Below are 69,497 nucleotides of genomic sequence, written 5' to 3' on the forward strand. Positions count from 1 at the left end.
GGGCCAGTGAGCTCCACCTCCACCCCGCTGTGCCCACGAGAACCAGAGAAGTAGGGAAAGCCTTACTGATATTCAAAGCCCCTAAGTCCACAGGAAGAAATTAAGACCTGGATCCCTAGTCTTTACTGGGGCCAGGATGGCACGGAAGGATGCTCCCGCTTAGGCTCACTCTTCTGAAATAACCCCAACAGCTTATGCCCCTCGCTACCTGGGGGACTCGTCTCAGGGCCCGTTCTCTCTCTTCTCTGTTTCTCTCTCTCTCTCTCTCTTTTTTTAAGGGCCACACCTGTGGCATATGGAAGTTCCCAGGCAAGGGATCGAATCAGAGCTGCAGCTGCCGGCCTACACCACAGCCACAGCAATGCCGGATCCTTAACCCACTGAGCGGGGCCAGGAATCGAACCCACGACCTCATGGATACTAGTTGGGTTTGTTACAGCTGAGCCACAATGGGAACTCCCTGTTCTCTATTATTACAGATAGCAGGGTTGCCTGGACACGCAGGTGCTCCAGACGGGAATCTGCCAAGAGATGGGGAAGGGCTGATGGCATCCCCCACAAAGCCCCCATGTCTGTGGCATTTCCTGAATCAGAAGAAGGCAGTGGGGGCCATCCGACCCAGTGACTTCAGTTCAGAGACCAAAGGGGCTGGAGACCCAGAGGTGCCACCCACATGGCACCCACACAGGATCAGGCAGGCAAGAGACAGCTCACTTAGCTTTTTTCTGGTTGTTTTATTTGAAAACCCTAGGATGTGTCCCCTGTCCCACCACACCCATCCCCCTACCCCCACCCCAGGACTTAACGATGCCACACGCACACACGAGGCTGCACACAGAACACAGGGGCTGCGCTCACGACGACATGAAAAAATATACATTATATATAATACACCCGGGGCCCCCACCCCGGCTCCCATCCCCACAACCCAGCCACAACCAGGTCCTGCAGGAAGGGGCTGTGGGACCTCAGGCCAGGAGAGGAGGGGAAAGGGGACGAAAGAGGAGGGAAGGGGACCAGGAGAAGAAGCAGGGGTCCCCAGAGTGAAATGGGAAGGGGTGGTCGTAAGAGAAGCAGGGAAGGCCCAGCTTTGGAGGGGGGGTCTGGATCAGGGGCTCTGTGGACAGGAGAGTGGGGGAGGATAAAGGACAGGGTCTCCTTCAGTCCCTAACCCCCCCCCATTATAGCGCAGGTTACTGGGGGGCAAGACAGGGAAGGGGGCGGCTGCCTGGGGGTAGAAAAGGCAGCCAAAGTCTCCCACACCAGGGGAGTCAGCGCCCAGAGGCACAGAGGGGGGCTGTGGGTGAGTGAGGGGTAGGGGGATGGGGGGGATCCCAGGGGATTCTGAGGTTACGGGATGCATGACTCGTTCCAAGAGTTCCCTCCCTCCCAGGCTCTCTTCTCTCAGAATGTCCTTCTCTCCCTTCTGGGGGTGTCTGTCTCACCCGGGGAAAATTCTCTCTTTCTGTTGGGCTGGGGAGGGGGGGAGGCGATGGAGGCCTTAGTAGCGGTGAGGAGGGGTCTCGATGATGCGTCTCTCGTCACTGCTGGGCGAGTCGGCTGCCTCAGAGTCGCTGCTGTCCTCGTCCTCCTGCTGGCCACCTGCAGCGCCAGCCACGCAGGCCTGCCGGCTCTGGTAGGACTGGGGGAGGTGGGTGGGGGCCTCAGCAGAAGTCCCGGAGGCTGGAGGGGGGCCCCCCAGCCGAGCCCCGACTCTACTGCCCCCTTCCCCCGCCGCACTCACCTCCATGGGGTTGACAATAATGGTGAGAGCTGAGTCGTCCCAGAAGAGGTCGGGGTCCTTGGGGTCACTGGAGGCCCCTGGGGTCCCTCCAGCCCCCGAGACACGGCGGTGCAGCGAGTGGATGCGCACGAGGCCCAGGACGACCATGAGCACCAGGAAACCCACACACACCACAATGATGAGGGTCGCGGCACTGGGGACCACTGCGGGGAGAGCCAGGGGCACCTGAGGGGACCTGGCTTGGGAGGGGGTCCTGGGCAGAGGGGTCCCCTAGCAGAAGACAGGGTCCATGATGGCCCAGAAGAGGCAACTCCCCCATAGGAGCTGGAGGAAAAGCCAAGCCCCCACCCAGGGGAGGGAAAGGGCGGCAGAGCAGCTGCTGCTGGGGCCCAAGAGACAGAGGGACAGAGGGTGAGGCCTGCAAAGGAGGCACGGACAGGGGGCGGAGAAGGCCTCCCAGCCTCCCTGCAGTGAGCAGCCCTGTTCTCAGCAGCCAGAGAGAAAGGCCTGGACCCTGCCCAGGTCCTCCTGCCTGTGCCTTCCCTAGGGACCGCTCAGTCCAGGAAGGAGGGGCCCAAGCCCAGCGATGGAAGGACAGAGGCAGCTGCAAGAGCTTGTTGGTGCAAGAGGAGAGAGGGGCCTCCTGCCTGGTAAGAGGAGAAGCAGGCTCCAAGAGTGGCCTGGCTGCCAGGAGGAGGTGCTGGCACCCAAGGCTGGGACAGGCCCAAGGGGCAGAGAGCAGCCCCTTCACTTACCCACCTGGACAGAACTGGCGCCTGCTTGGCGGCACGTCCCTCCTCCTGATGGGCTTGAGGCCCCTGGGCAGCTGGGGCCTGTGCCCCCCTCGGGGTGTTCCCACCTCCCCCTCAGCCTGGTCAAGCCTCTGAGGCTGCGGCCTCACTCTGAAGCCCAGGCTGAGAGGGGCGTGGACTCGGAAGGGCATTGAGACCCTCACGCGGACCTTCGAGCTGATGGAGGCAAAGCAGACGTGCAAACACAGGAACATGCCCAGGAGGAGGGTGTGGGCACACAGCTGGACCAACCTCACCACACCATGCATCCGCGCCAGGCCTCTGCTGGCCCATACCCCTGCCCAGAGCAGCCACCCAGCGGCCTGCTCATAAGGCAGGGTCAAAAGGATGCGCCTGAAGGTCTCCAGCAAGACGCTGCAGAGCCACATGTGCAGCGCCACCCAGCGCCCTGCCAGCTGGGCAGACCAGGCCACCCCCTGCAGGAAGATGTAACCACCACAGACCTGGGCCATGAGGGCCACAGAGCCAACAGCCGAAAGCAGAGCCTTGCCGGCCTCCTTTGCACACACATACGGCATTTGGAGAAGCAGCAGGACAGCCCACAGCCCCAGGGACAGCAGGTGGATGTAGAGACCCCAGACCCACACCCCCAGGCCCAGGGCCCTCACAGGCAGCTGGGTCACTGCACTCCACATGGGTACGCAGCCCTGCCCACCGTGTGGGCACAGCGGCTCAGTGACCACTGAGACTCCAGGAGGTCCACACCCTGGGCGTCTCACACACATACACACACACACACACACACACACACACACACACGGATTTATCTCCCACCTTTAAGACTCATTTGTCAAGAGACAGAGCAGAGCACAGAGAAGCACATGAATGGGAGCCCTCACACACTACTGCAGACCCATCCTTCCGGCAGCCAGCACCCACACACCGTCACACGCTCCAGGGCCACCCAGGTGTGGGAGCACGCCCTGTCCCAGCAGGCACTAGCCTCGTACCTCCCTGAGGCCACCCTATCGGCACTCTGCCAAGTCAGGCCCCAGCCTGACCCAACCCTTAGCCCACTTGGGGCCTCTGGCCAACTAGAGCAGATGCTGCTGAGTAAACTCTGTTGAAAGGGGGGGGAAGACTCCCTGGGCACCAGCTCCGGGGAGAGATGGGCCTGGCTGGATGAGCATTTCTCAATGCCCTTGGGATGGGGGAGGGGAGGCAGACCCTTCCCAGTCTCCATGTCTGTGGGCAAGATCTGGGGCAGCGACCCCACCAGTAGAAGTCCCTGCAGCTAAGCCCAGGCTCTGGAAGGGACAGGAACCCCCAACCCACCCCTGCTTAGAGTAAAGGCCACAGCAGGTGAACTTGCTCTAGGGGCACAATGATGACAAGCCAAACTTCTGCTTTGGACCTTAATCAAATGCATTTGTCCCTTTGAGTCCCTGGCCCAATAAAGGAAATGACAAGTCAACGGCCAGGAATTAGAAATGACCACCGGAAAGACAAAATGCAGACACTCCATCTTCAGGCAAACAAATGTGGTTAATTAGTTTAAAATGAGCCAGGAGGCCAGGGAGATGGGAGGATTTTAAAATTAGCTACAAACAAAAATCAAGAGCTTAGGAAGCACCATCACTCTTTCTTACTGCTTTAGATCCAAGCAGTTGATTCAGGCCTTGAATGACCTCCAAGGCCAACAGGAAGTGGTGTTTTAGTATCAGCCAATGGCCCATGTGAAACTCCTGGTTTCGTGTGATTGTGAGCCACTACGGAAGCCCTGTCCACAGTCCCTCATGGACGCCCTTGTGAAGAGCCTCAGGAGAAACCTCTTTCTGCTCTGGGTCCTGGGCTCTCTTGAAACACTAGTTGATCCCATCACATGCCTTTCCTAATTGCTAGGCTTTCCTTCTGTTTCAGCAACAAGGAAGCTCAGATTCCAAATCCTGGTCACTCTAGCAGCTCCACAGTATCTCACGGCACGTATTTTATGAACTAACTTGTTCCCTGACTTCATCTTCTTCTTTCATCACTGTCCTTGCCTCTTCACTTCCTAATTCACTTTTTATTTTTATCCTACTGCACCATCAGTCTTTCCGCAAAATCCCAGATACCAGTAGGTAACAAAGTCGGAAATGATTCCGAACTTGGTTGCATGTGGCAATCACCTGAGGATCTTTAGAAACCAGTGGTGCCTGGCTCCCCATCGCAGACATTCTGATTTAACGAGTATGGGCTGCAGCCTAGGCACCGAGCAACCTTCTTGCTCCCCGGGCAATTCTGATGTGCATCAGAGTTGGGAAGGACTGGATTCATGTCTCTATCAGCTCAACTCACTCCTCTCAGACAACCTCCTTCTCCCCAAATAAAACCACCCCCCACAAACCAGCCACCCATCCCCAATTCTCAAGCTCTCATTCTCTCTCATGTCCATCCCAATTCCCTTCTAACCTTCAAGGTCTAAGCTCAAGCTCTGAAGGCACCACAAGACCTTCCCTGGCTGACTGTCCCGGTTCTCACTGATCTCTCTTTCCTGCCATGCTTAGGAGCTTTGGAGAGTTGGAGGCTGCCACTCTCGCCTGGGATCTCAAAGCCAGCCGAGAAAAGAAGGACAAGCGTCTTGGCAGGCCCAGCATCCGTGCCAACCTGGACCCACCTTGACCCTAATCTGAGTGGCAGGACCCAGTGCCCAACCCAGACAAGGCTGAATGGGATAATCCCCATGAAAAGAACTGGAGAAAGAGGTGGAGGATCATGGCCCCAAAGGGTCTATTGAACAAAAACAGGTCTCATTCACGCACACGTCTTTAAAGATTGTGTGAAGTGTCCTTGAACTTTTTCAGCGTGGTTACGCCTTATCCACCCTCCTCGCCCCTACTCCCATCTGCTTTGCTGTAGGAATCACAGGAAAAAGCACTTTAAAAGGCCCCCCGCAGGCCTTTTCAGAGAGAGCAAAGAAAAGCAGAGCCAGTCCCAGGGTAAAGGAAACACGAGAGACTGCACAGTGGTGGCCGCTGCCCAAGGAGAGGAAATCAGACTGAATCCTGGGGCCCTGGAGAGCTAGCATCAGTCAAGGACATCAGGAAGCCCCCAGAGCGCCTCCAAATTAGGTGCAACTACAAAGTAATGAGATCTCTTTTCAAAGCATCAAACACAAGTGAAGGGAGTTCCCCTTGTGGCTCCGTGGTAACACACCCAACTAGAACCCGACCCGGTTTCAATCCTTGGCCTCGCTCAGTGGGATAAGACTCCAGCGCTGCCGTGAGCTGTGGCATAGACTGGCAACCATGGCTCCAATCTGACCCCTAGCCTGGGAACTCCCATATGCCTTGGGTGTGGCCCTAAAAAAAGACCAAAATAACTAAATGAATAAGCAGAGAGGGCACGGAGGGTAATGGTTAGTGAAGGGTTCTGGATTCTTACTGCTGGGATTCGAATCCTGGCTCCACCACTTTCTAGCTCTGTGATCGTGCATAAGATACCTAACCTCTCTGGGCCTCCATTTCCTTGGCTTTGGAGGGCATAACTCTAGCACCTATTTCATCTGTTGTCTGTAATGACTCACTGGGTTAACAGGTGTAAAGCCATGCTTGTGGTACCTGGCATACCCGTATTTACTCTTCTTATTATTACATGGTTGACGTGAGTGCTGTCCATTCAGGGTGCAGCGACCATGAACTTCTAAGAAAGCATTTTTGGAACTCCTTAGGAAATTGCCTCAGAGTCTGCGATATGCCTTTTTTTTTTTTTTTTTTTTTGGTCTTTTTGCCATTTCTTGGGCCGCTCCTGCGGCATATGGAGGTTCCCAGGCTAGGGGTCCAATCAGAGCTGTAGCCACCGGCCTACGCCAGAGGAACAGCAACGCTGGATCCAAGCCACATCTGCAACCTACACCACAGCTCACGGCAATGCCGGATCCTTAACCCACTGAGCAAGGCCAGGGATCGAACCTGCAACCTCATGGTTCCTAGTCGGATTCGTTAACCACTGCGCCACAAAGGAACGAACTCCCGATATGCCTTTTGACCTTTCCAAAAAGTGATAAATCTCTGCCCTCTGAGAGTGGTTTTTAGGTTTACAAATGCAAAATGCTATCGAGAGCCAACTGTGACAAAAGTGGATGCTGAAGTTGGGTAACACTGACCTGGGCCAAAAGCAAGCTGTGTCCCCAAAAGTAACAAAAATAAAGGCAACTCATAAATTGACTTGAAAAGCAATTCTACAAAGAAGCGATTCCCAAAATCATTTCCAGCAAATCAGAACCATTTTGCAGTTTTTTTAACAATGTGGGAGAAGAATCCTTTCATAATATTAGGCATAAATATCAGGCTGAAAAGTAGTTTCCTCCCACCTTTGTTAAAAGAGAAAAAAAAAAAAAAAAGACATAGACCAAAACTGGCACATAATATACCGTATTAACAATGGTCAATTGTGGTGGAATTAGAGCTGACTTTTCTTTCTTATACTTGGTTCCTAATTTTTCTATAATTAAGCAACCCTTAAATTGTGAGTTACAAATTGCATTACTGGAATTCCCATTGTGGCTCATAGGAAACAAATCTGACTAGTATCCATGAGGACGCAGGTTCAGTCCCTGGCCTCACTCAGTAGGTTAAGGATCTGGTGTTGCTGTGGCTGTGGCATAGGCCAGCGGCTATAGCTCTGATTTGACCCCTAGTCTGGGAACCTCCATATGCCACGGGTGCAGCAGTAAAAAGACAAAAAAAAAAAAAAAAATTGCATCACTAGTAAAACAACCATAGCCAGGAAATGAGATAAAAAAAAAAAAATTGCATCACTAGTAAAACAACCATAGCCAGGGAATGAGATTTCTTTGAAAGGCAGCACTCCATCTGGATGTGACACTTTGCATATTTCCATATTTTGTTTTAGAAATAGTGTATGACTTTATAGCTAACACATAATTACACACGCAACTGCACCAATGTTCTCCTTGAGGACAGGGGCTATGTCTGTCTATCTTTTCATTCTCTGGTGTTCCTACTAGTGCTTTAGGACAGTGCTCGTACACACTAGGTGCTTAATACATACTTGACAGCTCCACTCTTGAGGATCCCTAGGTCCAGGGCTAACTTGCCATTGTTGAGAAATAACAAAGGAAGCGGAACAACAAAGGCGAAACCCACACAGACCGTGATCCCAGATCCAAACACCCCTGTGATGACACGCGGCTCACATTCCACATGAGGGAAACCGAGTGATCCGGGGGATGAAGGGACTGGATCAGAGCGCTCAACCAGGTCAGGTTCCACAGGGAACAGAGCCCACCGCTCCTCCCCTCTCCTCCTTCCCAGTAGTGGAGGGAAGGATGCTTGTGCCAATCCACTCCCTCCACCCACTGGCCGCTGGCCCCGAGCAGCCTTACGTACTGGAGTTGCGGTGGGAGCTCGCCAGGCTGTGTCCGGCCATCTCGGGCGGGGGCTGGTGACCTCGGTGCAGGAACTGCTGGGAGCTGAGCATGTGGCTGGGGTGGGCCACCCGGTTCATGCTGTGCAGGACGCTGACCTGGAGAGAGGGTGGGCCTCGTGGGTGCTTCTCCCCAGTCCCATCTCTCCTCCAGGGCCCAGCTCTTCCACCCTGTCCCCCAGCTTCCCCTTCTATGGCACCCACTGCCAGGCATCCCATCCCTGCTGCAGTTTCCATCCCCACCCACTAAGGGGATCGGTCCCCCGCAACCCTGCTCCTTGCAGGGGGCAGTGAGGTAGGTGTGTGGGGGGGTGCGTGGGAGGGAGGAGACTCTGGGTACCTCCACCACGAACTCATTGCTGGAGTAACGCCCGTTCATTTCTGAGCAGGAAAGCCGGAATTTCCGGGCATAGAGGGCAGCTCCGTGTCGCAGCCGGTAACGAGCCTGCCTCAGGATCTCCTCATACACCGTGATGCTCTCCACCCCTGGGGACAGAAGGCAGCTCAGGGGAGGAGCCAGCGAAGAGGCCCCAGGTCTCTCTTCCAGGCTCCCACCAGCTGACACCCCCCAATAGGACTGTGACCTGAGTTCTCAGAGGAAGAGATGCTCCCCATCCCCCCACCCCACACACCCCACCCTGAGGGGGTAAAGGACCCTCTGTCCGCTCCGGAGTTCTGCAGCTTGTGGGGAGGGATGGAGAGAAGGAAAGAAGGACACCCTGCAGGACAGAAGGGAGGTGAAAGCAGGAGGGAAATGGAGAGGGGAAAACACAGAAGTCCTCTCTGCGGCTCTGGAAGGGGCTGGAAACAGGAGGGGACCGGTCACCCCATCTTCTCCTATTCTCCATGGTGAAGATGAAGAAGAGGCTTCCTTGAGAAGCTGTCAAGTCACTACCCCCCATTCATTAAGGGGTGAGCTCTTGACTTAAAGCCATGCTGTGTGCACAAGATGCATGAGAGGCAAGATAGAGAAGACGGCAAGGACCAAACAGCTAGAGGATTAGAGAGCGAGTCAGAGATAGAGCCAAAGAAGAGTGGAGACTGGAGTGCAGGTGAGCTGGGCTGGAGAGAGAAGCTGGGACAAGAACCGTCAAGCAAGGCCACCATCTCTAGGGGCAACCTGGAAGCCAGGGGCTCTTCCAGGCTGGGAAGGTGCAAGGTGACACTTGCCCACATCTCTGGTCCCGGAAGTAGGTCCCCCACGGTTTCCCAGATCCTTGACCACAGGAAGGCCCCACCCCAGGAAAGAGCACAGGTTCTCGGGCCCCACTGACCAGCAATAGTGAGGTAGGCGGACGTGTTGGTGAGCTCCAGTCCTCGCTGCTGCAAGGACGCCATGTCCAAGAGTAGGCTCTCCCGCTCGGGGTCCAGGTCATCCCCCACCAGAGAAATCTCACAGCCGTCCAGGTTGTGCACGATCTCATCCGACATGCGCGTGTCTGTCACTGGATGGAAGAGAGTCAGGAACCGGGTCAGAGCTGTGGGGTCCACCTCATGGCCACTCCTCCTCTCCTCCTAGGACCATCCCCTGAGAGCATCATTTTCCTTCTTTCTTCCATCCTTCCTTCTTTCCTTTTTTTTTTTTTTGACACTCCTACAGCATGTGGAAGTTCCCAAGCCAGAGATCAAACTGGTGTCACCACAGCAAACGGAGCCACAGCAGTGACAATCCCAGAGCCTTAACCCGCCAAGCCACAAGGGACTCCAGCATCACTTTCAAGAACCTCCTTATGCCCATGGGCCTCCCACTGGCTCTTCTTCCCCAACAGTCAGTGGTTCCAGTCGAGAGAATGCAGGATGACGTCACTCTCTCATGTCCAGCCCTGGATTTTCTCCTTCACTCTGGTTCCAGACACAGACCCCTTCTCTGGAGGACGTCACCCCCTGGAGCCCTCCTTACCTGTGCCCTGCCAGCTCTCATCCTTTTTGGCCTCCACTTGATGAGAAATGGAGCAAGTGATTTGAAGATCAGGGAACAAAGGGACCCCCTCAGGTCCTTCGAAGTCCACAGCTGGGCGGGCAAAATGAGCAGTGCCACTAAGCAGAATCTGGGGGGCATCAGGCTGGAGTACCACCACGTAGCCCTCCACTTCGGGGATGGAGACACAGGATTCTTCACTGAAGCACCTACATGAGAAGAGGGGAGAGAGGCAGCTTGGGACCCCAACATCCCCTCCCTTATAGCCTATATTCTATTTCACTGCTCTGGGCCTCCACCTCTACGGAGAGCACCCCACATAAGGAAGGAAAGGAGGATGGTGTCTCTACACGACCACCACCCCCACAGCGAAGAGGGAGGCGGGGAGATACCCTTTCCCAGGAGGATGCCACTGCAGGCAAGGGTCAGGGACAGAAAGTCAGGCAATGCTGACCTATGGGGCGATAACATCATCAGTGCCCTACCCTCAGATTATGGAACATCTATCAAACTGTATTTTACGAACTGAATTTACAGAAATGTATAAACCTACACAGTTCTTCACCCAAGAGACTTAAAAAAAAAGGGGGGCATTCAGTACAACATCTGCTAGATACACATCAAAAAATATTCAACATCAACAGTAGGGTGGCAGGGAGTTCCCTGGTGGCACAGAGGGTTAAGGATCTGGCATTGTCACTGCAGCAGCTTGGGTTGCTGCTGCGGCGAAGGTTCAATAGAGAACTCAGCCAGCTCAGAGCAACCAGAGCACAGCCACTGGGGATCATGCTCCCAGAATCACCTCCAGAATCAATAAATCTCACAGCCCTTGCTGGTTAATGACGCATTCTGCCCACTTTATTTCACTTAACCTTCTGTCACTGCTGTGGGAACTGGGATAAGAAACCAAAGCTCCTGGATCAAGCATCTTAGCCATATAAGCAATAGGTGTCCCACAGAAGCACTTGTAGAAGGAAATACATGTGAAGACTTAGGAAGATTCTACCTGCCCGCCAAGGAATGCCTGAGGCCACCAGAAGCTAGGAGAAAGGCAGGGAATGGATATTCCTTCAGAGTTCCACTGGAAACCACCTTTGCTGACACTAGTTCTCCAGAACGGAAACAAAAAACTTTGGACTTCTGGTCTCAAAAAAAAAAAAAAAAGGAAATAGGTGTCCCAGTCTGGGCTTAATCCATTCCTCTCATTCCAAGTTCATGATTTTTCCATTCAACCACAGGCCTAAGGTGGGGCCTGGATTTGCACAAGTCAAATTTATTTATAAAGAAGTGCACCCCTTGAATAAGCAGCCTTCACAGGGGAGGTGGTCATTCCGGAGCAGGGCGTGTGGACCACACGCCTGTGCTAACTGAAAACAGGACTGGACCCCTGTTACCGAGTGGGCCCAGATCGATGACTGGAGGCAAAAGGGAGAAGGTCTAACTTCAGCGGATGCTGTGAGCTTAGAGCCCCTGAAGGTACAACACCCACAATTTGCTGAGTTCCTGTGCCACAAGGAACGGGACCTGAAACAGTCTGCATGATCATTCAGAGAGGCCCAGATCAAACACTCTTGGAAAATAAAAAAAAAAATAAAATAAAATAAGGAGTTCCCATCATGGCTCAGCAGAAACAAAACTGACTTGCATCCATGAGGACATGGGTTTGATCCCTGGCCTCACTCAGTGGATTAAGGATCCCGTGTTGCTGTGGCTGTGGTGTAGGCCAGTGGCTACAGCTCCGATTAGACTCCTACCCTGGGAACCTCCATATGCCTCTGGCGTGGCCCCAAAAAGACAAATTAAAAATAAAATAAATAAATAAAATAAAAAATAAAGGGAGTTCCCCTTGTGGTTCAATGGTAATGAACCCAACTGGTATCCATGAGGACGTGAATTTGATCCTTGGCCTCACTCAGTGGATTAAGGATCTGGCATTGCCGCAGGTGCAGCCCTAAAAAAAATTAAACAAAAATAAATAAATAAAATTAAGTAATTAAAAAAAAAAAAAGCCTCTTGGGAAACCTCCCGAGCAGACTCTGGGAGCACCACCTCTAACAGACTTTCCCACTGCAATGGGGGATCCAAAGGGGACGCAAAGGGGACTCTCGGGGGCTGGCCCAGACCTGAAGGCACTAACCATCTGGTGGAGAGATTAGAACGGGCACCCAAACCTTAAAACAAGGGCCACCATGGTCAGTGTCACATCCGTGGGACAAACACAAGGCCATGGGAGTTCAGAGAGGGAGAGGATGGGAGTGGGGCATTTGGCAAGGGAGGGTAGGAATGATCAAGAAAAGTAGCAAGCGAGCTGGCCTTTAAAGGAGGGTAGATGGTTTGGGTGAGGCGCACACTAAGGGGAACAGAGGACCAGGAAGCAGGAAAGGCAGGAACGGTGGTTGAGGGCTCTGAGGGCAATTTTGCGGCCATGGGCAAAAGGGAAGCATTGATGTCTTCTTCAGCAGGGAAAGGTGCGGATGAACATTCTGATTTAGGATCGCTAAACTAGCCACAGGGTGGAGGCCGAACTGAAGTTAGAATAACAGAGATAGCCAACGAGTTAGAAGGTTATAGCAATAGGCCAGGGGAGAGGTCATGAGAGCCTGCTGGAGTCATACTGGCAGACACGGAAAAAGAGGAGACAGATCCCAGACACAGTGCCGAGCGGGATCTGGGAGACCTGGCATCTGATGGGGCGTGGAGGAAAGAGACAGAGAGGAATCGGAGGTGACTTGGAGGCTGCAAGCCAGGGTGACTGCAAGGACAGAGACACCATCACAGAAGCAGAGAATTCAGGGGAGGGGCTAGCTCAGGCATCGAAGATCATCATTTCAGCTTTAGCTCATATGTGAGGTGCTGGCAGAACTTCTAAATAGAGGTTATAGCAAGCAGGTAGAAATTCAAGAGCTATAGAAAGAGAACAAAGTTAGAGAAAAAGATGCGGTAGCCATCTGTTCCGTGGTCAATGCCATGAGTAGATGGGCTTTCCAAGAATCCAAGAAAGAAATCTTAAAATAAAAAAAATAAAAAAATAAACCTTAGGGGAAAACCGCATTGACTATGAGCTGCATAAAACCAGCTTTAGATGGACGCTGGGGGAGCCACATGGAGCAGGGCAAGATATGCATCGCAGGAAGGGAACGCTGCTGGCTGTCACTTCCTCTTACACACACACACACACACACACACACACACACACACACCCCTCTGTATTTTCTCCTATGACCTCAAGGAAGTATTAGGGTAGCACTAACCACACAATAGTCCTGAAATGGAGAAATGAGACCTCTCTCCTTCTTAACCTCAAAAAGGAAAAAGGCCCCTTCCCTCGACTAAAGGACCGAAGTCAGGTTACCAGCCCTTGGATAAGCCTCTCCCCTGGAGGAAAGAGGTTGGAGGAATTCAGATGAGCCAGTCAATGAAGAGGGTGTCAACACCTCCCTTGCAAGACTCCACTCTGAACCGGAAGACAGAGCCCTCGCCCTGATGTGGCTCCTGCGCCTCTGAAAGGGAGGAGGCCATTTCTTGGTCCCTGAGGGATGAACCCCTTCAGAGCTGGAGAAGGGCCCTTTAACTGCTGGAGTTCTCACTAGAAGACGGTGAGGCATAGCCTCAGCACCGATCTGTGTGCACGTGACCTCATCTGCCCATGGCCTTCAGCTCCGCATCAAGACCTCGCTGTGGACCAGTAGCCGAAATCCCCAACACCCTGCCCCTGCTTTCCACAGCTCTAATGGTGAGGCCTGATATCATTCCCAGTCACTGTCCAGGGCTCAGAGCCCACTCCTCTCCAAACCCACTTCTGCCAGGATAGGGGCAAGTCAAAGATGTTTCTTTTCAGGCAGCTCTGGGTGAAACAGGCAGAGCAGGGGAGAAAGGAAATCTGACTCAGGAATCCTGACCCCTGCATTGTGCAATCCACCCACTAGATGGCAGTAGCTCCTAAAAACTGCCCCCCTAGAGCTAATAAGGGGTGAACGTGTCTTCAAGTAACAATAGCCAACTGTTTGCAGAACAGGCTCTCCACTGGGCCTTTGACCTAGATTATATCATTTATTCTCACAATTGTTTGAGTTACATTCTATTGTTATGCTTTAAGGCATGTGCTCAATGATAAAAAGCTAGTAACTCTTATGTTTTCATTACCTCTCAATTAATCTCTATTTTTAAACACCTAATAAACCTTGGAGTAAGGTAAATTTTTCTTTTGGAGTCAAAAATCATTGACTTAGAATTCAAAAGTCAGCACACTTTTTCCATGAAGGACCATACAGTAAATATTTTTGACTTTTTGGGCCAGTTTCTATCCCAACAACTCAGCTCTGTCATCACAGGGTAAAAGCAGCTCATTTCCATAAACAGTATGCAAATGAATGGGCAAGGCTGTGTTCTAATAAAACTTTACAAAAAACAGGCAGCAGGCCAGATTGGCCACAGAGCCATAGGTTGCCAACCCTCAGGCTTAGATCGTCCTATTTGATTTGATAATCAAACAATTAGAGCTTTTTGCCCAAGATCATCCAGGCAATTAGTATTGGATTGGAATTAGTGTCAGGTCTCCTGTCTCCCAATCCAGTATCCACTTTGGTCCCACTTTACATATCAGCGTAGAGGCACAGAGACTAAAATCCCCAAACCTCACACCGGTCAGAAAGTCCATCATCAATAAATGCTGGAGAAAAAACAAAAATGCTGGAGAGGGTGTAGACAAAAGGAAACCCTTCTACACTTTTGGTGGGAAAGTAAACTGATGCAACTACTATGGAGAACAGTATGGAGGTTCCTTTAAAAACTAAATATAGACCTACCACATGATCCAGTAATCCCACCTCTGGGCATCTCTCCAGAGAAAAGCAAAATACAAAAAGATACATCTACCCCAATGATCATTGTAGCACTATGGACTATTACTCAGCATAAAAAAATAATGAAATCATACCATCTGCAGCAACATGAATGGACCTAGAGATTATCACACTAAATGAAGTAAATCAGACAGGGAAAGACAAAAATGATATCACTTATATGTGGAACCTAATAAAAATGATACAAAAGAACTTATTTATAAAACAGAAGCAAACTCACAGATTTCTAAATCAAACTTATGGTTATCAAAGGGGAAACCATGAGGGGAAGGGATAAAGTGGGAGGATGGGATTGGCATATACACACTACTATGTACAGAATAGAAAAATGGCAAGGACCTGCTGTGTAGCAAAGGGAAATCTACTCAATATTCTGCAATAACCTATACAGGAAAAAAGAATGGATATATATATCCATGTGAATATATATATTCACACATATGAATATACATATGAGTCACTTTGCTGTACACCTGAAACTAATACAACATTGTGATTCAACTATACTCCAATAAAAACAAAAACAAAAACAAAAAACACCCCCAAATCCTCGAAGTGTGCTTTAGTGGGAAGAGTAATGAATTGGCTGTTGCAAGTCTGAGTCCAGTCCAGGCTCTTCTACCAGCACTACTATGTCAATTGGGCAGGTTCAGTCTTCCATCCCTAAACAACAGAGGTGTGCCTAGCCTTCATCTAAAGCCAAGGAGCTCTGACACTGGCTCCGTTCTGTGATTTGCCCGCCCACCCAACACTCACTTGACCGCAGTGGTGAGGCGCAGGGGCCTGACGCCAGGCGTGGCAAAGCGCAGAGTGTTCATGTAAGCCACATGCTGCAGGGCATGGTTGAAGGTCTCCACATCATCCCCCTCCAGGGTGAGCAGGGACTGCGAGGGGTTCACGTGGACCTGGGCCCCAGACACAGACAGGGCTGAGAGCAGGACCAGGAGGCGGGAGAGGAAGGGAGCAGAGGTGGGGGCTGGGGAGGGCGGGAGCGGGGGCCATGCCCGGAGGGAGGGGGCCAGAGGAAGGGGCAATACCTTCATGCCTTTGCCCAGGCTCTCGAAATCCCTATAGTCCAGCCCCTCCCGACATGCATAGAGGCACTCGATGACCTCACGGCTCTCCAGGCGGCCTGAGCGCACGCTGAAACCAGCCAGGTAGCCGTGGAAGTAGTGGTGGATCGGCAAGGGGTCTCCTAGGGCAGGAACACAGGGGCGGGCGGGAGGTGAGAGGAGGCCAGGAGGAGAGAGGGGAGGCAGGGATGCATCAGGCCCGGGCGGGAGCTGAGAGTAAGAGCAGGCTTGAGAAAGAAGACGGAATGGAGCAAGGTGGAAGCAGAAGAAGGAGAGACTGATGAGGAGACGAGGCTAAGGGAGACGGGAGAAGGCGGAGCGAGAGGACAGAATAAAGCCAGCGGGGAGAGGAAGGGCGGGAAAATAGATGCAACAGAAATGAGGAGAGCTTCCGGCAGAGGGAAAAGGAGAGAAAGAGAGCAGGACCGAAGGGAGGAAAGAGGGGACCCATCGTAAGAGGGGTGGGAGAAGGAGGAGAGTGAGAGGGGTCTTCGCGGTGCGTGCGGGGATCCCCGGGAAGAATGCGTGTGAGCTTCACGGATGCCCAGGTCTCTCTGCCGCGTGGCTGCCTCCTGTCCCCTCCGCTCTGCCGCACGGAAAGCCAGCACGAGAACCCCCTCGCCTTCACTCCGTGTGCGAGAAAGAACGCCGGCCCCGAGCCCAGCTCCACCTGGCCGCCCCTCTCCGGGGACAGCCTGCCTGGCCCGGGCGCCCGGAGGCGCTGCCCCCTGGTGGTGGGGGCGGCGGATGCCAAGGAGGCCAGATGGGGACCCGGCAGTGGCGAGGCCGGAGTAGAAAGCTGAGATGGGAGCTTTCCGGCCTCCAGGTCCTACATGGCAAGTACCTGGTGTGGCGTCCGTACTGTTGTCGCCTCCCTTTTCCTTCTCTTTGTTCTTCTCCTCTGGGGGAGAAAAAGGGCCAGTGAGCTCAGGGATGTGGGACCAGACCGACAGAGAGGAAGGAGAGGCCTTCCCGGCTCTGGCTCTGCCCCTGCTCCGGTAGAACTGGAACCTCTCCGCTGAGTCCCAACCCTTCTTTTGTCATGTCTGAGATTACTTCAGAGGTCTGCTGTAGATAAACCCCAAATCTGTTGCTGAGAAAACACAATGGCTCTGGTAAGAGACACACACCCCACCCCACATACACAAACACACCACACACACAAACACGCTCTCGAAAGGAAAAAATGAAACAGCTTAAACATTGGCAGATGGATGACTCCCTGCAGGGTTACTGTCCTCCAGCGTGGGAATGGGCTGCAGAGAGCATCACTGGGATGGAACAAAGTGAGAAGTGGCTGGAGTTACAGAAAGAGAGATGCTGATGATGTGTGAGCAGGAAGTTCTCCAAGTCAGAGGTGATGGCCGGTCCAACAGGCAGGAGACCTGAGGGGCTGTGGTCTCCTCCACAGGGATCTTTCCCAGTCACCCTGCCTGATGGCAAGGGACACGCTCATGAAGTCAGGGCTGCCCTTGCTCCTCCACCAACCACCGAGGCCCCCAAACCTTAGTGCCTTTGTAGAGAAGTTCATGCAGACTTACCGGCCCAACAGGCCCCAATCATGAGTGCAGGCTCCCTTCGGGGAGGGTGGATGAGTCCATTGTCGTGGATGAGGGCAGGGTCAAAGGAGATGCCATCAGCATAGAGTGTGACTGTGGGGAACTCAAGGTTCAAGGCATAGTGGTGCCACTCGTCATCGCAGACCTGGGGGTGGGGAAGGGCAGGAACCCCTCAGTCACTTCATGCTCAAGGAACAAGGCACTGCCCCACCTCCTGGGCGGCAGGGGACAGGCCCCGTATTCCCTGCTCCATCAACAGGGCTTACAGGAGTTCCAGCTATGGCACAGTGGGTTAAGAATCCCACTGCAGAGGCTCCAGTTGCTTCAGGGTCTTGAGTTCCATCCCCAGCCCAGTGCATTGTGTTAAAGGATCTAGCATTGCCCAAGCTTCGACATAGGTGGCAGGTGCAGCTTGGATTCAGTCCCTGGCCCAGGAACTTCCATATGCTGTGGGTGCAGCCATTCAAAAAAAATGCAGCCATTTAAAGGGGGGGGGGGGAGATGACTTACTAGTGAATTGCTGCCCACCAAGCTCAAGGAATAACATCCTTGCCCAAAATCTGTTTCAGTCTCCAAACTCATTCCTAAAATGCCCCTCTTCAGTTACATCTTTAAAACAATCAACATTCCTAAGAAGCGTGCCACACTGTCCATCCCGAATCCACATAGAACTGGAAGCTTCTCAGTGGCCCAGCGGAAACGAAACTGATTAGCATCCATGAGGACGCAGGTTTGATCCCTGGCCTCTCTCAGTGGATTAAGGATCCGGCGTTGCCATGAGCTGTGGTGTAGGTCACAGACGTGGTTTGGATCTGGCGTTGCTGTGGGTGTGGCAGAGCCGTTGTGCAGTGGCTACAGCTCTGATTCAACCCCTAGCCTAGGAACCTCCATATGCTGGGGGTGTGGCCCTAAAAAATTTTTTTTAAAAAGGATTGGAAGCTTCAGGTTTCTGTGCAGTTTTCTCCATCTCTGTTGCCACACAGCATTGAATTCTTCAATCTCTCTCAAATGTACTATTGCGACAATCTTGTCTGCACACTTACATGCTTAGGTCTCTCTGGTACGTTCTTCCCATGGCTGCCAAAGGGCTCTTCTTAAGATATAAATCTAATCCCTGTTGTAAACCCTTCAAAAGCCTTTCCATCTCTCATGGAACAAAATACAAATGCCTCCAGCTAACAAGGTCCATCATACACCTGATCACAGGGCCCACTTCTCCAACTTCAAATCCAGTCTTTGCCCTGGTTCACTGTGCTCTCACTCCCTGGTCCTCTTTCCATACTTGGAACATGCTGAGCCCTTTCCTGCCTCAGGGCCTTTGCATCTGCTCTTCCCTCTGCCTGGAATGCTCTCCTCACAGCTGCACCTCATCCTTCAGGATGAGCTTACATTTCATTTCCGTCAGCCTACCTTGAACATCCAGTCTAAGGTGAGTTCCTCTCTCCTTGCCTTCTTCTAGTCTCTACCTCAATCCCTTGCTTCTTCTTTCAGAGCAGTTATCACAATTTATCATGGTTTTTGGCCATGCCCATGGCATGCAAAAGTTCCAGGGCCAAGGATCAAACCCAAGCCACAGCAGTGACAGCACTGGATGCTCAACTGGCTGAGCCACCCAGGAACTCTGACAATTAATCATTTAGCATTTTTACATGTCCACTTTCTTTTTTTTTTTTTTTTTTTTTTTTTTTTTTTGGCCTCACCCTCAGCATATGGAAGTTCCCAGGGCCAGGGATCGAATCCAAGCTGCAGCTGCAACCTATGCCACAGTTGCCCCAATGCCAGATCCTTAATCTGCTGCACCACAGCGGGAACTCCTACGTCTACTTACTCTTTAAAAATCTATCTCCCCAACTAAAATGTATCTTCAATGAAAGCAGAGATTTTGTTCCATCCTAGGCTCCATTGTATCCCCAGAACCTAGCAGAGTGGCAGGGTATTGGTTTTGACTAAATCTTTGTTGAATAAATAAGGGTAAATAAAAGAAAAATAGAGCAATGCTACAATATTAAGGACATGGGGAAAGATCAAGAAGAAGCAAATGGTAGAATATCTCTTTAAAAGAGTGCCACAAAAAGCAGCTTTTTTAGACAGCCCTCAATTATCCAGTTAGTGGGTTTTCATTCCCCTTTCTCTCTCTTCCACTTCCTGCCTTTTTTCAGCCATTTGCTTACTCAGCAACTCTACCGGGGCTTGCAAGAAATACAGAAGGAAATAGAAACTCAAATTAGTCCCCATAGTCCTTGTGGTCAGCTTGGAGAATGAATAAAGAAGAGGCAGCAGCTGTTGGCTCAAGAGATTTTTCTTTTCTTTGTTTTCTTTTTTGCCCATCTTTGTTTATCTCTCATAATCATAAATAAGAGTGAGAATTAACCTTATAGACTGATTTTTCCATCTATAAATGTCTATTACATCATTTATGCCTACAACAACCGTGAGATAATAGAATTCTTATTATCCCCACTTCACAGGTAAAGAAACTGAGGTGTAAACATATTAACCAAGATTCATGGCTAGTAAGTTCCCCTGACAGGACTCAAACCCACTCTGTGGTACCTCAGATTACTTATTTCCCCAGTTACAACATGCTAACTCCTTGAGAGTCAGGGATAAGCACTGTTAAGTTTCTTGGTAAGAAAGCGATGAAACAAAACAAGGGGGACAGATGATTGCTTGGGTTGGGTGTTGGTAGTAATTTGTTCCCCGCTTTCTTTTAGTCCATGAGTGCTTTCTGCAAGAGACAAGCCTTGGAACTAGACAAGCCAGAGAACTCGAGAGCCAGGGGTTAGAAAGTTTAGGAACTGAAAGTGGAGACTGAACGAGGAGGCAACCAGAAAATGCCCAGCCCAGCCCTGGAATCCCTTCCCCTGAAAGGAAGTCACATCTACCCAGCTCTCCCAGGAGCCTGGCACCAGCCTCACCTGCTCCAGCTTCCAGAGAAACTTGACTGGCCGAGCACTTTCAAGCAGAGGCCAGTAAAGGAAGGCAATTCTGCAGCCATGGACAGTCAGTGAGTAGTGAGAGAAGCCGTCCTCTAAGGGGAGAGGATGGGGACGGGGATCAGTTGCAGGGACTGAGGCAAGAACAGATTCAAAACACCAGAAGGGAAGCGGCATTGCATTCTCTTTATCCCCCCAGGCATTCGCTCTATCCTGAATTCTCTAGCATCGCTCACTCTCTCTCCCCCCAACTCCCTCTCCCTCCCTCCCTCTCTCTCTCCCCTTCTCTCTCTCTCACACAGACACATACACAGGAGTCCTGTGTTGGGCTTCTCTCTGATTGGTGAAGGGGGAACACCAGCCAGCCTGCTCCCATCCAAATCTTTCCTCATCCTTTGGTTAATACAAACGTTATGGGTAACAATTCTTTCATGTCAAGAGAAACAAGCTCAGAGAAGAGGCAGAAATGAAAGAATAGGTCAAGGTCAGAGGGAGGTGCCGCTGCAGCAGAGGGAAGAGGGGTCCTGGAAGATGGGACTCACTAGCCCTTATAGGAGGAGGATGGTGGTGATGGAAGAGGAAGAAGAGGGTGCCACTGTAACTCAGGCTCTTCATCGCAATGGGGGGCTTTCAGGGGGTAGGTCTACCACGAGGTGGGATGCAGGGTGATAGGGCAGCTGCAAAGGAGAAGGGTGGAGAGCATCTGAGGGCAGTGGGATCTCAACCTGGCATGTTGGAAAGGAATCACGAGACTATGAAGCCTGATGCTGACATCGTGCAAATGAAGAGAGAAAAGTGACCCGTCCACACTCACAGAGTGGACAGTGACAGAGGCAGGACGAGAAGCCAGTCTCAGACTTTGAACAACGTATGGTTGCCAAAGGGGATGGGGTGGGGGTGGGGAGGGAGGGACTGAGGGTTTGGGACTGGCATATGCCCACCGAGGTACATGGAACAATTGGTCAATGGGGACCTGCTGTCTAGCACAGTGAACTGCATCCAATATTCTGTGATCATCTATGGGGGAAAAGAATCTGAGAGAGAATGGATGTGTGTATACGTATGACTGGGTCACTTTGCTGTGCAGCGGAAATTATCACAGCCTTGTAAATTAACTAAACTTCAATAAAACTTAAAAAAAAAAGAAGCAGCAGCAGCCCGTCTCCACGCGCTCAGACCGCTGCCCCGCAGAAGGCTCACCATTCTGGACCGTGTTACACACAATGGTTTCCTCTTCCTTCTTGCCCTTGTTGGGAGTCACGCCATGCTTCATCCAGAAGGACAGGGTAAAATGGTCACTGAGGCTGTCCTGGGGCCCCGAGCCCAGCCCAGCTGTGCTACCCAGGGGCACCTGCACAGCTTGGGTGCCGTTGAACCAGTAGATGAGGCTGCTGTCCTGGCTGTAGTGCACGGAGAGTCCGGCCGTCCAGTTGGCGTTGGGACCAGGCATGGGCAGCAGGTCCACCTCCCCGGGGGCAGCGCCTGCAGGAGCCCCAGAAGGCACAAGTGTCAGGGCCGAGAGGCAGCAGATGGGGGACAGGATGCAGGCAGGGGAAGAGGGACTGCCAGGAAAAGATTTCCTACGGCCAGTTTCACCGCCTCTTCTGGCCTTTCAGAGATAAGAAAGGAAGGGCCCTCTCTTTCAGAAATAGCTCTCCAGTGGCCCCCAAATCCTCCAGCTCTTCACCTCTCCCTGCCATTGTTCCATAATGCATCTGGTGACTTTCTTGGGTCTCAGTTATGCATCTCTGCCAACCACGTATTTACGTGCTCTTTGGACCACAAGGGATAGTCACAGGCCACACCCACTGCGGCTGGGCACATCTATGGATGGGTAAAGGAAGGCACAAGACAGATTCTTAAGGAAGAGGCGAGGAGAGTCAGGCAGAGGCTGGGTGGGAAGGGACAGGTCCAGGGGGTCCCCAGGGGAGCACACCCACCACAGAGTTTCCGCAGTGCCCGCTCTGAGTAGTTGTCTCGGTCACAGCCCTTGGCCACATGGCTGGTCTGCAGCTCTATGGTGGCCTGAATGTTCCAGAGAGGTTCATCGCAGGTCTCCAGGCGGATACCAGGGAACAAAGCCAAGCTCCCGGCGCCTGGTGCATATTCAATCCTTTTGTTCCAGCCTGCAGGGGTGACAGGGAGATGGGTGAGGCAGTCCCTCCTATCCTGTCTGCTCAGGCCACGTCCACTGACAGTCTGGGGCTCCGACGAAAACGGCCAGCCAGGATAGACAGCTACAAGCCTGCCCCAAATATCCCTCCTCGGACTCCGAGCCCAGCCCCTGTGGTTGTCAGAAGGGACGGAAAGGGAGACCAAGGTGAAAGATGGTTCACAAGACAAGTCCCCGAGCAGAGCCCCTCACCTTGCCAGCTGGGTTTACAGGTGGGCTTCACCTGGATCTCCACCTCAGCGTCATCAGCCGCCCGCTTCTTCCCACAGTCATAAGCCGTGACGGTGAACTTGTAGAGCTTCTCGCCACTGTACTGCAGCTTCTCCGTGTTCTCAATGTTCCCTGGGGTGGGGTGGGAGTAGGGGACAGAGGGGGTCAGGAGCCCCGGCGGAAATCTAGGGGCTAGGAGAGGACCCGTGAGCTAACTGGGCAGCAGGTGGATGAGATCGAGGGAAGCGAGGAGGAAGGGCTGTGGGAAGGAGGGTGTGGGATGAGGACGCAAGGGGCAGGAGAAGCAAGCAGAGGGCATGGCCTGGGCCCAGGCCATCCTGGGGGATGTGGGCGCACAGGGCAGAGCCACTGGGGCGGCAGGGGCGGGACTCACCGTCGTTGTCGATGAGGAAGGGGGTGTTGGGCGTGAGGATCTCGTAGTAGCAGATCTGGCTGTACTGGGGGGAGCAGTCGCCGTCGATCGCCTCCACCCGCAGGATGCGGTCGTACAGCTTCCCCTCGGTCACCGCCGCGTGGTACCGCCGCTCCACAAACACGGGGGCAAACTCGTTCACGTCGTTGACCCGCACGTGCACGGTGGCCCTGCAGGTGCCGGGGCAGGAGGAGGATGAGGAAGAGTCAGATGGTGGAAGCAGAGCCAGTGGGAGCAGAGCCACCCAGTGGGCATGGCCATCCCAACCCCCCAGGCACCTCCAGGGGAGCCCCTTGGGGAAGTGTGACCAAGGTATGGGCTGAGGAACAACCCCTGGGAACACCAGTGGCCGGTTGGGGTGACTTTTGGGGTGGCCAGATGTGGGGAGACAGAGGGTTCTGTGTCCTGTAGTTTCTTCCTTCACCACAGTCAGAGCCAACGTGACAATCAAGGAAGACACAGAGAGTAAAAGGCAAATTCAAACCAACCATATTCAGAGAAGTGGCATTTGTGCAAGTGTCACAAGGCATCTGATGTGTTCAACGAGCAAGCCAGCTGTAGCCCCTCCCCGCTCGGGCCCCCACGCACGGGGCCCGGAGCGGGGAGGTGGGGAGAGCCAAGGTCTTCATGCTGAGCCCTGTCCCCACCCAGATCTGGGCACCCAGAGCCCCAGAGATGGGTGCCCTGTCTCCAAACGAGAAACCGAGTCACCCCAAGAATCAGTGTGTCTCTAGTGCCTCCTAGTGGCCCAAGAGTCCTGACAGCCCATCTTCCTCCCATTCTCAAGGAGGAGTTATCAGGGAACAGACGCTGGAGTCTCAGGCCCCAGCCTCCCGCCCACCCTCATCCAGTGCTGTGTGTGTGCGTGTGCACTCTGTGTGTGCATGTGGGACCCAGGGCAGACAGAGAGCTGGGCCGTTGGAAGGAAGCTGGGTGTGTCCTGAACATACTTATCCTCTTCCTCGGCCTCCTCAGCCTCCTCACGCCTATGTATTAAGCCCTTTCCCATGTGTCAGGCCCTGTGGCGCATGCTTTTCACGCAAACCATCTCCATGCATCTTCACCGTAGTCTAAAGAGATCCATCATCATTACCCCCATTTTACAGACCAGGGAAAGCAGAATCAGAAAGGCTAGGAAGTTGCCCAAGGTGATGAGAGGCAGAGCCAAGAATAGATCCCACATGGAGTTCGCTCGGTGATTAGCGAATCCGACTAGGAACCATGAGATTGTGGGTTCGATCCCTGGCCTTGCCCAGTGGGTTAAGGATCCGGAGTTGCCGTGAGCTGTGGTGTAGGTTGCAGATACGGCTCGGATCCCGTGTTGCTGTGGCTCTGGTGTAGGCCGGAGGCTACAGCTCCGATTCAACCCCTAGCCTGGAAACCTCCATATGCCACAGAAGCGGCCCAAGAAATGGCAAAAAGACAAAAAGACAAAAAAAAAAAAGAATAGATCCCACCAACTTCTACCACATGGATCTGGCCCCTTGGCAGAGGGCTGCCTGGTGACAAGAACCTGCCCCTAAACCCCATGAACAGAGCGGGGAGGGGGCCGTCATTGGTGGCATGGGCAGAGGATGGGGAGGGGCCTGGGAAGGGGGGGGCTGCTGCAGAGGGCACGGGTCAAGGGGGTCCTCACTTATGGGACTTCTTGGTGTTGGCCCCGTCGGGGCCCTCGCCACAGTCGTAGGCCTGGATGGTGAAGGTGTGCTCCTTCTGGGCCTCGCAGTCCACAGGCTCCTTGGCCCGGATCAGCCCTTCTCCCGTTGCCTTGTCCAGGATCACGGCCTCAAAGGGCACCCCAGACCCATGCAGCCGGAAGCCACAGATCTCACCTGGCCAGGTGGGGAGGAAAGGAAGAGGCCCCTGTCCCACCTGCAGCATCTCCTTCCAGCCTCACTGACCCCGCTCAGGCTCCCCCTCCGCCTCTCTTCCCGAACCCCTGGCTCTTCGCTCACATGAGGAAAAGCATTCATTTTCAGACATCCAGTTCCAACCCCAGCCTCCCAGAGCGCCAACCTCACAGAGCCACCAGGTCTGAGGTCTGGCAAAATCTTAATGCCTTAACCCCTGCCTGCCCGTGTCCTTCTGTCGGGCTCCCTCTATTTAACCACATCCTCCACCGCCGTCGTCCCCCAGTCCTTCTGGGAGCCTACTTCTTCCACGTTCCCAAGGCCTCCCCTCCACGTCCTCATTGCTCACCCTCCCAGGACTTCGCCTCTCCTCCCGTGCCCCTGCCCACTTCCCTCTGTCCTGCCCGCCTTGCCAGGCCCCAGCCTGTTACCTGCATAGCGCAGGGGGGCATCCTTGTCCAAGGCAAAGAGTGGTGGGTTCAACAGGACCGTGTTGTCGTTCTCCATGACGATGCCCTGGTATTCCGCCTCGATCCATGGCTTGTGCTTGTTGGCTGAGCCCCCCAGAGAGAGGAGAGGACACCCCTGTGAGCTGGCCCTCCACAACCCTTGTTGACCCAAACACACGCCAGCATCATCACCTGTTCCAGCCCTGGCATAAGCCCCTGCAGGAGGAAGCGCTGAGGACAAGAAATCAGCTGTGAAAGGAGTCAGAGGGTCTATGGGAGGTCACAGCCTTCTCCTGGGGCAGGAGAGTCCGTTTCCATGGCAACAGCCTGCCTTGGCAGGGAGGGGGGCTGCCATCTCCCCTGGGAAACATGGTCAGAGGGTGGAGACTTTTCTTTGGGGATTTCAAGCGCTGGGGCGTGGACCCTGGGCCTTTGGGGAGCAGTGGCCATCAGAAGCCCCTGGGGAAGGGAAGGGGTAGATTCGGGGCAGAGTGGAGACTAGGAAAAGAAGACTAGAAGTTTCCTGAAATCCTGATTGCTTACCCTCTCCCCCTCCACCACCACTCTACTTCAACCTCAATCCCTTCTTCTCCCAGCCAAGCCCCATCCCAAGGCCATTCTGCCAGGGCAGAGGGAAGAGGAGAAAAGAGAAAAGGGGAAATATATAGGACAGAGGGAGGGGGACAGAGAAGGCCAGGGATGGAGCAGAGGAATCAACGCCATACGACTGGACCCAGCAGAGCCAGCATCCTCAGGGATTATCAAACTGGCCTAGAAACACAGCAAATCCCCTCCCTGCCTCTCACCCTCACACCCAAGAGTAACACGCACATAACTGGCACAGCCCCACGTCCCCCACAAGGCCACCAAACCCCACACTCCCTAAACCCCGCTTCTTATACAGACTCATGGCATTGCCTACCCAGCCATCTTCCCTTCACCCACCGGTCCACCCAGGATGAATGTGGGACCCATCAGCCTCCAGATCTCCCCATCTGCTACCAGATTCAAATCAATCTCATCTCCTCTCCAGGTCCAACGTCCCACCGGCCCGGTGAGGGGCTCTGGGAAAGGCATATCGAGCTCCAACCCCCTCTATGTCACCCCCACCCCACCCCCACCCTCCACTGCCTGCTCTGTGAAATCCCATCATGCCAACTGCCCCCCCCCACAAGCTCCCAAAGCACATTCGTGATGGCCTATCGGGGACACCTGGGGGGAGGAAGACATATCATCAGAGGGAAACTGAGTCACCCAAAGGGAACTCATGCCCAGCATGTCATGGTGAGCAAGAAATCCTGGTTTCCATCCTTTCCTCCAATGACACCCCTGCCAAAGCCTTCTGGCATCAGAATGCCTGCCCCTTCCTCACAGAGGACCCCCAGAACCCCTTTTGCTGCTGGTGGAGGAGAAGGCCCTGAAATGATGCTCAGAGGCAGCACAGGAAGTGGCAGGAGGCTAAGAAGCTGGCTGAGGTCAGAGACTGAGGCTAGGAGGATGGAGGGGCTGCGCACAGCTCACCCCCGCCCTGCCCCTCTCCCTGAGTCTCCGTGCTCCCTTCCTCTGGGCCACAACCCTTCATGTATCCACCTCCTCTCCTCTCCCTGACTCCTGGGCTCCCTGTCTCTTCCTTCCTGGACTCTGCCCCTCCCCCTCTCCCCACCTGTTCTTCCCGATTTCCCTTTCCCTCTTCTCTCTCCCCGCCCCCACCTGACCCTCGTCCATCCCTTCTCATCCCCCTCCCACGCCTCATCCCCCTTCTCCATCCCCCTTTCCCTCCCACCTCTGCTTTGCACCCCACGCGCTCACTTCTGCCCTTTCTTGCCCATAGCCACCTACCTGAGACCCCTCTGCCTCCAACCTCTCCCTCCCTCTTGGTCCCTCTGCCAGCCTCACCCAGCTGAATGTGTCTGCTGTCTGCCAGAGAGGGCAGCTCTGGTAACCCACAGCCCAGCTGTAGGCGGGCAGCGGGTATGGACGCAGAGGCACACGCCGAAACATACGTGCTCCGAATGGCTGAGCTGCAAGGCACGGTTTCTCCGCACACCCTTAGTGCTGGCACACCCCGCCTCAAACCAAGAACCGCCCAGAGATGTTCATCGCCCCTCAGGGGCAAGTCCCACCGAGATCTGAGCTAGTTCCAGCAGGGAGGCATGGGAGGAGGGGAGATAGAGACCCCAAGATGGGAAAGGGGACCAAATGGGAGCAAGAGAAGCACATGGGTAGAGATGGACCAGAGAGGAGAAGGTGGCAGGGGGGTTCCAGGGAGAAGAGAAGAGGGCAGGTCTGAAAAAATGGGTGGGAAGGGGGATGGTCTGAAGAACCACCTGTCAGGTGCCAGAGGAGCCTTCCTGGCTCCTGCCCACCCTGACCCTCACATGGGCCTCTTGGATACCCCCTCTTTCAGGGCCCCCACCCCACCTCACTCACCTTTGTTACAGGAGCTGGAGGGGAGCAGGGAGGCCAGCACGAGGGACAACAGGAGGAGGGTCATGGTGCGGGGCGGGCAGGGCAGGGCCCCCCCCGCGATCGCTCTCCCCTGGGAGCCTCAAGCCCGCTTATCCACCTTGGGGGAGGGTTGCAGGGACTGCCCGAGGAGGGAAGGCAAGAGCGCCAGCAGTGGGGCCGAGATCGAGAGGAGCCTGACGCCCGCTCTAGTCCATAGAGCAGACCCGGGCAGACCCCAACCTTGGTGGCTGAGGTGGGGGACTTGCAGTGGCTTCTCCTTCGCTCTGGAGCCCCGCGTCCTCACTCTCTCTCTCATTCCCACCCCATCCCCGCTACTGCAGGATGACGTCAGCACCGCCGGGCCGGGACTGATGGAGCCGCCGACCAATGGGGCGACTGGGGGGGCCAGGTGCTGCAGGGGGGGAGGGAACCAATGGGACTGGGGAGCAGGGGCGGGAGGATGTGTTAGGGCTTTTTCCCCTGACTGCATTTTGGGGGAGCCAGGGAACTGCGGGGGCTGGGGAGGAAGAGGGGGTGGGGAAAAAAAGAGGGACATGGGGAGCCTCGAGAAGCCAGAAGCCCCGGGGGTGGGGAGAGGAGACGTCAACGGGGACCCGAGGGAGGCGAGGAGGGACAGTATCCACGTCACCCCACAGCCACCACCCCCAACTCTGCACTAACCTCTTTTCACAGCCCATTCCATCCCTGCTATGTGTGCCTCCTGGGAACAGTGAAGTAAACCCCACAGCCTTGAGCCCCCAGAGATGCTAGCATTTCAGCTGCCAACCCCAGGTCTCTGGGGAAGCCACCGGGTGGTCAGCAAGGTCAGAGACAGGGGGACAGAGGTCTGGGACTTGAGGAGATGTGAGATGTTTGTGCTCATCCCCCACCCACCCCCAACACACACACACACACACACAAACACACACACCTGTCAGGGCAGTTCACCTCTAGGTGGAATTTTTCCCATGGCCTACTCTCTGCCTCCCTCTCCCTGAATTTCCCACCTTAAACCATGAAGAACCAGCCCTGTGGGTTCTGAAGCTGAGGACGTCGGTAGGTTTGAGAGGCAGAGAAGAGGTGTGCGTGGCGGGGAAGGGAGTTGGTGGTGGGGCACACACCCTCCATGGCAATTACCTCTGGTACATGGGCGGTCCAGGAGCCCCAGACAGGGGCAGGTCATGGCATCAGCAGTGACTCCAGAGGGGGAGGGAAACCCCTGGGTTTGTAAAATTCTCCAGAACAGCCAAACCAACTCCTCCCTCACCTCTGCTCCAGACTTTGAACTCAGCAGCTCATCAGGCTGCGGTCAGCTCCCTCTGCAGTTTCTCTGCTTCCCTCCCAATGAAGTATGTAGGACATTCTCTCTACAGGACAGAGTCTGGAATGCCAGCACTGGGGCCCCAGCTCAGCGAAGCCGGCAGAAGGTGCTGTGGGGGCCAGCACTCTAGAATTTTCTCCACTGGGGCTCCCGGCCAGCTGGCTTGCCTCTCTCCTTCCCCTCCCCTCCTCCCCCTCACACCTTTCAGGATCCCTGACTCAGCCCCAGGATCTCAAGACGTTGTTAGGACTCAACCCTGAGTGAGTCTGGAAGAGTCCCTACTCCACACAACCAGACCAGCTTCCTCCCAGATGAGGCTGCCCCTCGGGGTTCGAGAAGGTTCCCAAGCCTGCCAGAAATGGGCTGGAAGCCAACACGGAGCTTCAGAAAGGCTCCTGTCCTGCCTGCCGCATAGCCTCAGACCCTCGTCCAGGTTCCTTCCTCCGGAAAAGCCGAGGTCAGGCACAGCCTTGCCAAGTCCCTGCCCCTCCCTCGGGGCTGCAGACGTGAGCCTCACTCACTCATCGTCGGGGGTGGAGGAGGGGGAGCTGGTGGAGGAGGGGGAGCTGGTGGAGCTCTTATTGCAACAGGGCCCCAGGTCTATAAAAACCCCGGGAGCACAGACCTTTACATGGGCTGCCTCTGTGTGTGCTGGGAGGCTGGCCTGGCGTCCCCCAGCCTCCCCTGTCAGACAACACTCCCTCCCTCCTCACTCTGGCTCCTACACCCTCCTGAAGCCTTGACCTTGGCCAGCCTGGACGATGCCTCCCAACCTCACCGGCTACTACCGCTTTGTCTCACAGAAGAACCTGGAGGACTACCTGCAAGCCCTGAGTAATGGCCTCACCCTTCCCCAAACCCTTTCTCTCCCCTTCTCTCCTCTCCCCTCCAGCCTCCCGTCCCACTGAGGTGCAGGGGAGGCAGGTTGGACAGCGTGGAAAGGCTCAGGTGCTGGAGCTGAACTTGGGGCCCTTTTCTAGACAGGGGCGTTGCTTGGAGGGAGTAAATGCACAGCCCCAGACCCAGCTGAGGGGCCGCTCCCAGCCCCAGGCTGCTGCCGTGGGTTGGGGGGCACCCCTGGCCGGCTGGCCAAGAGGACCCTTGCTAAGAGACAGCCCCCACAGACATCAACTTGGCTCTGCGCAAGATCGCGCTGCTGCTCAAGCCGGACAAGGAGATCGACCATCGGGGCAACCACATGACCGTGAAGACCCTGAGCACCTTCCGAAACTACGTGCTGGAATTCGAGGTGGGGGTGGAGTTTGAGGAGGACCTAGGCATCGTGGATGGACGAAAGTGCCAGGTAACTTGCTCAGGCTTGTGGGGAGGAGCAGGGGGGTCTCTTAACCGTCTGGGGCTGAACAAAGTAGCCTCTCCCAGCAGCGGGGGGTGGGGGGGTGAGTGGGTGATGACACAGCAGGCTGTGGGATCCCTAGGCTAACAGGCTCCTGCTGTTACTCACCCAGGCCCACTCCCTCCCTCCTCCTCTCTCCTGCCCCCTCTTAGCACCAGCCAAAAGGACAAAAAGGGCAGGCCACCCTCAGGCCAAGAGCAAACATGTGCTCACCCTCTCACCTGTGACCCTGTGGACCCACAGCATCTTTGCCCCCAGCTTCTATCCCTCCACTCCCATGCAGCTCTTTCTGCTTCTTACATGTTCCTTCGCAGACCCTAATTCCCCTCTTCATGCTGTAAACTGGAGTTTCCCCCAGTATTTTGTTCTTGACTTTCTCTTGCCTGTGTAGCATCCATGGGCTAAATCATCTACACCCATGTAGATGTGTTCGGTTACCATCTATAATCTCCCCCGGGCATGGATTCTCCAGCCAGAGGTACCACCTGTGCCCCAGGGTCAAGTTTCAACTGCCTGCAAAATGTTTCCATCTGCATGTCCCAAGGTCAAACCCAAAGGGGTTATCTTCCTACATGAATCTATTCCTGCTTTTATAGTTACTGTTTCCGTCAATCACAATGACCAGCAGGACCAAAGCATAGAAGTCACAGTCATTATCTTGTATTCTCTTACCTCTGTGCTCCCCACACACACATGCTCACACAAGCATGCACATGTGCATCCTTATAACCTTTATATGTGCAACCTTCATAACGTTTCTGTGCTATCCAATATGGTAGCTCCTAGCCATACATAGATATTGAACTTTTGAAATGTACCTGGTCCAGCTTGAGATGTGCTGTCACTATAAAACACATACTGGGATTTTAAAGACAATCCCCCAAAACGTATAAGACGTTGCAGGAATTTTTGTATCGATTACATGCAGAAATAACAATTTGGGGGATGTTTTAGTTTGAATAAAAGATATTATTAAAATTAATTTCACCTGTCTCTTTACTTTTCTAACATCAATTGGAAATTTTTAAAATTATATGTGTGGCTTGCATCTAGGACCCATTCTATTTCTCTTGAGCATCACACGTGTATGTGGCTTTTATTGGTTTCTTCCTGGTCTTTCTCACTATCATCACCTCAACTCAGGTCCTCATTTTCCTCTGGTCCCCAAACTGGTCCCTAGTCTTGACCCTCCTCTAATTCACTCTGCCTACTGTCACCACAAGGCTCTAAAATGTAAAAGTGACCATATCATCCCCTGACTTAAACTCTTGCTGTGACAATCTCTGACATTCCAGGTAAGGTCCATATGCTCCACACAGCATCCAAGGGTCTCCCCATGAACGCACCAGGTTACAGCCCTTACAACTACCTGTCCTTCTGTCTTCTTCTTCTTCTGCTTCTTCTTCTTTTTTTTTTTTTTTTTTTTTTTTTTTTTTTTTTTTTTTTTTTTTTTTGGTCTTTTTGCCTTTTCTAAGGCCAGTCCCGTGGCATATGGAGATTCCCAGGCTAGGGGTCTAAGCAGAGCTGTAACTACGGGCCTATGCCAGAGCCACAGCAACGCAGGATCCGAGCCGAATCTGCAACCTACACCACAGCTCACAGCAACGCCAGATCCTTAACCGACTGAGCAAGGCCAGGGATCGAACCCACAACCTCATGGTTCCTAGTCGGATACGTTAACCACTGTGCCTCGAAGGGAACTCTCTGTCCTTCTTTCTTACCTCTATGCTGTTCCTTTCCTTGCCAGAAAGTGCCCATTATCTCCAATCTGATTAACTCCTCACTTCATTGAAAACTCAGCTCTTTCCCTCACCAGCAGTATCCGCTGCTTTCAGCCTAATAATGTTGACCAGAAGGCCCAGACCCACCCAGCTCTGATTTGGGCAGGGTTGGGGGGGACAGGGGCAACGACCCTTCATTCTCAGGGACACCTCAACTCTCATGAGACTGAAAAAGAGGAGAAAAGAGATTCCCCGGTGGGACTCCCAACCAGTCTCTCTTCTTCCCCAAAGTCTGCGGGTCAAACAGAAGTGTCAGGACAAATTCTCTGTTCCTCATACCCAGTTCAAAGTCTGGTCTCCTGGATGAGAGCATTGGGCAAAGGGGAAAAGGCCTTTGAGAATTATGGATTCCACCTCTTTTAATTCATTTGGCCTCTTATTTTCCATCTAAGAAAGAACCATCATCACCTCCAGTTACCCTGTGTATCCCTCCTGTGCCCAAAGGGTCACTGTCACATACTGTGGGCTCGCCCTCAGCACCCTTGAGGTGCTGGGGAGGGGGGGCCTGCTGAATCAGAGCCGCCCCCTCACTCAGGGGCTAGAGCAGGGACAGCATCTGCCATGGTGTGAAGGGGGGGGGCAGCACAGCCAGAGTGAGGTGGATGCATCTGGGGTGTCCTGTCCCCCCAGTCTGCCTTTATTCCTGCTTTCCTCACAGACCATAGTCACCTGGGAAGAGGAGCAGCTGGTGTGTGTGCAGAAAGGGGAGGTCCCCAACCGGGGCTGGAGACACTGGCTGGAGGGAGAGACGTTGTATCTGGTGAGCAGGGCGAGGGCTGGGAGAGGGGCCTCGGGCTAACGTGCACCCCCCCTGCCCAGGTCGAATAAGCCTACTACCCCCCTCCCACCCCCTCCAAAGGCAGGGAAATAAGGAAGGAAAACGGGACAAGTGGAGAGAGGAAGAAGTCACGTGGCCAAGGTGGGCCCTGGCTTCAAGTCAGATGCGTGTCCATAAATCACAGCTGAAGACTTAGCCACTTCAGCTCCCTGGCCAGCTACCTTCCTTCCTCTGGGGTGGAAAGTTGAGGGTTTGGAACAATGATACAATTCCCCATACATCAAATGCTCTAGCTGGTGCATCCTGAAGGAGTCAATGGAGGTCAAGGACCTTGAGCAAGGGGTTCAGCTGGCCAGAACCTTTCTCTGTCCTCATCACGCCTTCTCTATCCCCAGGAAATGACTGCAAGGGATGCCGTGTGCGAGCAGGTCTTCAGGAAGGTCAAATAGCCGGGGCAGAGCTGAGGGCCCTCCCAGCCACGCCAGTCCCCAGACTCCTCCTGCTCGTGTCCCCTTCAAACCCAGATGGTCCCAGGTCAGCAGTCCCCTTCCCAAGCCGCTTACCCTCCCTCTGCATCCCCCACCCATGTTAATCTATAACTTGCAGCCCCCAAGCCAAAGTCCTTTCTCACACTCCACTGCCCAACAGTGACCTCATACCCAGTTCAAAGTCTGGTCTCCTGGATGAGAACATCGGGCAAAGGGGAAAAGGCCTTTGAGAATTATGGATTCCACCTCTTTTAATTCATTTGGCCTCTTATTTTCCATCTAAGAAAGAACTACACTTGACCGTTTGAGCAGGTCTCTAGCCTTTCAGAAGACCCTTTGGAAAAGTGTGATTGGACTCCAGAATTTAGACAGGAGCTCCTGGAGAGCCTTTATGTCCATTTCCTTGTCCTTCTTCTTGAGACACCTCATGGACTCAACAGAATCAGGCCCAAGGCACAGCCCCAACCACACAGAACTCAACAGACCACACTGTCCAGCCTCTAATGGACCCTGGCCATCATATGCTTGCATCAGTCATGCTGTGGGAGAGGGATAGGTCAGGATGAGAACTTTGTCCAGGGCTGGGGGAGTCTGGGAAGCTTCTAAATAGTGACCTGGGCACCATGTCTGCTTTGGGAAGCCCAGGTAGCAAAGATGGAAAAGGAAGCAGATGAAGGATACAAGGCCAAGGGCTACAAAGATGAGGGACATGAGGGTGTGGAGGTGACTGGTCCATAGGACCCTCTGCTTATAGTCCAGCAGGGCTGGGAACAAAAAATAAGAAGGTCTATATGGGAAAAGAATCTGGAAAAGAATAGATGTGTGTACATGCATAACCGAATCACTTTGCTGTACAGCAGTAATGAGCATAACACTGTAAATCAGCTACACTTGAAAAAAACTTTAAAAAACAAAAAAGAAAGAAGGAAAGAAAGAAAGAAAGAAGGAAAGAAAGAAAGAAAGAAAGAAAGAAAGAAAGAAAGAAAGAAAGAAAGAAAGAAAGAAAGAAAGAAAGAAAATGAGGGGGAGGAAATCCTTTCGTGGCGCAGCGGAAACGAAACTCCAACTAGGAAGCATGAGGTTGCAGGTTCGATCCCTGGCCTCACTCAGTGGGTTAAGGATCCAGCGTTGCCGTGAGCTGTGGTGTAGGTTGCAGACGCGGCTCGGATCTGGCGTTGCTGTGGCTGTGGCATAGGCTGGCAGCTACAGCTCCAATAGGACCCCTAGCCTGGGAACCTCCATCTGCCCGGGTGGTGGGGAGCCCTAAAAACGGAAAAAAGACAAAGAAAAGAAAAGAAGGGGGAGAGCTGAAGACAGGACAGCCCCTCCCTTAGGGTCCCAGAACCACTACCCAGGAAAACAGCCAGGAAGGGTAGGGCCTGATCAGGGTCAGGGCCAGCTGCAGCCTCCCTCACCTCCCTGCCTCCAGGGGCCTTGGTTCTTTCAGAATAAAAGTCCTATGAGCAGGAGCTGAGAGAGGAGGGTTCAAGGTGGGGTGGGGACAGAGCCCGGCTGTGGGAGGGGAGGGGACTGCTGGAAAGTCCCTGGCCTGTTCTCACTAGATGAACACCCCTGGCCCCTCTTCCTGCTGTGGCTGGGCCCCCGCACAATGGAGAAAGTCACTGGGGCTCTGGCCAAGGGCTGGGATTGCAGCATTCATCCAACCACACAGCCTGGAATGGATGTGGGGAAGAAAAGGAAAAGAACTCAGAGTGGACCTGAACTGCCCAGCTTCTTCCCTGCCCTGTCTCTCTAAACGGTCCCCAGCAGGGTGGGGAGAGGAGACCCCTCCTCTGCAAAGCCGCGGGCAGAAGATCGGAGGCCTCCTGCCTCCTGCCTTGTCCCTTCCCAGGTAAGCAATGCCCAAGGATGATGGAGCCAGCAGGTCCTGGACACTCTAAGCTCCCCGTGCGTGTCCAGGCCTCTCCTCCCTGGGGCTGCCCTTCATGGTCATCCCAGAGCCCCTCATAGGGGTCTTGCCAGAAGGCCTGAAATCCGGAGCACAGAAGCCTCCATGGTGGCTGCCGGACTCAAGCAGAAGCAGCCTCAGTTCCCCCAGAACTCCTGTGATATGAGCACCCCCACCCTCCCTACTCCGGTCCGCATCCTCCACTTGACCCCTCCTCTCCAGGAGCCAGAATCCAACAAGAGCCCGGAGACCCCAAAGGAACACGAGAGATGGGAGGAGGACCGAGCTGCTTCCGGGCATCTCCAAGGGGAACCGGACCCACCCACACGCGCGGGAAGCCGGGGCTGCTGTTTCCTCTGTGGGCAGCAGGGGGCACTGCTCTCTGCGGCGGGAGCCAGAGACCCATCAAACTCATTCATTCTCTCCCCCGCGCCCCCCACCCACACACATCAATTCCCGGACCAAATGCTCAGCCTACCAAGACCCTACTCCTCATTCAACTCAAACTGGTCCACTCACCCTCAGATGGAACAGATGGTCACCGGGGGGCGTTGACGTGATGTGTGAATGAAGAAAAGGCAGGGAGGGGACAACAGTCACAGACAGGTAATCCCACCCCAGCCCTTCTGGGGCACACAGAGCTGTGGATCCCACAACAGACTTTCATCTTGTTAACCAGAGTCTTAGACCCCAGGGAGATGATTGGGAATCTACAATGTTTATTTCCACGTGAGATGGAGTAACTGCACCTTCTCACCCAGCCCCGTGCCAGCCCCCCACCCCACGCACACACACAATCCACCAGGCCTAGAGAGCACCAAACGGTCACAAGCAATCTTCTAGCCCGAACTCCAGATGACCCCTTAGCCTTGATCCAGATCCCTCTGCTCGGGAAGTAGGGTACAGAACAGGAGGTCGGGGGCAGGTGCACTCTCTGAAGCAGAGGACCAAGCACTGCCCAAGGCCTCAGGCTTCATGTTCCAGAGGGGGCCCAGAAGGGGCAGGAGAAACAAAGTCTAGGCTAGTATCCCTCTCCAGAAGCCCCATCACTTCAGCCACTGCCCCCCGACACACCCCCACCACATGCCCAGACCTGCAGGTTGAAAGGCGGGCTACAGCGGAAGCAGGGAATCCCTCACCTGCAGAGCACAAAGGCATCCCAGGCAGGAGCTTCTCCTGTAACTTAGTAGGACCCCAGTGCAGCAGGGGACCCTTAGAGGCCACTGCAAATCCTAGGATCCCAAGAAAGGGCAGAGTCCTGGCCCCTTTCCCCTACTCAGTTGTTATCCCCTAAGGAGCAAGAACCGCATCTGGGAGGTCCTGCTGTTGCTCAACAGGTTACCAACCTGACATAGTGTCTGTGAGAATGCAACCTCAATCCTGTCCAATGGGTTAAGGACCTGACCTTGCCACAAAGTGCGACGTAGTTCGCAGATGCAGCTCAGATCCGGTGTGGCTGTGGCGTAGGCGTAGGCATAGCTGGCAGCTGCAGCTCTGATTCCATCCCTAGCCTGGGAACTTCCATATGTCACAGGTGCGGTCCTAAAAAAAAAAAAAAGAATAATATCTGGTCTAGGCTTAAATACCCAAAGGTCGATGAGAGGCCTGCCTGCAGTCCCCGATGTGACAGAGGATAAAGTGGGGTAGGAGGCTGCCCCTGGCTGTGGCTGCCCCCCCCACCCCCACCTCTCCCTGCCCTTCCATGGGCTCTTCTCCCGCCTCTGGAGATCACTGCATCTGCCCAAGCAGGCCACCCCCAGGACCCCCACCCAGCTCTCTGGGATGACTCCCCCAACTTCCCCCACCATAAGCCCCTCAGTTATGATAGCATCTGTGCCATCAGGGTCCCAAGGGACTGACCAGCAGCCATCCAGAGCCGGGTCCATGAATATGGACAGGAAGGATGGGGAAGACCTTACAGGTAACACAGCAGGTGATGGGTAGTGGACGAGGGAACCTACTGGGGAAATCCACAGGCTCTGTGAAGGACCCGGATGTAGCCAGCCTGGATTTGCGTGGAGGGCAGTAGCCAAGGCCTCTGAGACCAGGGGGATGAGCAGTGATCCAGCCTGACCAGGAACCAGACCAGCACCCACCAGGCCCTCCTCTTCCTCCCCGAGATCTCAGCCAACAGGCCAGCTCTGGGCCAGCTCTGTGGGCACCTTGCTAGCCACGGAATGCCCCCCTCACCAGAGGCCATTCAGGTTCCAGGGGCCTGAGATGGAGCTGACTATCACACTCACCCTTCCAACAGGAACGGGGGACCTCTGTCCTTTCAAGACCCTGCTGGCCCACCATCTACCTGGGTGTGAACCTCCCAATCTCACGTTCCTCCACCCTCACTCTTGTTCTGGCCATTAAGAGAGGGGCAGCCCTAGGAGCCTCCATGCTGTCCCCATGGGCAGTGCCGAAACACAGGGTCACCAGCATCGCCAGGCCTTCGGGTTCACGGACAAACCACTTGCCTCGGAGGTTCTAGATGAGCCTAAAATCACCAAGATTGGGAGGGAGCATTACACAGTGGTCCAGCAAGGAGGCTCAGGTGTTCAGCAGCACCTCTTTCTTATTGGCTGTGTGAACATAGACAAGCCGCTAAGCCTCAGGAAATGAGCCACAGCAGTGGCCACACAAGACAACATCAAGAGTACTTCCATCCTGGAGTTCCCATCGTGGCTCAGCAGTTAATGAACCCCACTAGCATCCATGAGGATGTGGGTTCGATCCCTGGCCTCTCTCAGTGGGTTAAGGATCCTGGGGTGCCATGAGCTGTGGTGTAGGTCGCAGACGCAGCTCCGATCCCACACTGCTTGGTTGTGGTGTAGGCTGGCAGCTACAGCTCTGATTCAACCCCAAGCCTGGGAACCTCCATATGCCACCAGTGTGGCTCTTAAAAGACAAAAAAAAGTACTTTCTTCCTGCTGGAAATTTTGTGAAATTTCTATGTAAAAGTCACTCAGCATAGGGCCTGGAATGGAGCAAGCCCTGATGAAGCTTAGCTCTCACTGTGTTTTTTTTATCCCCTACTCTCCACCCGTTGAAATCCTTTTAACTGTTCGAAAAGCCTTGTGTTCCAGAGGTGAGAATAAGGCCTCACTGCCCATGCCCTGAGGTCACGCCAAAGTGTTAAGTGACTGACACCAGAGACTGAGAGACAGCCTCGCCTGGGCAGTCCAGGCAGGTAAAACATCTGGGGGTGATGGATGGAGGGGCGTCGTTGCCAGAATCCCACTGTATCCTACGCCCTTCATCCCCTTGAGGACAAATGTGCAGTGCAGACAGCACCACCCTGCCAGGCCCTTGTGCCAGCATCGGGGCAAGACTTCTGCTCCTGCAGAAGCCACAGCCATTCTTACCTCCTTGTTCCCTGAGAGGAGGTTTCAGTGCAGGAGAGATGGAGCTGATGAGACAGGCCCCGCCCCAGCACCCTGCAGTGGCTGTTCAAAGACACCAGGCTTCATCCCTGCGCCCCCGTTGAGCCCCTCAAAACGGTACCCACTGAAGCTGCACCAGCCAAGGAGCTGGACCCCCACAGCAGGGGCTCTGCCCAGGCCCAGCGTTTTCCAGTCCCCAGCTGCAGGTGCAGCCACCTGCCCTTGACCTCCTGCCTCCTTACCCTTCTTCCGCACGGATGCCCACTCCAGCCAGCATCCTCCCTGCCTGGGGTGGGGGTAGGGGGGCCTCCACCCTGCAGCACATCCTGGGCTTCCTTCTCCACTGAAGAAGCTCCAGCAATCCCTCCGTGGGTGCCTCAGTGGGAGCCCTCCTTGCCCACAAGTGAGCCAGGAGGCCGAGGTCTCCTTAACCATCGCCTACCCAGTTTTCCTTCCACGTGGCTATGTGCATCCCTCAGGCGTCTGCCTTGCACTGCATTGTCCATGTGGCTTTTCATCCGCCTCCTAGACAGTTGCTAAGACCCAGAACCTTCTTGCTTTCCTCCCTGCCCAGAACAGGAGCCAAGGTATATTCATTGTCCCGGCAGGAGAACTAGACAGAGCTAAAAACACTGCTTGCAGAGGCACCATCGCCGCCTCTCTTGACCTTGGGAAAATCATTTCACTTCTGTGCCTTTGTCTCCTCCCGGGACCGTCTGTTTGGCCTTGATGCTCTAGGACGGATCTACCATCCCGTCTTCCACACCCGCCCCTCCCCTTGGCTTCCTCTCTCCTCTCCTTGGCTGTTTGCAGAAAAGCCTCGCTCGCTGTCCTTGACCCAGCTGTAACGATACTGCTGTCATTCTTAATGTAACCAGAGCCTAGCTTGTCTTCAAGGTCCCCAGTGACGAGGGTACCCGAGCACAGGAAGGGGCAGCTGGGTCACTAAGCACTCATTTCCCTGGATGGCCCCCTTAACCGCTGCTGCCATTCACCACCCATCCCTTGTTTAAGAGTAGCACAGATGGGACAAGGGGACACTGTTTCAATAAGGGTTCGGGAAAGTCTTGGAGGAAACAAAGGGAACTAGAACAGAGAATAATATACAAGTCAATCATCTGAAGTCCAAGTGCAGCCTCACCCATCACCTCCCTTATTGTGGAAGGAAGGGATGGTGCAGGGGACAGCCGAGCAGCCTCGCTATTAGCAAACCAGGCACACACGCAGCATGTTTAAAGAGTCCTTTACTAAAGGACTTTATTTCAGGCTTGAGAGTCCACACAAATCGCCCAGGGGGCGGGGGTGGGAGCTTTGGAACTGAAATCTCCTGCCTCTGAATTTGTCCCTTTGGAGAATCTGCTGGTGAAAGCCCACAGACCTGGATTCTCGGCACTCACGCTGTGGTTATTTATCCTCCCAAGATTGGCAAGGGCAGCCTCTCTGGGGTCTCTCTTTCCTGCCCATTCCTCTCCTTTTCAACATCATCTTGGACCTTTTTAACCCTTTGCTCTCCTCCCAGAGCCCCACTTCCTCTGGTGTTTGGTGCCCTGTAGGCCACACTTGGACCTGTGCCATCTTGCTCCTGGATGGGGTGGGTGACAGAACCCTTCAGACGGCAGGGATGAGGAGGAGAGGGCGCTCTGGCTTCAGAGCATCTGCAATGCAACCATATCTCACAAAAATAACAGCCTGCCAGCTCATCTTCTGCATGGATTGTGCTAAAAGAATATGTGTACTTCTGTGAGAGCCAGCCCCCAGGAGGGCCCCCAAGTCCCCAGAATTCCCATTCTTGTGTCTTCTCTTCGCACACGGTATCCGGGTAGGTCTGTGTGACCAATGGCATATGCAGCAGGGGTACTACATTACTTCCAAGGCTAGACTATAACAGACATTTTGGATTGTCTACACAACAGTGCGCCTACAGTATACACTGTACACTTAAAACTTTATTAAGAGGGTAGATCTCATGTTAAGTGCTCTTACCACAATACAAAATTTTAAAGCAAATATATTTTGGCTTCTGCTTTGAGCTTTGTTTTGTTTGTTTGTTTGTTTGGCTGCACTCGAGGCATGCGGAAGTTTCTGGGCCGGGGATCAAACCTGCCACACCACGACAGAGATGCTGCAGTTGCAGTGACAACACCTTACCCCACTGACCCACAAGAGAACTCCACTTCGCCCTTCCTACCCTAGATCCCTCTGGGGAAAGCCAGCTGCCCTGTCATGGGGACACTCAAGGGTCCTGTGAAAAGGGCCATGTGGCAAGAAACTAAGCCTCCAGCCCTCAGCCATCAGAGGGGACCATCATGGAAGCAGAGCCTCCGGGCCAGTCAAAACCTCATGGCTGTGAGAGACCCTGAGCCAAAACCACCTACTGAAGCTGCTTCTGGATTCCTGACCCTCGATACTATATCAAAGAATATATCTTTGTGGTTTTAAACTGCTAAGTGTGCAAGTGTCCTGTGACACAACACGTTAAGGAACACAGTTTCTCAACTACGAGCTTCATCACACATGACTCTCCTCCTGGCAGCATAGCCCTGACAGCTGATGAAGGGATGGGAGGCAGGTGACTCAGGGCAATAAAAGCCTGTCCAGCCACAAAAAGATATGCCACAGGTGCAGCCTTTATTTATTTATTTATCTATTTGTCTTTTGTCCTTTTAGGGCCGCACCCGCGACATATGGAGGTTCCCAGGCTAGGGGTCACATCAGAGCTACAGGTGCCGGCCTACACCACAGCCACAGCAATGCCAGATCCGAGCCATGTCTGCAACCTACACCATTGCTCATGGCAACGCCAGATCCTTAACCCACTGAGCAAGGCCAGGGATCGAACACAAAACCTCATGCTTCCTAGTCAAATTCATTCCCGCTGCGCCACGACGGGAACTCCAGGTGTGCCTTTAAAACACCAAAAAAAAAAAAAAAAAGACTTGGTGCAGATGCCATTGGGTTTAGCCAACTCTGGTGACTGGAAAGGGGAGGCCACTAGGGAAAGTGTTTTAGTGGCTCTCTGTTCCACTGTGCTCCCCCCGACATTCACAGACTATGGGCATCCCCCCAGCCTGCCACGCCGTGACCTGGACTGTCACCTGAGAGAAACAGAACGCTCACCTGTCCAGATCTGCAACCAGGGCCAGAAGCCCCGTGACCAAATGAAGACCAGAGAGGGTGGTAGCCAGGCCCCCAGGTGAGGACCAGCGGAGCCATCTCAAGGACACCCTTCCACTCTCAAGGCTGCTCTCTTCAACCAAGGGCAAAGTGCCCAGCACTGAGGGGCAGGGTCACAAGACAATGGCCAGAACTCACGCTGGGGAACAGGAGGTGGGGCAGGGCTATGCTGGGAGTGAATGTCACGCTCTCCTCCTCCACTGCTGCCACCAGCTCAGAGAAACAGGAAGAAGTCTCAGGCCCCCTCCCTGGGACCATCTGCCTCCACTACCAACCTCAGCTCCCAGACACACCGGCTACCACGGGCTTCCTTCCTCACCAGTCACCTGCCTTGAGAACTCCAATACCTACCTGGTACATACGCGCCCTCTCTGCCCCGTCACATGAGCTCATCCCAAAGATACAGGTGAGATGTGCCTACCATTTGCCCCAATTATGAATGAAGAATATACCCTGACAGTCAAGGAGCTTAGGCTTCATCTTGAGGCTCAGAGGGCAAAGTCACTGAAAGGTTTTTAAGCTGGAGAGAAGCAGGATCGGTGGATACTTCCAGACAGATAACTCACAGCGTAGGGAAGGTGGACAAGAGGGGCAAGCAAGTGGCTGACTCATCTTTGGGGTTGACTCAGCCTTTTCCAAATATCCTTGGTCGATGGCAGCCAGCTTGAAACCCGAGATGACTTGGGGTTTGGGGAGCATACAGACCCAACTTCAGGAGAGTCCCTCTTACCCCTAAATCCCTGGCCATCCAGATCTCTCCTGACTATTAAGGACGGAAGCCCAGGACCCCAGCCCAGCTGACACAGGCTTCCTCAGGCCCTCTGCTCTCTGTCTCTCTCCTGTTACCTCTCCTTACCTGACAGCAGGCATGGAAGCCCCAGCCTGTCCTGGCCCAGAGCAAGCTGTCTACACACAGGAAACTGCCGCCGCCCCACCCCTTCTGCCCAATCTGAGGCTGTTTGGATTCCAAGAGAGAGCCAGCTCCTCTAACGTGCTGGGATCTAATGAAGGCTGCAGAAAAACCTCCCTGATCTGGAAAACCCCAGCCCCCTCCCTGTTAGGCTCTTCCCCGTGCAGGACAGCAGGTGGCAGCACCAAGCAGAATTTCAAAAATAAAAGGAAAAATAAAAATCCAAGCTCTGAGGAGCCTTTGTACTTCAAGCACTCCCGCCCATGTTCTTCCCCTGCTTTGTCTCCATCCCCCATCCAGATTTTTTGTTTCTTTTTTGGCTGCCCTGGAGCATGTGGAGTTTCTGGACCAACGATCAGATCCAAGCTGCAGTTACAAGGCAAGCCACAGCGGTGGCAATGCCAGATCCTTAACCCACCGTTCCAGGCCGGGGATCAAACCTGCATCCCAGCACTCCCAAAATGCCATCAATCCTGTTGCGCTACCGTGGGACCTCCCCCCATCCAGCTTTGAAGACTGCCCCCTTCTCCCTCTTTCTGCCCTTTGCCCTCCTCAGTTAATGAGAAACGCAATTCAATGGACCCAGAAGCTTAGGCTCAGACCTGTAAGTGAAAAATGGAGATGAGGGGGAGAGTTGAGACAGAGGGACATGGGTATGTCCTTAGACATAGCTTCCAGGGTTGAAAGGATCTGTGTGTGGCCTGAGCTGGTACCCAGGGACCAAAAGTTCTCCTTCATTGAATCACATGGTTTAATGATGCCCAGAGAGCCAAGGTCTAGCATCATCTTCAGGATTCATGACTTCATCCCTCTAATCCTATCTGGCTTAGAAAAGGCTGTCTGGTACAATTATCTTTGTATATACGTTTATTTTGTAATTGTTAAAATGACTGAATAACATCACAAGAATTTCACCAAGCTGAGAAAAAAAATTTTTTTTTTTTTGGCCTTGTCTAGGGCCACACTCGTGGCGTATGGAGGTTCCCAGGCTAGGGGTCTAATTGGGGCTTTAGCCGCCAGCCTATGCCAGAGCCACAGCAATGCAGGATCTGAGCTGCATCTGTGACCTACACCACAGCTCATGGCAACGCCAGATCCTTAACCCACTGAGCAAGGCCTGGGATCAAACCTGCAACCTCATGGTTCCTAGTCGGATTTGTTAACCACTGAGCCACGACGGGAACTCCTGAGAAACATTTTTTAAACTATCCATAGCCTTATATTATTAACACACAGTTTTTTGGACTATTCTTGTATTTTGTATTTTTTGTGGACATACTGCACTTACAATTCTGCCGTTTGCTTCCTTTATTGTCTTTTTTCAGTCCTCTTACTATGTTAGTGGTCTTACACAGAGCAGATGTGCCTTTGCTATTCGGGGTCTCACATTTGGCTAAGGGAAGGGGAACAAAATATATGACTGGAGAGCTAGAAATTACCAACTGTCCTGGCTTGTCTGGGACAGACCTGGTTTTAGGATGGAAAGCCCCATGTCCCAGGAAACCCCTCAACCCCAGACAAAACAAGACAATTTCTTTTTTTTTTTTTTGTCTTTTTGTTGTTGTTGTTGCTATTTCTTGGGCCGCTCCCGCGGCACATGGAGGTTCCCAGGCTAGGGGTTGAATCGGAGCTGTAGCCACCGGCCTACGCCAGAGCCACAGCAACGCAGGATCCGAGCCGCGTCTGCAACCTACACCACAGCTCACGGCAACGCCGGATCGTTAACCCACTGAGCAAGGGCAGGGACCGAACCTGCAACCTCGTGGTTCCTAGTCGGATTCGTTAACCACTGCACCACGACGGGAACTCCCAAGACAATTTCTAATAGGTCCCCCTACTAGAAAAAAATCCCCTCAAATTAAATCCAGTTAGAGTTCAGAATTCCATTTCTATCCCCATAATTGGCCTTTTAGCTTTACCTCTTTGCGTGTGTGTGTGTGTGTGTGTGTGTGTGTGTGTGTGTGTGTGTGTGTGTGTGTCTTTAGGGCCGCGCTCTCAGCATAATGGAGGTTCCCAGGCAATGGGTCGAACCAGAGCCAGCCTACACCACAGCCACAGTGGCTCGGGATCAGAGCTGCAGCTACAAACCACACCACAGTGCATGGCAACGCCGGATGCTCAACCCACTGAGCAACCCAGGGATTGTACATGCCTCCTCATGGATACGAGTTGGATTTGTTTCCGCTGTGCCACAATGGGAATTTCTTGCCTTTCTTTTTTTATTATTTTATTTTTAAAATTTATTTTTAGTAGTTGCTCTAGTCAACTTTTCTCAAACTTCACACCCTTATAAGGTATAGAGAACTCCAAAGAGCTTTTGTGTATGTGGGTTATATCCATTCATATTCACTGTATTAGAAATTAAAACTGATAAGAATTTTTTTTTTCTTTTTAGGGCCACGCCTGCAGCATATGGAAGTTTCCACACTAGGGTTCCAGTCAGAGCTGTAGCTGCCAGCCTACACCACAGCCACAGCAATGCAGGATCCTTGACCCACTGAGCTAGGCAGGGATCGAATCCACATCCTCTTGGATACTAGCCCAGTTCGTAACCTACTGAGCCGCAACGGGAACTCCAAAACTGAAAAGATTTTTTTTTTTTTTTTTTTTTTGTCTCTTTAGGGAGGCATTTGCAGCATATGGAGGTTCCCAGGCAAGAGGTTGAGTCACAGATGTAGCCACCGGCCTGCGCCACAACCACAGCAGCTCAGGATCCGAGCCTGTCTGCAACTTATACCACAGCTCATGGCAACACTGGATCCTTAACCCACTGATTGAGGCCAGGGATCGAACCAGCATCCTCATGGATACTAGATTCTTTTCCGATGCACCACAACGGGAACTCCCAAAACTGAAAAGAATTTAAAACACAAGTATACATGGCACACATCCCATTTGTTGTCAAGGGTGATACTGTCACAGCTTGTGTAGCCTCTGATAACAACCCCACAGGGCCCTCGTGAGAGGAAGAGAGAGATTAAAGATCTCAAGCACCCTCAGAGCTTCCCAGATCACCATAGCTCTAGAAAGGAGTGCATCCCGGACTTTTTTTTTCTTTTTTTTTTTTTTGTCTTTTTTGGTCTTTTGAGGGCCGCACCCGCAGCATATGGAGGTTCCCCAGGCTAGGCGTCTAATTGGAGCTGCAGCTGCCAGCCTACACCACAGCTCACAGCAACACCAGATCCTTAACCCACTGAGCAAGGCCAGGGATCGAACCCACAACCTCATCATTTCTAGTCAGATTTGTTTCCTCTGCTCCACGACAGGAACTCTGATCCTGAACTTTTTTTTTAAGTTTTATTGAAGTATAGTTGATCTCCAAGGTTGTGATAATTTCTGCTGTACAGCAAAGTGATTAAATCATACATATACCATATCCATTCTCTTTCAGATTCTTTTCCCACGTAGACTGTCACAGAATACTGGGTAGAGTTCTCTGAGCTGTACAGCAAGTCCCCATTGGTCAATGGTTCCATATACCTCAGTGTACAAATGCCAGTCCAAAACCCCTAATCCATCCCTCCCAGCCCCCCAAAATTTTTTATCTCCTTGGAGTTAATTCTGCCTGAAGAAATCAGCCCTCAGCCTTTATGCTGTAGTATAAAGTATGTCACATCCACACATGTTATAAACCCTAGGATGCAATGTTATAATTCTTGCTTTAAACAGGTGTGCATATTTTAAAGACATTAAGAAGAAAAATAGGGAGTTCCCCTTGTGACTCAGTGGGTTAAGAATCCAGCTAGTAACCAGGAGGATGCAGGTTTGATCCCTGGCCCTGCCTAGTGGATTAGGGATCTGGCATTGCTGTGAGCTCTGCTGTAGGTTGCAGACACAGCTCGGATCTGGTGTTGCCATTGCTACAATGTAGGCCAGCAGGTGCAGCTCCAATTTGAACCCTGGCCGAAGAACTTCCATTTGCCGAAGGCACAGCCCTAAAAAGAAAAAAACAACAACAAGAAGAAAAATATACCGTATATTTACCTACAAATCTACCAATTCCCTTGACCTATCCTGCAGCTCTGCTTGTCCTCCTGGATTCCTGCCCCCTGGACCCCGAGGACTTCACGTGTTTCTGACATTTCTCCTCGAGCAGGTCTGCACGTGACAAAGTTGAAGTTTCTTTTATCTGAAAGTGCTTTTATTTCATCTTCACTCTTGACGGATATTTTCACTGGAAAAGTAATTCTGAGTTGACAATCCTTTTTTCTTTCGTTGTTTTAAAGATGCTATGCCCCTGCCTCCTGGTCAAGGTGGTTTTTGATGAGAAAGCAGTGACATGGTTGGGGGGGGGGGGTTGTTCTCCGTGTGGGGTGTGTCCTTTGTCTCTGGCTGCTTTCAAGATTTCCTTTTTATCTTTGGTTTTTAGCAGTTTGACTCTGATGGGCCTAGAAGTGCTTTTTTTGTTTACTTTCAATTCTTTTTTTTTTTTAATTTATTTTTGGTTTTGGTCTTTTTGCCTTTTCTAGGGCCACTCCTGGGGCATGTGGAGATTCCCAGGCTAGGGGTCGAATCGGAGCTGTAGCCATCAGCCTACGCCAGAGCTAAAGCAACAGGGGATCCGAGCCGCGTCTGCGATCTACATAGGAAGCTCACAGCTCATGGCAACACCAGATCATTAACCCACTGAGCAAGGGCAGGGACCGAACCCGCAACCTCATAGTTCCTAGTCAGATTGGTTAACCACTGCTCCACGACAGGAACTCCTGTTTACTTTCAGTTCTGCTTGGAGTTTCTTGAACCTGAAGATATTCGCCTTTCACAAAAGCTAGAAAGTTCCAGCCTTTTTGTTTGTTTGTTAGCTTTTCAGGGCTGCACTAGTGGCATATGGAAGTTCCCAGGCTAGGGGTCGAATCAGAACTGCAGCTGCCCATCCTACGCCACAGCCATAGCAAGGCCAGATCCGAGCAACATCGGTGACCTACACCACAGCTCACAGGCACACTGAATCCCCAACTCACTGAGCAAGGCCAGGGATCCAACCCTTATCCTCGTGGTTACAAGTCAGATTCGTTTCCACTGCACCACAACGCAAACTCCAGCCATTATTCCTTTGGATTTTTTTTTCTGCCTCGATCTCTCTCTCTCTCCTCTCCTTCTAAGGCTCCAAGAACACATTTCTTAGAGTTTTTTAATATTGTTCCCCTGAGTTTCTTCTCATCTTAAAGCTTTTTTGCCTCTGTGTTTCCAACTGGATAATTTCTGGTTATCTGTCTGTCTTCAAGATCACTGACTCTTTCTTCTGTATCTTCAATCTTGTATTAAGCCAGTGATTTTTTTAAAATTTCCTATATTGCCTCTTTGGGTTATATTTTTTAAGTTTCTATTTCTTGCTTGTGTTCCTATCTTTTGTCTTTCATTAGAGGACATTTTCCTTTGCACCTTTGTGTGCTAAAATCTTTGTGAACTGACTCCAGCATCATCTTCTGGGGGATGGTCTGTTGTCTTTCTCTTGTGCATGGTTTCTGTTTTCCTGTGTCTTCATATTTAGAGTAATTTTGGATTGTATCCTGGACCTGATCATTGATGCATTATAAAGACTGTGGTTCTGTGATGTTCCTCCAAAGAGTTTTGACTTTTTTTTTTCAAGTAGGTATTTAACTGGGTTTGCCTCGAACTGTCTGGAGATGAGCAGTAGCTCCAATTTAAGTCATATTCTTTTAGTCTTGGCTGGGCTGCCTGGAGGCTGCCCCCAAGCATCCATTGTTCAGGGGGAAGGAATAGAAACATCTGAGACACTCACATCGCTTACAACCGGATTATGAGGCAGGCATCACACAGTGAGAGAGAAGGATACACTGATGGAGCCTAGAGCTTGGGGAAGCAGGTCAGGCTTGGTTCTATGGCCCCACCACCTATCCAAGCACTGCCCATGCCCCCAGGCAGATCACAGTGGGTAAAAGCATCTTGTGAGGCTAAAATTAGGAAAAGCGCGCTGGTGTTCCTGTCGAGGCACAGCGGAAACAAATCCAAATAGGATCCATAAGGTTGCAGGTTTGATCCCTGGCCTCACTCAGTGGGTTAAGGATCCAGCATTGCCATGAGCTGTGGTGTAGGTCACAGATGTGACTCAGATCTGGCATTGCTGTGACTGTGGTATAGGCCAGCAGCTGTAGCTCCGATTGGACCCCTAGCCTGAGAACCTCCATGTGCCATGGGTGTGGCCCTAAAAAGACAAAAAGAAAGAAAGAAAGAAACAAACAAACAAATGCAATTCGGGTGTTCCCGTTGTGGCACAGTGGTTAACGAATCTGACTAGGAACCATGAGGTTGTGTGTTCGATCCCTGGCCTTGCTCAGTGGGTTAAGGATCTGGTGTTGCCGTGAGAGGTGGTGTAGGTTGCAGACGCAGCACAGATCCCGAGTTGTTGTGGCCCTGGCGTAGGCCGGCAGCTACAGCTCCAATTCGACCTCTAGCCTGGGAACCTCCACATGCCATGGGTGTGGCCCAAGAAAAGGCAAAAAGACAAAAAAAAAAAAAAAAAAAAGAAATGCAACTCAAAACTGCAATGATATATTACCTCATATCACTCAGAATGGCCATCAATAGAACGTCTACAAGAAATAAATGCTGGAGAGGGTGTGGAGAAAAGGGAACTCTCATACACTGCTGGCAGGAAGGTAAATTTGTGCAGTCACTATGCAGAACCGTATGAAGCTTTCTTTAAAAGCTAAATATAGAACTACCACTGATCCAGCAATCCCACTCCGGGGCATTTATCTGGGGAAAACCATAATTCGAAAAGATACATGCATCCCATTGTTTCTTGTAGCACTATTTACAATAGCTAAGACATGGAAGCAATCTAAACATCCATCGACAGAGGAATGGATAAAGAATATACATATATATATATATATATACACACATATATACAATGGAATATTACTCAGCCATAAAACAATATGTACATATATATAATGGAGTATTATTCAGCCATAAAAAGAATAAAATAATGCCATCTGCATTATTATTACATATATTATTATATACATATGACATAGATACATACAAGTGTGTATATATACAATGGAATATTACTCAGCCACAAAAAAGAATGAAATAATGCCATTTGCAGCAACATGAATTGAATGGACCTAGAGATGATCATACTCAGTGAAGTAAGTCAGACAGAGAAAGACAAATATCATGTGATATCACTTACAGGTGGAATCTAATAAAAATGATACAAAAGACTTATTTATAAAGCAGAAACAAACTCACAGATTTCAAAACCAATGTAATGTTTACCACAGGTCAAACCATTGTGGGAGTGAGGAATTGGGAGGTGAGAATAATATATACATACTCCATATAAAATAAATGATTAACGAGAATCTACTGGATAGCACAGGAAAATCTACTCAATAGTTTATAATAACCTATATGGAAAAAGAATGGATAAATTTATATGTATGACTGATTCACTTTGCTGTATACCTGAAACCAATTAAACACTGTAAGCCAACTATATGCCAACAAAAAAAATTTTTTCAAGAAATAAATCAGTAAAAGAAAGAAGAAAAGAAAAGTGTGCTAGAGGGTTAAGAACCCAACATAATGTCCTGAGGATGCCAGTACGATCCCCAGCCTCGCTTGGCGGGTAAGGATCCAGCATTGCCACAAGCTTCAACACATGTCATAGATGGCAGCTTGGACCTGGTGTTGCTGTGGCTGTGGTGTAGCCGGGCAGTGACAGCTCTGATTCACCCCCTTGCCTGGGAACTTCCATATGTCGTAGGTGTGGCTATAAAAAGATAAGAAGTAAGAATGAAAAGTGTGTTAGCTGCCCCTCAAACTTGCCCCCTCCCCAAGGCTCCAGAGCCCAGTTCCTCAACCCCTCATTCTCCCTACTCCCCACTCCCAGCCCAGGAGCCCCTGTGCCATCTGTAATCCTCTGGGGAAACTCTTCTGCTTCTCCTGCCCAGGCTACCTACGCCCTGCCAGTGGGAGACGAGGCCCCAGTACAGGGAGGTGGTGCTGAAACTGGGAGAGGGAGCATGGCTGTCCCAGCCCCGAGTGGGGTTGCAATGACCAGCTTCATACAGGGCCTGCGAGTCGTGCAGTCTCTCTGCCCCGACCCCAACACTCACGGCAGGTGCACTATCCCGGTGGGACCATGACAGGCCCTTCCAGTCAAGGTGTTAGATTCACCTTGGGGACCCCATCCTGGCCCTGGACTGCTCCAGATTGCAGCTACAGGTGTGGTCACTGCCTCTTCACCCTCTTGGCTCCCTGCCCTCTCTCCTACCCAGCCTCCACTCAGCCCTGTAACCAACCCCTGTTCATTTAGAGTGACCAACTGTCCTGGTTCACCCAAACTTTCCCAGTTTTAAAACTGAAAGCCCAGAGTTCCCATCATGGCTCAGTGGAAACGAATCTGACTAGCATCCACGAGGACTCAGGTTCAATCCCTGGCCTTGCTCAGTGTGTTAAGGATCCGGCATTGCCATGAGAGTGGTGTAGGTCACAGAGGTGGCTCAGATCTGGCGTCGCTGTGGCTCTAGCGTAGGCCGGTGGCGCCAGCTCCAATTGGACCCCTAGACTGGGAACTTCCATATGCCAAGGGTTTGGCCCTAAAAAGACAAAAAAAAAAAAAAAGATAAAGAGTATTCTGGGGAGTTCCCGTCGTGGCGCAGTGGTTAACGAATCCGACTAGGAACCATGAGGCTGCGGGTTCGGTCCCTGCCCTTGCTCAGTGGGTTAAGGATCCGGCGTTGCCGTGAGCTGTGGTGTAGGTTGCAGATGCGGCTCGGATCCCGCGTTGCTGTGGCTCTGGCGTAGGCCGGTGGCTACAGCTCAGATTCGACCCCCTAGCCTGGGAACATCCATATGCCACGGGAGCGGCCCAAGAAATAGCTAAAAAGACAAAAAAAAAAAAAAAAAAAAAAAAAAAAAAAAAAAAAAGTATTCTGGAAGACTGGGTAAATTAGTTCACCAAAGCTAGCAAGACAGGGAGAAGGTACGCCCTGGTGGGGGAGTCCCTAACAATCTCATTAGACACCCATGGAGATGGCACAGTGATGGCACAGTGATTGCCTCTAGCAATTTCTTCAAATAAAGTAAATTAGGGTGGGTAAAAATAAATTAATTAGTCACCAGTACTGTTAGGGCTGATAGTGGTTGGATGGGTGTATGATGGAGAGGCTATAGTCACAGAGGCAAAGAACACAACACAGGACCCCTGAGCCTTATTATGATCCAGTGGCTGGTTCATCACGCCTCCTCCAGGGGCTGATCCCCCAAGCCGTGCCATAGCTCCTTTGGTTCACTGGCAGTTCCTGACTTTTACCAGCAGGTGGCAGTAGAACACTTCTGCCTCTGGGGCTCCATCTGCCGCCTCCTGCTGCTGCAATTTGCACCCAGTGGCCCAACCCGGCCTTGGAAGGGCCATCAGACTTCCCTCCCGGGGGCCAAGCCGCCCACAGTCAGCTTACCTGCTCTGACACCCAGGGAGAAGACAGGACCCCGGACCCTGCATCTCCAGATTTCCAACTCTAGGCAAGGTGGAGCCGCCCGGACCAGGAATTGCGGAGGGGTCCACGTAGGTGAATTCCACTCTCCTTCACAGAGTCTTTCTCCACCACCTCATTTCCATGAGTTCGGGTCCTGTCGCTTGGTCATGGCCATCGCTCTTGTCCCCAGAACACCAGGCCTGGAAAGGAAGGGCCGTGACAGAGACAACCACAGGCTGGGGGAAGACGGGGACCATAAGGAAATGGAAACAGAGGGGTTTCCTAGTGGGGCTGCGGGGTAAGGATCCAGCATTGTTGCTGCAGTGGCTCGGATTGCCGCCATGGCGTGGGTTCAATCCCTGACCTGGGAACAGGTGCAGCCAAAAAGAAAGAAAAGAGAAAGAAATGGAAATCGAGTCTTTGAAACAGAAAAGCTAAAAAAAAAAAAAAAAAAAAAAAATTGGCAGCTGGCATGACCCCCACAGCTCATCCTTCAAGTTAAGTCTGGGTGTCTGTGGGTGAGAGGGCTTCCAGGTCTCAGATGTACCAAGCCTCAGTTGGGGTAAAACCTATCTCCAGTATTTCAGCTACCCCTGAGCCAGACAGCAAATGGAGATTTGCTTTTTAAATCCATGCTGACAACCACTATACTTCCAGGAACTTTCTGTTCCTCCTGCTTGAGGAGACTTCCCCAGCCACAGTCCCGTTGCCTTGCTGGGGCCAAGCCTGTGCACTCGCCCTGCAGTGAAGGAAAGTGTCTCCCGACTGAAGATGAAAAACATAATATGTTTTGTATCCATTTAACTGTCTCATTTCTTTTGTACATGTTAAGCTTCTTAGACCAGCCTTTTTCTTCCCCCTCTAAATACTCGGTAATAAAAGGCCGGTGCTTGGTTTGAAAAAGCAAGCCCCACAAATGCTCTTGAAATAAATCTCCAGAAGATGACAGGGTAATCCTTCTTATCCTGGAGCTGCAGAAAATCAGCCATGATTCTGCTTCACAGAGTCAATTCTGATAAAGGGGTGACTCAAGAACATTCAATCTCATGGGTGTGAAAATAGATAATCCTGTTCTATGTTATACTTCTATCATCTTTGGAAGTGTAACTTGCACAAAGGAATCTTAAGACCGTCAGACCTCAGAGATGATTGCTATTTGATCAGCGCAATGTCATCCATCAACCGTAAAAGGCTGCAACTCTGGTTGGCCATTGATAAATTTATTACTTTGAAAACTATATATGTGTATATATATATATATATATATATATATATATTACCTTTTTGCCATTTTCTTGGCATATGGAGGTTTCCAGGCTAGGGGTCCAATCGGAGCTGTGGCCGCTGGCCTACACCACAGCCACAGCAACGCCAGATCCGAGCCATGTCTGCGACCTACACCACAGCTCACGGCAACACCGGATCCTTAACCCACTAAGCAAGGCCAGGGATCGAACCCACAACCTCATGGTTCCTAGTCGGATTCATTAGCCACTGAGCCACGACAGGAACTCCTAAAAACAATATTTAAATTAACTTCTTCAATTTCCAAAAAGCATAGGTACTTGGGAGACGATACAGAAGTATACCTTTGGGACTCTCTTCTCCCTCTTCCAAACATAAAGGTAAAATCCCATTGCTCTGTTCGATATTTTTTTTCCAACGAGTTTTCAAAGCTTAAGAGCCTGCAAGTATTTGAATTAACAGGAGAAATCATTGCCCTGTGACCTCCGAGGGGAGACAAGGAATCAGCCTGAGGGAAGGATTGGAAAAAGAAAGAAATGGAAGCAGTAGATCCCTGAGTTCAATAAACTGGAGAGGGAGTTCCCGTTGTGGCTCAGAGGGTTAAGGACCTGATGTTGTCTCTGTGAGGATACAGGTTTGATCCCTGGCCTCGCTTGCTCAGTGGGTTAAGGATCCTGCGTTGCTGCCAGCTACTGCATAGGTTGCAAGATGCAGCTCAGATCTGGCGTTGCTGTGGCTGTGGTGCAGGCCGGCAGCTGCAGCTCCAATTTGACCCCTAGCCTGAGAACTTCCATATGCTGCAGGTGGGGCCATAAAAACAAACAAACAAACTGGAGGGGATTTGGAATTGGTGACCTATAGCCCTCCTCCACCGCTCCACTGGAGGTGATCGGCGGAGAGACGAATGCTCTGACCACCATGTGTGAGGACTTCATCTCCATGGTGCCCTGTTACTTAGAAGACAAGAAAAATCCCCAAGCCCAATAGGAAGCTCCCTCCTCAAGTGAGAGGCTCCCGGGAGGACGGAGCAATCTGACGCTTAGAGGAGAGGAAGCCCTCAGAGATAAAGCTTGGATGGAGGAGGAGGATGGAAGCCAGAGCACAGAGGCCTGGAGGAAGGGAGGAAGGCGGTGGAGGAGAGCGACAGGGAAAGGAGGGGTTTCGAGAAGAGAGGAGCCTGTCCCAGGACCTGAGCCATGTGCAGGGGCCCAGAGTATAGGTCACTTCATGAAAGGGGGTGGGAGTGGGGTGACCTCCAAGCTCTCACTGGGACTAAGCGTGGAGGAGGATGCTCTAGAAGGAGAGGAACCCAGAGGAACAGGGCTTGAGAAGAAGCCTGGACATTTGGGATGACCCAGAGCAAGCCTGGAAGACGACACCTGTTGCTGTTACAGGATGACGAAATATTACAGACGTGAACCGCGTTTAGAAGTTTTGCACCTTTAGATTTTTCTCCGTTATTCGATAGCTGTGTTACAACTATCTGTGTTTCACTGCCTGGTGTGGGGGCAGGGGAAGCGTCCTACAAGAGAAGGGAGGAGGGGAGTTCCCGTCATGGTGCAGTGGTTAATGAATCCAACTAGGAACCATGAAGTTGCAGGTTCGATCCCTGGCCTTGCTCAGTGGGTTAAGGATCCGGCGTTGCCGTGAGCTGTGGTGTTGGTCACAGATGTGGCTCAGATATGGCATGGCTGTGGCTGTGGCATAGGCCGGCAGCTACAGCTCCGATTGGACCCCTAGCCTGGGAACCTCCATATGCTGAGGGTGCAGGTGCAGCCCTAAAAAAAAGAAGCTTCAGTCTGGGCCTGGCCCCTGCCCCGTGCCAGCCTGACCCTGCCGGACAAGCAGCACCCAGGGGTTGTGGACAGGATTCCAAGGCTGTCTAGGTGCGTGCCCCGCACCCTGCTTGGTAAGAACAGAGAGGGAGGAGGAGGGTCCAGTTCAGGGTCACAAACCTCAATTTCTCCAAGAGTTAAGCTGGTCGCAGAATGAGTGGAGAGGTCTGGGAGGGAAGGGTACGGCTGATTAAAGGGGCCAACCTAACTCACAAGGACTCATCCTGCCATCTGTGACACATGCACATGGTAAAAAGCAGTTTTAAACGGTGCAAGTGTCAAGATCCACTGCCCTCCCATCCTTCTTCTCTTCTGAGGGCCAGCGAGGTTGAGCAGCTGTCTTTCCTCTTAATTGTGGTGGGTGAGCTATTCCCGCCTCAGACAGCAGGTGGCGCTCAACCCAGCGAGTTAGAAAAGGGGAACTTGGCAGTGTTGCTCAACTCATTTCCAGTAACTTCTCCCTCCTCCCCCATGGGGCCTTCTCCAGCCCCACTTCCTGTTCCTAGACCGGGCCAAGTCCTCTCCGGCCTCAGATGTCCAGTTCCAGATGCCTGGTCTCAGAGTGGGGGAACTGTCTCTGGGGAAGCTCCACCACACAGGCTGCCCAGGCAACATGTGAGTGTGCCTGGAGGGGCTGGAGAGGCTGGGGAGGCTGGAGAGTGGGAGCAGGGGAGGGGCGCCTGGGACACACACACACACACACACACACACACAGCCTCCAGCATTTTTATATATATGATATGTATATGTTTTATATATAAAATATGTATATACTCATATATGTGAAATATATATATACACTATATACTTATTTTTTTCTTTTTAGAGCCACACATGCAGCATATGGAGGTTCCCAGCCTAGGGGTTCAATCAGAGCTACAGCTGCCGGCCTACACCACAGCCACAGCAATGCAGGATCTGAGCCACATCTGTGACCTACACCGCCATTCACAGCAACGCCATATCCTTAACCCACTGAGCCAGGCCTGGGATCGAACCCACATCCTCACGGATACTAGCAGGCAGGTTCTTAACCCACTGAGCCACAATGGGAACTCTGGAACCTATTATATTTAAGTGTCACTCACTTGTACTATGCTCACCCCCTTGGGTCCCAGGTGGGACTAGGGTTGGCTGAAGCAGAAGCAGCCCCTGCTTACATGAGACTCTGCAGGGAGATGGGCCATTTTGGAAAACTCACAGTCCAAGCTCAGGCTGACCAGGAGGCTGAAGGAATCCAGACGAGGAGGGGCAATAAGGGAGTAGCCAGAGGTACCCAGGCTTCAAGGGCTGGGGCCACAGCTGCTGATACCTTTGCCAGACCCCTCATCTCACAGCATCACCTGCCCCATTCCTGTCTCCACAGGCCTGGGGCCACACCAGAGTGGCACCATCTGCCCTCATCCACTCACAGGTGGTGGCTGCTCCTCTGGGGAGTCCTCCAGGCTTGCCCCACGCAGGGCTCCATGCTCTTGGCCCAGCCGCTGCCCCTGAAGCTGACATCCCCGGGGTACCCAGAGCCATATGTCAAAGGCCAAGAGAGCTTTACAGACATCGAGGCTCCAGAGGGCTTTGCCGTGAAGCTCATCTTCCAGGACTTCGACCTGGAGCCGTCCCCGGACTGTGAGCAGGACTCTGTCACAGTGAGCTGGGCGGGCTCCTGGAGGGACTCTGGGGAGGGAGTCTCCCAGCCGGAAGCCCAGGGGCAGTGGGAGGTCACCAGGCCCTGACGCCTGAGGCTTACCTGGGAGTCCAGGTCTGCCCAGCACACAGCCTCCCACCAGAGGCCCTGTCCCCACCTGTGCTACCTGCTGTCTGGGCCCCACAGACAATGATAGAGATGGTGGCAGGGCAAGCACTGCCCTTTGAAGTCTTACAAAGGGATGCACAGGGAGTTCCCTGGTGGCCTAGTGGCTAGGACTCAGCACTTTCACCACTGGGCCCCGGCTTCAATCCCTGGTCTGGGAAGTGAGATCCCATATCAAACCACCCAAAATAAATAAATAAATAAACTGGATTTTTTTTTTTTTTAAGGGACGCAGAAATACTACAAATCCCTAGAGTAAAAAGCAAGACCGCACACATCAGTGGTTAAAAATAAATGGGCACGTTCTTGTTGAGTGTCTGCTCTGTCAGCTTAGGAAGCTGGATGTAAATAATAACAAACGATTGGGTACCTTTTCCAGCTTCCCTTAGAGGAGCAAAACCTCAGCTGACAAGGACATTATTCGAAATAAGGGCACTTTAAAAACCGTTTGTCATCTTTTGGTTTAAATTTTATTTTTATCCAAAGAATACCTGCACCTACGTTTTTTTAAAATCAGAGTACATCTTATAAGGCTTATAATGAAAAACTGGCCTCCGGCCTCCTTCCCCACCCCCACTGGTGCTCCTTGGGGAATCCTTATGATTCATGTAGCTGTTTCATCTGGTATTTATTTGCTTACATATAAATAACTTAGTGGAGTTCACACCGTGGCTCAGTGGTAATGAGCCTGACTCGTATCCATGAGGATGCAGGTTTGATCCCTGGCCTCTCTCCGTGGGTTGGGGATCCGGCATTGCCATGAGTTGTGGTGTAGGTCGCAGACACAGCTCAGATCTGATGTTGCTGTGGCTGTGGCGTAGGCCAGCAGCTGCAGCTCCAATTCAACCCCTAGCCTGGAAACTTCCATATACTATGGGTGCGACCCTAAAAAGCAAAAAAATAAATAAATAACTTAGCTATTAACTTCCAGCTGCAAAAGCCTGGGTCAAACCGGAGCTGTAGCTGCTGGCCTACACCACAGCCCTAGCAATGCTGGATCCTTAACCCACTGAGCGAGGCCAGGGATGGAACCCACGTCCTCATGGATGCTAGTCAGATTCGTTAATGCTGAGCCACAACGGGAACTCCCTCTCTTAGACCTTTACCACTCATATTTCCCCTCCCTCTCCTCTGTTTACCTCTATCATCTTTTTCAGTTAAGTCGATATTCATTATTTACATTATTATGACTTTTTTTTTTTTTATCTTTTTGCCTTTTCTAGGGCCACACCGGCAGCATATGGAGGTTCCCAGGCTAGGGGTCCAATCGGAGCTGTAGCCGCCGGCCTACACCACAGCCACAGCAACTTGGGAGCCGAGCCATGTCTGCGACCTACACCACAGCTCACATCAATGCCGGATCCTTAACCCACTGAGCAAGGGCAGGGATTGAACCCGCAACCTCATGGTTCCTAGTCGTATTCATTAACCACTGAGCCATGACGGGAACTCCATACATTATTATGAAGTTTTTTGTTTTTTTTTTTTTTGGCTGAGCCCACAGCATGCAGAAGCCAGGGATTGAACCCAAGCAACAGCAGGGACAACACCAGATCCTTAACCCGCTGCACCACGAGAGAACTCTATGGGCATGTTTCTTTCTTTTTCATTTTTATTTTCTTTTATTATGACTTTAAAACACTCACATCTGAGCACATGGTGTACGACTTCCTTTCTTCTCCAACTTTTGGGTTTCCCCGGAGTCAGTAATTACATAGGCTTCTTTGGGGGTTTTTTGGTTGGTTTTTGTTTGGATTTTTAGTCGGCTTTAGTTCTCTCTGTAAAGAATCTTCCCAAACGCTTAGCCAGAGAGTAAATCCCTTGACCTCTTCAAGTACAAATGTCACTCTCTTAGTCTTCCTCTCTGGTGACCTTCCGCCTGAGCATCTCCTGATGACTTTATTTCTTCAGCCTGAGTTCTTTGCTTTCTAAGCCCGAACACATTCTGGGGGTTCCCTTCTCCCTGGTTCCGGGAATTTCCTTTACGGGTGCTGTGTTGGAACCAAGTCCCATCTCCTTCTCTTTCTTGGTTTACTCCCTCCTTTGGAAGGAGAACATTCTCCTCCAGAAAGGGAATGAGGGAATAGGTCGTGGAGGGTCTCACCGACCCCTGAATGTCTTAGTGCTGCCCTCATAGTTGGTGGGTGGTTTACCTGGATTACATCCTAGGCTGGAAGTCGCTTTCTCTCAGCATTTTGATGACGCTGTCGTCTAGCGCTAGTGTTGTGACAAGAGTGTTTTCAGAGTTCCCGTCGTGGCGCAGTGGAAATGAAGCAACTAGGAACCATGGGGTTCTGGGTTTGATCCCTGACCTTGCTCAGTGGGTTAAGGATCTGGTGTTGCCCTGAGCTGTGGTGTAGGTCGCAGATGCGGCTTGGATCCCGTATTGCTGTGCCTGTGATGTAGGCTGGCAGCTGTAGCTGATTGGACCCCTAGCCTGGAAACCTCCATATGCCGCAGGAGTGGCCCTAAAAAGAAAAAAGAAAAAAAAAACAAAACAAAAAACCAAAAAACAAAACAAACAAGAGTGTTTTCTCTCTATAACTTTTTTTCTTTCTTTCTTTCTTTTTTTTTTTTTTTTTTTGGTTTCCAGGGCCTCAGATGTGTCATATGGAAATTCCCAGGCTAGAGGTTGAATTGGAGCTGCAACTGCCAGCCTAGACCACAGCCACAGCCACGCGAGATCGGAACCGCATCTCCAACCTACACCACAGCTTACAGCAATGCCAGATCCTTAACCTGCTGAGCAAGGCCAGGGATTGAACCTGCATCCTCTTGGATACTTGTAGGGTTAGTTTCCGCTAAGCTACAGCGGGAACTCCCTCTCTCTAGAACTTTCGGCATACTTTCTTTATTACCAGTGTTCGGAACTTCCCTTATGATGTGACTTGATGCAGATCAGGTCACTGTGTCCTCATCAGACAGGTCTCTTTTGATACAGAGGCTCTTTTAATCCAGACCTTCAACTTGAGAATGTTCTTGTACTAATTTTTAAATAATTTCCAGATTACTTCTTTATTTTTCTCTTTCCAGGACTCCCATAATATAGCTATTGTTAGGCTTTGAACAGATTATCCAATTTTGTTGTCAGTTCTGTTCTGTTTTCCATCTTTTTGTCTTTTTGTTCCACTTTCTAGTAGATTTCCTCTTTTTTTTTTTTTTTTTCTTTTTTTTCTTTTTAGGACTGAACCCGAAGCATATGGAATTTCCTGGGCTGCGGTCAAATCGCAACTGCAGCTGCCAGCCTACACCACAGCCACAGCAATGCCAGATCCAAGCCAAATATGCCACCTACACGGCAGCTTGTGGCAACACGAGATCTTTAACTGAGCAAGGCCACCGAGTGAACCCCAACCAGAACTCCAAGATTTTCTCATTTTAAATACTAACTTTTTAATGATTTTTTTTTCTCCTAACATATTTTTTTCATGTCTAAAGGCTCATTCTCATTTTCTAAATGTGCTTCTTTATAGAATCTTGTTCATGTTTAGCAGAGGAAATGTCTACTTTTTTCTTTCTATTGGGATTTTTTTTTAAGTTTTACTAAAGTACAGTTGATTTACAATGTTGTGATAATTTCGGCTGTACAACAAAGTGATTCAGCTATGCATATAAACACATGCATTCTTTCTCAGATTCTTTTTCCATCTATTAGGATTTTTTTTTTTTTTTGGCCTTTTTGCCTTTTCTAGGGCCTCTCCCACAGCATATGGAGGTTCCCAGGCTAGGGGTCGAATAGGAGCTGGAGCCACCCACCTACGCCACAGCCACAGCAACACGGGATCCTTAACCCACTGAGCAAGGCCAGGGATCGAACCCGTAACCTCATGGTTCCTAGTCGGATTCGTTAACCACTGAGCCACGATGGCAACTCCCTAGAATTATTTTTAAATGTTTCTCTGCTCCCTGTATTATCTCTACCTCATCAAGCTCATTTTTACTCTTCGTTAGTTTGAGCCACTGCTTTTCATGTTGGAGACCTTCCTTCTATGTGTGATCACCCTTGGCTGCCCACTCGTAGTTTTTTTTTTTTTTTTTTTTTTTTTTTTTTTTGTCTTTTTGCCTTTTCTAGGGCCGCTCCCATGGTATATGGAGCTTCCCAGGCTAGGGGTTGAATCGGAGCTGGAGCCACTGGCCTTCGCCAGAGCCATAGCAACTCAGGCTCCGAGCCCCATCTGCAACCTACACCACAGCTCACGGCAACGCCGGATCCTCAACCCACTGAGCGAGGCCAGGGATCGAACCCGCAACCTCATGGTTCCTAGTCAGATTCGTTAACCACTGTGCCACGACGGGAACTCCTGCCCACTCGTATTTGAGAGTGAAGTGCAGAACGCTCTCGGACGCTCTGTGTGGATGGCTGAAATTTGTCACGCAACAGGTGTGAAAATTGGGTGAGCACCAAGGTGACCCAGATGTGCTGCTGGGGGGCTCCCACATGTTGGCACTGGAAGTGTTTCCTTTGGTGACAGTTTCCTTGGAGGAATCTTCCGGTCTCCTCGCTACCCCAGGAAAAGCACAGTAGTCAGACGTGCCCACTCAAGGCATTTGGGGTGACTGAGCAATTTTCTTCATGCCAACTTTGACCCAGTTAATGGGATGACAGTGAGATGGGCTGGATGGAGTCTTAAAGGCATCTGGGATCTGGGAGAATGAATGAAGGAATGAAGAGCTAGCAAGAACCCAGGGTAGGTGGGTCGACATGAAGATCACAAGATGAGCTGAGCAGTGAGCTGTGTGTGCAGAAGAGAGATTAAGTGTGAAGCAGAGGCCAGGGGAGCTCCTTCCACGGTGCCCTTCCGTGGGTTGGGGAACCCACAGAGAGGGATTTGAGCGGAGTTTTGATTTAAGTTAGGCAACAATAGCTGGTGTTCCCACACTGTGTACATCGTGTGTCCTTGGATTCCAAACCTTGTGGGGTCTTCATTTTCATTTTGTGGCGTAAGAGAATAGACACTCCAATAGACAGGGAAGGCCAGGAAGCCCAGGGGCTCAGTCTTTTTTTTTTTTTAATGGCTGCACCCACAGTATATGGAAGTTCCCAGGCCCAGGATCGAAGCCAGGACCTCTACAATGACCCAAGCCCCCTGCAATTGGATTCTTGTTTTTGTTTTGTTTTGTTTTCTGTCTATTTAGGGCTGCACACACAGCATATGGAGTTTCCCAGGCTAGGGGTAGAATCCGGAGCTATAGCCACTGGCCTACACCACAACCGCAGCAACACCAGATCTGAGCTGCGTCTGCAACCTACACCACAGCTCATGGCAATGCCTGATCGTTAACCCACTGATCGAGGCCAGGGATTAAACCTGCATCCTCATGGATCCTAGTCAGAGTCCTTTCCCCTGAGCCACAACGGGAACTCCTGCAATTGGATTCTTAACGCACTGAGCCACAGGGGGGCTCCTCCCAGGGGCTCAATCTTTGCAATGGAACTTCTTGCTTCTCAAGTCCAAGTAGGTAGTTACTCAGAGAAGTGAGAAGTAATGTGTTGGAAGAAGCCAGATGAAGGGGACTTATGTCTGCATATTCATTCATTCAACGCAGTGATGCTGTTGGAGTTCCCGTCATGGCACAGTGGTTAACGAGTCCGACTAGGAACCATGAGGTTGTGGGTTCGATCCCTGGCCTTGCTCAGTGGTGTTGCTCTGAGCTGTGGCGTGGGTCACAAACAAGGCTTGGATCCCACATTGCTGTGGCTCTGGCGTAGGCTGGCAGCTACAACTGCAGTTAGATCCCTAGCCTGGGAATCTCCATATGCCGTGGGTGCGGCCCTAGAAAAGACAAGAAGACAAAAAAAGAAAGAAAGAAAAAAGAAGAAAGCAGTGATGCTGTAGGTTCAGGTCAGTCATCAGGGACTCTGGCGGGAGCAAAGCAGATGTAGTTCCTGCCTTCTTAGAACTTATAAGACACTACTGTAAATTTCCATTTCAGTCCTTACAAGGTGGAGGGCTGCATGAGGTAACTCCAGTAGACTAAAGAAATATGCTAGGTAAAAAATAAAAAAAGACAAGAAAAGAAATATGCTAGGTGTCTAGTCATGGATGGAAGGAACTTGAGAGGCAGTAATGCAGCAGGAAGCTATTTGACACGGTTCCACTAGGTGGTAGTGGAATCCCAGCGGCGTGAAGATCTTTAAGGTGGGGCTGGGGTCCCCGCCACTACATGACCCTTTGACCACCTGTGGTGCAGATCCACACACACACCCCCACCTGCCTACCCCCGTCCCTTTTAGATCACAGCCAGCGGGATGGATCCAAGCCGGTTCTGTGGGCAGCAGGGCTCCCCGCTGGGCAGCCCCCCTGGTGAGAAGGCGTTTGTGTCCTTGGGGAACAGTTTGCGGCTGACCTTCCGTGCATCGGCCTCCTCTGAAGACAGGCCCCCCAACCTCCACAAGGGCTTCTTGGCCCTCTACCAAGCCGTGGGTGAGTGTGTCCCCTGGGGAGTGCAGGGAGGCAGCCCCTGCCCACAGCCCCAGCCCCTGGTATCTAAAGTGACAAATGGAGCTGAGGCTAGGGGCTCAGGGCTACCTGGACTCAGCCCCTTCCTGCCCGGCCCAGTCACAGGAGCAGCCAGCTCAGCTCCAATAGCTGTTTCCCTGCAGATTTACAGGCCCAGCATCTGCAGATCGTCTCATATTTCAAGAGAAGCCAAAATTTTTTTTAAAAAAGGAGTTCCTGCTGTGGCCCAGTGGGTTAAGAATCTGACTGTAGCATCTTGGGTTGCTGCGGCAGCTCAGATTCAGTCCCTGGCCTGGAAACTTCCATATGCTGTGGGTACAGCCATTAAAAAAAAAAGAGAGACGGGAGTTCCCGTCGTGGCGCAGTGGTTGGCGAATCCGACTAGGAACCATGAGGTTGCGGGTTCGGTCCCTGCCCTTGCTCAGTGGGTTAACGATCCGGCGTTGCCGTGAGCTGTGGTGTAGTTTGCAGACGCGGCTCAGATCCCGAGTTGCTGTGGCTCTGGCATAGGCCGGTGGCTACAGCTCCGATTTGACCCCTAGCCTGGGAACCTCCATATGCCGCGGGAGCAGCCCAAGAAATAGCAACAACAACAACAACAAAAGACAAAAGACAAAAAAAAAAAAAAAAAAAAAAAAAAAAGAGAGACACCAAAATTTCAGATTTTTTGAAGTGAAATTCTAGATTTTCAAATGGTAACCCCAGGTTTTTTGAGTGATAATGCATACACATGGTAAAATTGTCAAAAAAAAAAAAATCTTCCTCTGATTTCTGACCCTTAGGCCCTAGCTACCCTGCCCAGAAACAACCCTGTTCTCTATTTCCTTGGTGTTCTTCCAGAGGCATTCCAGGCCTTTGTGATGCTCTGTGTGTTGCATAATAATCCCAATGTATTTTGTTTTGTTTTGTTTTGTTTTGGGGGGGGCCCATTTCCTGCAGCATATGGAAGTTCCCAGGCTAGGGGTTACTGGAACTGCAGCTGCCAGCCTACACCACAGCCACAGCACAGCACGGATCCTTCAGCACAGCACAGATCCTTAACCCACTGATCGAGGCCAGGGATCAAACCTGCATCCTCATGGATACTAGTTGGGCTCTTAATCCACTGAGCCACAATGGGAACTCCCACAATGTTTTAAATTTGCCATTTTTCATTCAATGATATATCTTAAAGATCATCCCAAGGGTTTCTGTCATGACTCAACTGAAACGAATCTGACTAGTATCCATGAGGACGCAGGTTTGATCCCTGGCTTCGCTCAGTGGGTTAAGGATCCAGCATTGCCATGAGCTGTGCTGTAGGTCTCAGACGCGGCTCAGATCTGGCGTTGCTGTGGCTGGGTATAGGCCAGCAGCTGTAGCTCCAATTCAACCCCTAGCCTGGGAACCTCCATGTGCCTCAGGTGTGGCCCTAAAAAGACAAAAAAAAAAAAAAGAAAGAAAGAAAGATCATCCCATATACATGTGGTTTGCATTGCCCAATTCTTTTTAAAGACAGTATAATATTTCCTTGGTTGATGCCTCATGATATATAATCAGCCCTCCACTGATAGATATTTTGCTCCCACAAGCAGGACCGCGCTGGGTATCCTTGGATAGACATACATCTTTGAGGACGTCTATGGTGGTCAAGTCTTAGGAATGAAAATACTAAGTGCAAAAATGTTTGCAATGTTCATTTCAATATCACTAAATTTCCCTACAAAAAATTTTTGCTAATTTACATTCCCACCAACCATATATGAAAATGCTTGTTTCCCCATTCCCTGCTTTCACAGTTATTTTCAAATTTCTTCTAGCATTAACAACCTGATCGATGAAAAATAGTTCAAAAAAAATTTTTTTAAAAACCGTGCGTTATGGTTACCATAGGGAGAACTGTGAGGGAGAGAGAGGAATCAGAAGGGTGCGAATAACATATACACACTATTGTATAAAATAGATAATAAACGAGAACCTACTGGATAGCCCAGGGAAATCTACTCAATAGTTTGTAAAAACTTACATGGGAAAAAAGAGTGAATATATGTATATGTATCACTGATTCATTTTGCTTATACCTGAAACTAACACAACACTGTAAGTCAACTATACGCCAGTAAAATTTTAAAATTAAAACTTAAACAAAAATAAATAAATAGTTTTAAAAGGCAGTGCAGTTCAAACTAAATATGGCCACAGACCACAAACAGTCCCCAGGTTGCCAGTTTGCCCTTCTGTCCTGGGTCCTAAATGACCACTGTTTTCCTATAGGTGTGAATCACAGTCAGCCCATCAGCCAGGCCAGTGGGGGCCCCGAGGCCATCAACACACCTGAAGGCAACCCCGCCAAGGCCCAGAGCCACTGCAAGGAGCCCTATTATCAGCCCATGGCAGCAGGTGAGGCCCCATCTGCTGGGGAACCAGTTTCTTCCTGCCTCACTCCTGCCAAGAGGCCCAAAACCTCTATAACCACCACCACCTCCGCCACCCCCCACTTCTGAGCCTGTCCTTTGCCTCCTTATTTCCCTCCTCAGAGACTCTCACCTGCACCACCCAGGTGCCCTGGAAGCAGACACAGGAAAAGGAGGTGGTTCCTGGCTGTGTGCCTGGTAAGTGGGGACCTGCAGTGCTGTGACAATGGCCACTCTCAGACAAGCTGTGCACAGGGCCTGTGGGAGCAGGACAGCCTTAGAATGGGAAGGGGGAGGTGAAGGCAAAAAGTGAGGAAGAAAAGGACAACGAAGAAGGCCTGGACGGAGTTCCCTAGTGGCACAGTGGGTTAAGGATCCTGTGTTGTCACTGCAGTGGTTCAGGTCACTGCTATGGCGCAGGTTCAATCTCTGGCCTGAGAGCTACCACAGGCCACGGGTGCAACCGAAAAAAAAAAAAAAAAAATAGAGAGAGAGATAACTAAGAAACCAAAAGCCTGAAGGAAGTTAATCAAATGGGACAATGAAGGAAGAAGAGGGGCAGATAAGTTTAATTGAAAGGAAACCCTCCCTTGACATGGGCTGCTTTAAGGTTACACAGACTTGGAGTTCCTGTCATGGTGCAGTGGTTAACGAATCCGACTAGGAACCATGAGGTTGTGGGTGCGATCCCCGGCCTTGCTCAGTGGGTTAAGGATCTGGCGTTGCTGTGAGCTGTGGTGTAGGTCACAGAGGCGGCTCAGATCCTGCGCTGCTCTGGCTCTGGCGTAGGCTGGCAGCTACAGCTCCAATGCGACCCCTAGCCTGGGAACGTCCATATGCAGCACGAGCAGCCCTAGAAAAGGTAAAAAAAAAAAAAAAAAAAAAAAAAACCTAGCTGGGGAGGCACGAGACACAGAAGTAGATTTTCAATGAGCCATCTGGACGCAGGGCTGACTCTTCACCCACACCCTCTCTCCCGCAGTCTGCGGACGGCCCGTCACCCCCATCGCCCAGAACCGGGAGCCCCTGGGTGCCTCCAAGGCGGCGCTGGGCAGCTTCCCCTGGCAGGCCTTCACCAGCATCTACGGCCGTGGGGGCGGGGCCCTGCTGGGCGACAGGTGGATCCTCACCGCCGCCCACACCATCTACCCCAAGGACGGCATCTTTCTGGGCAGGCGCCGGAGCGCGGAGGTGTTCCTGGGCCACACCGACATTGACGAGATGCTGAGGCTGGGCGGCTACCCCGTTCGCCGCGTGGTCGTGCACCCTGACTACCGTCAGGACGAGCCGCACAACTTCCACGGGGACATCGCCCTCCTAGAGCTCCAGCACCGTGTCCCCCTCGGCCCCAGCCTCCTTCCAGTCTGCCTGCCTGACCGCGAGGCCCTGTACCGCCCGGGCCTCTTGGGCTATGTCAGTGGCTTTGGCGTGGAGATGGGCTGGCTGACGACTGAGCTGAAATACTCGAGGCTGCCGGTGGCCCCGAGGGCGGCCTGCGAGGCCTGGCTCCGAGAGAAGGGGAGGACGGAGGTGTTCTCCGCTGGCATGTTCTGCGCAGGGGACAGGATGCGGCAGCAGAGTGTCTGCCAGGGGGACAGCGGGGGCGCCTATGTAGTGTGGGATGACCGTGCCCGTCACTGGGTGGCCACGGGCATCGTGTCCTGGGGCATCGGCTGTGGCGAGGGCTACGGCTTCTACACCAAAGTGCTCAACTACGTCGACTGGATCAGGAGAGTGATGGACGGGAAGGACTGAGCCTCGGGCGTGGGGAGGCGGCGGGGCAGGGGACGCCTATTCAGGTCACTGCTGCAGCAAAGCACTGAGCTGGAGACATCCTCCCCTCCCACACCCCCTCCTCCCCCCACCCCACTTCCACCTTCCTGCCAGTTTGCGCCTGGGAAGACCTGTACCTGAACTCCACCTCGGCTGACACAACATCTTCTGTACTCTCCTGAGAGACAGTCCCCTTCTCATCCCCCTGTTTAGGTGCAATGTGGGGAAGCAGTCTCAGTTCATTTCATTTCTGAGATATTCCGAAGCCCTTGTAGTCAACCTTCAAATATTCCAAACTCTTGGCTGCATCCACTACCACGCATCCTAGCGGCAATGATAGTAGTAGCACTTTTGTTTGTTTTATATCTTGTCTGCACTTCATTGACTCCTCACACCAGCTTTGCAAAGTAGGAGTTTCCAGCTGCGCTTTACCCATAAGGAAACCAAAGGATTTTTGCAGCTCCACAGCTGGTACAGGGCTTCTTTGAAGGCCTGTGCTTTCAAGTTCGATTCCATCCCTCTCAGGGGTCCTCAAGACCCTATGTCACCCACTCCTGAACCCCCACATCCTTTCAGATTCTCCCTCCCCAGGAATTCCTGCCTCAGTGAAGGGGACAACAGCTGGCTCACACTGTCCTGCTGGCCCCACTCCTGCAGACACCTGAGCTGGAGGTTTCTACAGGCACCCCCAGTGCTGCCAGACACCCTGGGCCATGTTCTCATCCTCAAGGACACTGCTCCACCTGAAAAGACCAATGTTTACTTTTTCGTAAGGACGTGAGGTGACTTGTGGTAAAAGACAAAAATAAAATACGGTTGTTCGAATGGACGTTGAAGAATGAATACTATAAAGCAGGAGAGAGCAAAGTTGCTAACCTTGAAGGTCAAGTTAGCTGTACTTTTTGGGGGGGGGGGCTTTTTGGCTTTTCGTCTTTTTTTTAGGGCCGCATCCACGGTACATGGAGGTTCCCAGGCTAGGGGTCTAATTGGAGCTGTAGCCACAGGCCTATGCCACAGCCACAGCAATGCCAGATCCGACCCATGTCTGCGACCTACAACACAGCTCATAGGTAAGGCCAGATCCTTAACCAACTGAGTGAAGCCAGGGATGGAACCCGCAACCTCATGGTTCCTAGTCGGATTGGTTTCCTCTGTGCCGTGACAGGAACTCCTAGCTGTACTCTTTTTTTTTTTTTTTCTTTTTGCCTTTTCTAGGGCCACACCCGCAGCATATGGAGGTTCCCAGGCTAGGGGTGTAATCGCAGCTGTAGCCACCAGCCTACACCAGAGCCACAGCAATTCGGGATCCGAGCCGCGTCTGCGACCTACACCACAGCTCACAGTAACACTGGATCCTTAACCCACTAGGCAAGGCCAGGGATTGAACCCACAACCTCATGGTTCCTAGTCGGATTCGTTAACCACTGTGCCACGACGAGAACTCCCTAGCTGTATTCTTAAAGGTTAAATTATCTTTGAAAAACAGCAGGATTCAAAGTTGTACAAACGTGATTACTTCTGTTTTTCATCTGCATAGTACAAAATACTCAAAATATTCATCTGTGTTGGTTTTAGGGGTACCGTTTTGGCTGTTTGGTTTTCCCCTAG

General features: G+C 51.9%; 3 protein-coding genes across 7 annotated transcripts; 2 read left to right on the forward strand and 1 right to left on the reverse strand.

The window, feature by feature from the left end:
• CLSTN3 (calsyntenin 3) lies at positions 715–40,830 on the reverse strand. 3 transcript variants are annotated; one of them, XM_021092406.1, is made up of 18 exons: positions 39,079–40,830; positions 25,369–25,491; positions 24,724–24,919; positions 23,049–23,257; positions 22,637–22,786; positions 22,212–22,397; positions 21,472–21,753; positions 20,254–20,366; positions 17,318–17,480; positions 16,621–16,677; positions 15,741–15,898; positions 15,460–15,608; positions 9,824–10,050; positions 9,198–9,368; positions 8,264–8,409; positions 7,887–8,022; positions 1,745–1,947; positions 715–1,642 (listed from the first exon to the last, which is right to left on the reverse strand). In XM_021092406.1, the coding sequence occupies exons 1-18, from the start codon at positions 39,269–39,271 to the stop codon at positions 1,502–1,504; spliced, it is 3,003 nt and encodes a 1,000-aa protein (XP_020948065.1). In that variant the 5' UTR covers positions 39,272–40,830; the 3' UTR covers positions 715–1,501. The 3 variants fall into 3 exon arrangements, with proteins under 3 accessions (XP_020948065.1, XP_003126564.2, XP_020948066.1); XM_003126516.5 differs by lacking the exon at positions 39,079–40,830 and adding an exon at positions 27,817–28,193; XM_021092407.1 differs by lacking the exon at positions 39,079–40,830 and adding an exon at positions 28,972–29,330 and having other exon boundaries at positions 720–1,642.
• Positions 29,754–33,954, forward strand: RBP5 (retinol binding protein 5, cellular). Of its 2 annotated transcripts, none has more exons than XM_021090967.1 (4): positions 29,754–29,989; positions 30,136–30,458; positions 32,949–33,050; positions 33,464–33,954. In XM_021090967.1, exons 2-4 carry the CDS (start codon positions 30,354–30,356, stop codon positions 33,515–33,517), a joined length of 261 nt encoding a protein of 86 aa, XP_020946626.1. In that variant the 5' UTR covers positions 29,754–29,989; positions 30,136–30,353; the 3' UTR covers positions 33,518–33,954.
• Positions 52,051–68,718, forward strand: C1RL (complement C1r subcomponent like). Of its 2 annotated transcripts, none has more exons than XM_021092409.1 (7): positions 52,051–52,464; positions 55,943–56,070; positions 56,870–57,098; positions 63,498–63,687; positions 65,977–66,102; positions 66,240–66,314; positions 67,099–68,718. In XM_021092409.1, the coding sequence occupies exons 2-7, from the start codon at positions 56,003–56,005 to the stop codon at positions 67,869–67,871; spliced, it is 1,461 nt and encodes a 486-aa protein (XP_020948068.1). In that variant the 5' UTR covers positions 52,051–52,464; positions 55,943–56,002; the 3' UTR covers positions 67,872–68,718. The 2 variants fall into 2 exon arrangements, with proteins under 2 accessions (XP_020948068.1, XP_020948069.1); XM_021092410.1 differs by having other exon boundaries at positions 52,165–52,464; positions 56,822–57,098.

This window comes from Sus scrofa, chromosome 5 (genome assembly GCF_000003025.6).
Source record: "Sus scrofa isolate TJ Tabasco breed Duroc chromosome 5, Sscrofa11.1, whole genome shotgun sequence".
Taxonomy (NCBI): Eukaryota; Metazoa; Chordata; class Mammalia; order Artiodactyla; family Suidae; genus Sus; species Sus scrofa.

Bases quoted from the DNA above. Each gene is read 5' to 3' on its own strand.
- RBP5 (XM_021090967.1), top strand. From the start codon at position 30,354: ATGACCGTGAAGACCCTGAGCACCTTCCGAAACTACGTGCTGGAATTC. The intron at 30,459-32,948 runs GTAACTTGCTCA...CTTTCCTCACAG, and splicing joins TGGATGGACGAAAGTGCCAG to ACCATAGTCACCTGGGAAGA. The intron at 33,051-33,463 runs GTGAGCAGGGCG...CTCTATCCCCAG, and splicing joins AGGGAGAGACGTTGTATCTG to GAAATGACTGCAAGGGATGC.
- CLSTN3 (XM_021092406.1), bottom strand. From the start codon at position 39,271: ATGGTTAAGGAGACCTCGGCCTCCTGGCTCACTTGTGGGCAAGGAGGG. The intron at 15,899-16,620 runs GTACTTGCCATG...TTCCTGCCCTAG, and splicing joins CAGTACGGACGCCACACCAG to GAGACCCCTTGCCGATCCAC. The intron at 1,948-7,886 runs GTACGTAAGGCT...CTCTCCCCGCAG, and splicing joins GAGCTCCCACCGCAACTCCA to TGGTCCCCAGTGCCGCGACC.
- C1RL (XM_021092410.1), top strand. From the start codon at position 56,003: ATGCCTGGTCTCAGAGTGGGGGAACTGTCTCTGGGGAAGCTCCACCAC. The intron at 56,071-56,821 runs GTGAGTGTGCCT...CTGTCTCCACAG, and splicing joins ACAGGCTGCCCAGGCAACAT to GCCTGGGGCCACACCAGAGT. The intron at 63,688-65,976 runs GTGAGTGTGTCC...GTTTTCCTATAG, and splicing joins GGCCCTCTACCAAGCCGTGG to GTGTGAATCACAGTCAGCCC.